Source organism: Delphinus delphis, chromosome 1 (assembly GCF_949987515.2).
Source record: "Delphinus delphis chromosome 1, mDelDel1.2, whole genome shotgun sequence".
Classification (NCBI taxonomy): Eukaryota; Metazoa; Chordata; class Mammalia; order Artiodactyla; family Delphinidae; genus Delphinus; species Delphinus delphis.
Window position 1 is genome coordinate 164,896,583 of NC_082683.1, and position 72,089 is coordinate 164,968,671.

A 72,089-nucleotide genomic window follows, 5' to 3' on the forward strand; every position below is an offset into this window, starting at 1 on the left:
CACGCGACACTTGGTTGTCAGGTCTCTTTAGGCTCCTCTTGGCTGTGACACTTTTCCTACTTTCCTTGTTTTTGAGGACTAGTTAGGAAGGCCATGGACCAGGGATTTTGTACTATGCCCTTCAGCTGGGATTTATCTGATGTTTTTCTCATGATTAGACTGAGATTATAGGTTTCAGGGAGGAGAAGATAGAGATAGTGTCATTTTCGGGGCTTCCCTGGTGGCGCAGTGGTTGAGAGTCCACCTGCCGATGCAGGGGACGCAGGTTCGTGCCCTGGTCCGGGAAGATCCCACATGCCGCGGAGCGGCTGGCCCCGTGAGCCATGGCCGCTGAGCCTGCGCGTCCGGAGCCTGTGCTCCGCAATGGGAGAGGCCACAAGAATGAGAGGCCCGCATACCGCAAAAAAAAAAAGAGATAGTGTCATTTTCATTGCACCTTATCAAAGGCACATATCACTCTTCCTTTTCCGTCCCTCCTTTCAATCTGTCCCCTTTGAAAGGACATCGCTAAGTCTGGCCCGCACTTAAGGAGGAGGGAGTTGTGCTCCATCTGCTTGAGACAGAGCATCTACATAAATTAATTTGAAATTTTCAGCATGGAAGATTTATCTCTTCTCCTCACTTATTTATTTATTCAATCATTCATTTAATCATTAGGTATGGATATTTATTTCATACTTTAATCCAATACTATTTTATTTACTTTGTTGCTCAAATTGTTCCCAACTTTAACCATTGGGGGTTGCTTCAGTTGGCTCTGATGCCCCTTTGAAATACCCCTGTCATTATGTTCTTTGTTTTTTTTTTAATACTTCTTTACTTTCTGACACTCCAAGAGGATCATCTCATATATTTCCTCCCTCAGTCCTAGAATCAACCTTTTCTCCAAGGAGCTCTGGTTCCTTTTATTGGAGATTGGTATTAGAAAACAAGATCTAAATATTAGGTATACTTATTGGTATTAAGATGTAGTTGCTTCTAGGACCTTGCAGCTTACAAAACAAGGAAATAGAGATGCACATACTAACCTGTGTAAATAAACATATCTCTGTGTATTTCTATATGCAACCATCTATATCTATATTAAGCGAAACATCAGTTTGTACCAATATCTCCAACTCTCAGCTATTATTTCATGTACCATTGTAGCCTCTTTTCCCTAATATCTCTAACCTCCCACTTCAACAGTGAGAAATCTACTTCTACCATCTACCATTTTTTATTTAATTGTCCAATTCCAGTATCCATGTATAGCAATATCAGAATTGTTAACCCTTCTCCCTGTGGGACCCAACTTTATCAACTAGAGTACGGTACTTATGTACAGTTTCTTTGGCCTTGAGTCTTACAAATTCTACTCATTTCTAGTTACTTAGGTCGGCACTCCTCCTGCCCCCCCATCCCTTTCAGTAAGGGTGTTTCACAAATTAGTGATACAGTTAGAATATTCTGTCACATTCTGCATTCCATCCTAAGATCTCCTGACCTCTTCAATGATTTTTTAAAATTTGTTCACATTAAAGTTCATTCTTCTTCTTCTTTTTTTTTTTTTTTTAAGTGAGAGCTTTCCTTATCTGCTGGTGCCTGACTTACATCCTCCCCTATGTGACAGAGGATGTCACAAGCCTGCATCTGACATTAATTAATTTATTTATTTTTGCTGTGTTGGGTCTTCGTTTCTGTGCGAGGGCTTTCTCTAGTTGTGGCAAGCGGGAGCCACTCACTATCGCGGCCTCTCTTGTTGCGGAGCACAGGTTCCAGACGCGCAGGCTCAGTAGTTGTGGCTCACGGGCCTAGTTGCTCAGCGGCATGTGGAATCCTCCCAGACCAGGGCTCGAACCCGTGTCCCCTGCATTGGCAGGCAGATTCTCAACCACTGCACCACCAGGGAAGCCCCTAAAGTTCATTCTTAATGAATACTCCACATCTTCAGTGAATTACCAGTTGCCTACCCTTATATAGCACTTGTTATGTGCCAGGCCTGTAACAAACTTATGGTTACCAGGGGATAAGGAGGGGGAGGGATAAATTGGGAGATTGGGGCTGACATATACACACTATTATATGTAAAATAGATAACTAATAAGGACCAGCTGTATAGCACAGGCAATTCTACTCAGTAGTCTGTAATGGCTTATATGAGAAAACACTTAAAAAAAAAAAAAGAAGAGTGTCTATATGTATATGTATAACTGATCCACTTTGCTGTACACCTGAAACTAACACAACATTGTAAATCAACTATACTCCAATAAAAGTTTTTTAAATAAAGTTCACTCTTTGTGCTGCAAAATGCCTAGTGTCTGGGATCCATAATTGCAGGAAATTTGCTTTTTCCTAATGATAGTTTAGAGAAGTTTCTTTCAGATGTGTTACTTATTCTTAGCAATGTCAAATGCATTTTTAGGATTGTTATCAGAGCTGGAAAAACTCTACTGAAGTTTCATGAACGAGCTGTAAGTTTTGGAAGAACTTTCCATAGACTACTGTCTGATGCTAGGCAGGTCAAGCCTTGTTTCTCCTCCACATTCACATACTTCTGATGCCATAGCCATGCGCCTTTGTGCCGCAACATCAAGTGAGCCCTCCCAGGGGACGGTGGAAGTATTCCTGGAAACCAGTCTTGCTTTGGGATAGCCAGTAGTGACTTAACTATACATGGAAATATAGTTAAGTATACTGACTTAACTATACATGGAATTAAACACCCCTACAGATCCAATATCTTATTTTTGCAAATTTTTCAAAAATAGACAACCATGTGGACACAAGCCTATGTCCCCTAGAAAATGAGGGCCCATGAGGATTAAATTTATTGGCTTTGTAGTAAATCTGCCTCTGAGTCAGACCATTCATTCATTCATTCAACAAACATTTATTGAACACCTAGTATGTAAATGGTTGTGTGTTCAATGAAAAATGAGACAAAGACCCTGACCTCATGCCCTCATGAAAAACCCTTTCAGTAGAAAGAAACAGTACAGCTTATTGACAAGTAAACAAGTAAGTTCAAAGTTTTATTTGCTTTGAAGGAAATAAACAGGGTGCTATGATACAGAATAAGAGGAAGACATGATTTTTAAAAAATCGCCAGTGAGTTGATATTTAAGCTCAGGCAAGAAGGAAGAAAAGGAGTTAGGTATACAAAGAGCTGGGGAAGAGCCTTCTGGGAATGAAACGGCATGCTGACATATGCTCAGGCTGGAAAGAGGTCAGCCTCCTCCAGGATCTGATGGGTTGGAGTTTGGTGAGAGAAGGAAAAAGGATTGATTGAGGCTGCACAGTGAGGTGGAGGCTGGATCCTACAGGGCCTTCCCCGCAGACCCAGGAAAGAAGGAGTTTTATTCCAAAGGCAGAGAAAGCACTATTTTTAACAAGGGAGTGACTGATGGAGACTTTCCTCTTTCAAAGAAGACTTCTGTAAGGGGAATAGATTGGGAGGGGATGTAATAAAAGCAGCTGGGAGACCAGTTATCTGGGTGGAGAGCTGGTTTTGCCCTTTCCAGATTGGGTGGCCTTGGGTAAGTTATGTAAGCTCTCTTAGCCTCAGCTAAGAGTTGGGGGTAGGGAGAGAAGCTGGGCCCTGGGCCTGCCCTTGGTCAGCCCACAGAGTGCCCTGCTGAGACACAGACCGCCTATGAGGCAGAAGAGTGGTGGAAATTTCTGGAACGGGTGAGGGTCTGTCTCGGCCCTGACTAGTGTCATCGAGGAAGGCACAGTATTGAGTGGACAAATGAACAGGAGGCTACCACTGGAATTGAACTGAAGTTAAGGAGAATAAATTGAACTTTTATTTACTTTGCTGTTCTTGTGTTCATGGCAAGAGTAGCAAGAAAAGGAATCAACTCCTTGAACCTCTTCAATAATCATTTTTAAGTCAGTCATTTGAACCTCAAGCTTTGTGAGAAGGTAGGAAGAGCCCCAGGCTGCATTATATCTGGCAGGTATCTGCCCGGATATGGGTGGGTGGGAGATTCTGCCAGACCTGGGGGATCCACCAATCAGAGCTGCTCCTGTCACTGGTAGAAAATGATAAAATTACAAACTAAGAGAAAGGCTGTACGTTTTCACAGTCTAGGGGCCATACCTTTGTCTGGGGATGAAGAGAGCTGGTCAGGAAATTTGCTTAAAACATCCAGACTCTTCCCCCAAACTCTCTTTCCTGAGAAGCTTAGAATATTAGAACATGCCTCCTCTTGCTCTTGTGTCATCTCCTCCTCTTTCTTCACTTCTTCATTGTCCCACCCTCCAAACCTGCTCCAACTCTCCCTGTCCTCCCTTGGCCTAATCTCCTCTAATCCAACCCTCTCCTTCATCTTTCCCCAGAGCTTCTTTGCTTCTCCCATGGCATATCTCACTCTCTAGCGACTTCTCCAATTTGCATCGCCATCCTCTGAAAATAGTTCACCATCTATTTTTTTCCACTCTCATACACATAAAAATTTAGTGAGCATTTAGAATATGTACCACGCATTGAGCAAGTTTTCACATTTAAGTTTCACTTCTACCCTACGAGCTAGGTTCTGGTATTTTCCGGATTTTACAAATAAGAAAACGGAAGGGTAGGGAAATTAAGTAACCTGCCCAAGATTACACAGGGAAGTAGAAGTTGCCAGACTTGACCTTGGGTCGGTTGATTCCCAAGGCCATGCTCTTAACTATTATGCCATCTTGTCACCAAGTGATAGGGAAACACCCCGTAACCTCTGGATGACCTTCCCATAAGGAGAGAGGCATGTCCAAGGGAACAGGGGTCACAGGAAACTGAGCTACTCCTCCACATAAAGAGGGCAGTTGTGTTCCCTGGAGGGTGGGACAGGGCCAGCGGGACTGCCATCCACTGTGGAAGTGGCACTTGGACTCAGCATTGGATGGAAATGTTCTCCCCAAGATGAGGGATAGAGAGAGCTCCCCCATCCATTAGGACTGGCCTAAGCAAGGTGGCTTACAGGCAGGAAGAAGAAAACACTCCAAGGAGACCTGGAAGATGGTCTCAGGAGCTGGTATGGAACATAGAAGGCAGGGATCAGACCCACTGGGCTGGTGGGCTGGTGACAGCATCCAGGAGAAGGAAGTGGCAAAGCCAGGCTGTCTTAGGTGCCAGGGGGGCAGGAAAACAGCCTCAGACAGGAGGGACATCTGAAAGTAGACATTATGACAGAGGTGAGCCAAGGATTCCCTTTTTGAAAATAGATTCATTTATTTAGTCATCAAATACTTGTTGTGCACCTCTTGTGTTCCCGGCCCGAGTCTCAGGACCGGGCATTCAGGACTGAACAAAATTGACCAACACCTCTGCCTCGTGGATGTTTAATTTGTGCAACTCTTGTAGCAACGTGGCCAAAATGCACCAGATGATGATGGTAATATGAGTATGCCAGACCTGAAGATACACACAGTTAGAGCTGTCAAAAGAATGAGTCACCCAGGATGCAGGGTGCGGTGAGGGTGGGTGAAGACATGGACAACTGTTGGGCAGCTACAGGGGGTGCTGGGAACCCCTAGAAGTTCTGCAAAGAATTTGCGGCTGACTGAGGAAATGAGCTTCTTCTATTGAGCTGGGCTCAGGACAAGCTTTGACAGGGATGGTGCAGCCTCTTCAGCTTATGAATATCTGGGGCTGTGCCCCAGGTCAAGGTCACTGATCCCTTTTCCTTGGGCCTCCAAGTTAGTGGGGTAGCCTGGCCAAAGGGCCAGGGACTCTGCCTCAGGAGTCTTGGAGTTGAGGGCTGGAGAGAGGGCTGCAGTTCTGGCCCAGGGGAATTAAAGGCCAGGAGCTCCAGTGGACTTTTAAATTTTTATTGAAAACAAAAAAAGAATTAATCAGGCAGCAAATATTTACTGTCACAAGCTTCTTTGCTTCACAGAAAAAGTTTACTCTGGCGCCCTTTCAAGTATACGCCAGAGAGAGATCCCTGAATATGTACAAAATGGAATCTAAATAATCAGAAGTGTATTTACGCCCAACTGTTCAGAAATTCACCTCAGATAGAGAACAGGATGTCCTAGTGAGCAGTTACTAATAAGGTGGCCTAATTTCTGTGTCTGGCACTACAATACCAGGTGGAGTTACTTAGTTCCACAAGTCCTGGGATAGTAAAGCTGTTTCAAACACTGAAATGAACAAAGGCTTAGTAGCAACAACCAAAAAATTAGAGTCTCTAATATTAATTGTGTAACTAACCTCTCTTGTGACCTTGAACAAGTCATTTCACGTTTGTAAATTTCATGCTCTTTTCCTGGAAAAAGAGAGAGTGCCTTAAACCATTCCTAAGTTCCCTTCCTATCCTGACATCCTATTTCTGCAAGGTTCCATGAAGGTAATCATTCCAGGGGATTAGTATGAATTGAACATGGCTAAGATGCATGCCAGATGCAGAAGAGAAGACATCAAATCAGCCAGAGAGTCCCAGCTCTGAGAGCCTGGATCTAGGCATCCTCTTATATCAGGAGCACTGGACAAATGATGATGCAGACTGTAGGCATCGCTCACTTGGGAGGTATTTTGTTTCCCTCCCTGTGGCTTAAAGACGTGTTGTTGTGACTATGTTTATAAAGACTTGAGGTGCTTTAAGAGTAGCAGCATTTGTAGGTGGCTCCTTGGAGAATGAGATGCTCTGTATAAGTGAATTCCCAAAAAACCCCCGAGCTTATTTCTGCAGGCATCAACCCTTCTTTCACTAGGTCTAACCTACTTATCTCGGGGCTGGTGTGAGGAACACCCACTATTGTTCTGTGCTATGGTGAGAGGATGCAGCTACTCTTTATCTTTAAAGGTTTTGTTTGTTTGCTTCCTCGCTCTTTGTTTGTTTCTGTTCTTGCCTCTGCAATCCACACTCTCATTGCCCTAGCTTTTTTTTGTTTTGATTTGCAGTTGTTTGTTTCACACACAACTGCCTAGCAGAGGGCCTGAGTGGGACGGGATGCTTCCCCTGTGTATCTTGCCTGAGGTTCCTGACATCTCCTTTCTCAGAATGAGGCTTTTGTAACTTTCTATCGGGATGACAGAGCTACAAGTCTGATCTTCATTAGTTACCTGGGTATGAAAACCTGTCTTTAGAAATCAAGAATTAATTCATGAAATAAACAATTATTTGCTTTCATTAATCTCCTGTTTTAAATAGGGAGGGTATGGGCATTGTGGAAAAATCAGATGCTGTTCAGTCAGGACAGGGTTTTGCTCTATGAAATGTGAAAGACCACTTCCTGCTGAACTTCATGCTCTCTTATTTGCAAAATGAGAATAGGCACAACACGCGCCGCAGAGCTCTTGTGGAGTTCAAATGTGATAAAGTGTATGAAAAGGACAGCGTGTTGTAAAGGACAACATGGAATACAGTGGTAACCATTATTTGGACACAGCATTGCACTGTAGTTATTTGTGGGCCTATCTTATCCTCTAAACTGTAAGCTATTTTAGGACAGAACATTTGCCTTTTATCCAAGGGTGACATTCAAAATATTTAACAACTGGCAGGGCATCAGCCAATCAGGTTGGACACTGGCCTAATCAAAGCAGATGCTGCCTATAAACAGCCAGAATGCTTAAGCCAGCTCTCAGGTCAGCCCTGCTGACACTCATGGGAATCTCCCAAAGGAACTAGTACAGTGCCTTGCACACAAGGGATGCTCAGCAAATGCATTGAAAACATTATCTGCTTTGTAAAACCTTACTCACAAAATTTTTAGAGGAACTTTCAGTGTAAATAAATGAACTCCATCTCTCTCTTTTTACTTCCCCAAGATGTCTTAGGGGCATGTGATCTATCCCTGCCCTACTTGACTTCCCCACAGAATATCTTTTTCCAAGTTCAGTTCTAGGTACTAATCCCTGAACACCTCAAGCCTCTTTTCTTTTACCTGAGTTATGGAGTCATTAACCCAGACTTTTTAGAAATGTTATTATTAGAACTTTAATCACCCATGTCCTCCTTTTAAGTTCTTTCTAAAATTACTTTCTGGCAATAATAATTATGTCAATCAGGGGCCAGCCAAATATAACTGTGGCCCTTGAGCCAAACCAAGGCGGGGGTTTCCAGCCATAATCTATTCTTTGGCTCCAAAGGGTTGTGCTAGTTTTCCTCTACCCCCAGCCCACCCCCAAACTTCCTTCTCTGTCCTACCTGTCATTCTTTGGCATAAAGTGACAACGTAGCAAATGGACTCCTAAAGACCAGGGTAGAATGTCAGAACTGGGTCTGTCTTACCATCTATTGCTACGTTGGAGTCTGGGGCCAGACTCTGCAAGTCATATCTTAAAGGAATGTGAAGGCAAAAATGAGATGGTAAGTAGTAAGGTCTAAGTCAAGGGCAGAAGTCAGAACAGTAGTGGTGCTGACAGGGGGATTGTTGGGAGAATAATAATATTCAGTTGAAAGAGAGACAAACCAGGGACGTCTAGACATGAAGAGTAGCTGACAAAGTGCACAAGTGGTAGAACTCTCATTTTGAAAGGTGATCTCAGCCACGGCTGCTTTTGATGTGATCCAGGAGAGCTGTTGCCAATGTACCAGATGCAGAGAGAGAAGCCACAGCCAGTGGAAACATGTCAGCAGTGGCCCACCTGACTTCTAGCCTCTATAGCCTTCCACCTCTGTGGCTAGAGTTCTGTGCAGTCCAGTCTCCGAGAACACCTTAGCCATAGTCAGGCAGCATTTCATGACCCCCCCCCCCTTTCATCACCTCTGCTCAGTATGAGGTCAACTAAGTTATCCCTTTCGGTCTTGACTTCAAATGATTGATCAAGGAAGATGCAAGAGGTATAGGATAAACTGCCCTTCCCCACGTTTCTGGCTTGGAGACCTGGTGGGTAGAGGAAGCAACTCCCTGAGGAAGACGATACAGATCAGGACTTGGTTTCAGAGGTGAGGTGATGAGTTCAGTTTGGTGAGAGAAGTCTATGGGGTGATTGAGGCAGAACTGTCAGTAGGAGATGGTACATATCAGTGTTACCCAAAAGTACCTGCTCTGTAAGCCGTGATGAGAAAGGGAGCCTGGCCAGAAGGTTAATGAATACTCTGCTACTTTCAAAGAGGGGAAAAATATTCAGCTGCACTGAACAGTGTGCTTAGTAATTTTTTTGTGCTTTCTGACACAAGCTGCTTCTCTGAATTTAAACCAGCAACAAGCAGCATGTGGTCCCACACTGGTCCACGGACCACACTGAGAAGGCTGGGTCAGGAGGGTCTGGGCTGGACGCACAGGTAGAACAGGTAGAACATGTCAGCATGTGATGCCCTCCTCACTGTCTAGATTGTCCTTCCTCTTTGTTCACTTCTTAAACTGTCCTGCTCTCCCCTCAATGCTTAACTGAATGTTTACTCACATTTCCTTTTCATATCCAAAGGGAAGTTTCCCCCTGGCTAACAACTGTCTCTGTCCTGCTGACCCATTCATCTATTCTCCCTCCTCCGGGGCTTCTTGCTGACAACTGCCCTCTTCCTCTGTTGGACCTTCTGCCTCTCATGTCAACCAGCAACTCAACTCAGCCTGCAAGCACCCACATCCTCCTTTCTGAAACAATGTCCCCTGGGGCTTCCCCTTCTTCCATCCAGCTTTTGAACTCCTACCCTTCCTTAATCACAGCACTTCCTGAAAGGGTGCCCTTGACACTGTCTCCTCCACTGTCACCTGGCTCCCACCTCCCTGCCTCTTTGCAGCCTGGTGCCAATTGTCATGTCCAAGTGTCTTCTCTGACCTCAACCTATTAAAATTCCCTACAACATCAGACACTTTGAAATCCTCTTTTCTTGAAATTCCTTTCTAAGCTCCTCTGTCCCCTGGTCTTCCATCATTTCTCTGACTGCTTTTTCACAAATGCTTTTCCTTCCACAAACGCCTAGCAGATAGGACCAGTGTATTCTTTTCTGGAACTATTATTGAAAGTGTATTCCTGGCTAAGTCACTTCCATGCTGGCTACTACATTTTTCTGCAAATAAGGAGCGTTGTACCAGGACACTTGCAATGTCCATTTCAGGTATAGTTTGATGCAAGAAACATTTATTGAATACTTCTTATGTGCAAAGAATCGATTTGGGAAATGTACTCAGGAAGTTTGGGTGACATCAGGAGTCAACGTTCGCTTACAATCTGCAATGTGACAATGGCCTAACCAGCTACTGCAAACAGTTTGTGGAATGAGGCAGGGTTAGTCAGGGTTCTCCAGAAAAACAGAACCAACAGGATGTGTACAGCTATATATATAAGAGGAGATCTGTTATTTGAATTGGCTCATGCAGTTGTGGAGTCCCCAAAGCTCTACAGACTGCAAACTAGAGAACCAGGAGAGCCAGTAATTCAGTCTGAGTCCAAAGGCCTGGGAACCAGAGGAGCTGATGTTGTAACTCCTGGTTCAAGGCCAAAGTTCTAAGGCATAAGTCCCAGAGTCTGAAGCCCAGAGAACTAGGAACTTCCATGTCCAAAGGGCAGGAGAAGAGAAAGAGAATTTTCCCTGCTTTCACCTTTTTGTTCTTTTGGGCCTTCAAGGGATTGGGTCATGGTCACACCCATGCACATTTGTGAGGTTGTCTTCCTCACTGTGATGATTCAGATGCTAATCTCACCAGAAACACCCTCATAGACCTCACCCAGAAATAATGCTTTACCAGCTGTTTCCTTAACACAGAAACAGGCAGCATAGAAATAAACAAACAAATAAATATGATCAGCTCACTTTTATTTAGCCAGCCAGCAACTGTTCATTGAGCACCTACTCTGTGCCAGACATTATGCTAGCTATATAAATACAATCGCTATTTCTAATCCTCACAAAGCCTTGGAAGCAGTGTTATTACTCCCATTCCAAAAATTAAACTGAGGCTCAGAAAGGGAAAGGAATATTCGCAGAAGTAGAAAAAGAGAAGTTGGGATGGTATTTTGTAATCTGTTTCTTCGTGCCGTTTCTGGTTTAATGTCTATTTTCTCTTCTAAACTGTAAGTTCTTTAGGGCAGAGAATATGTTAATTTTGTTCACCCCTGAATCCCTAGCATCTAAAAGAGAGGCACAGAGTAGGCTCTTGGATTAACTAATAAACTGATCAAATTAAACTCCAGGGTCTCTTGATTCTAAAACACATGCCCTTTTTGCTAAGAGACTTGGTCCTTTATGAATGTTACGTAAGTGTCACAAACTTTTTTGGGAACACAAAAGAGAGCCCCATTAATGAATTTTTGGAGGGTTTCCATGTCATTTTTGGCTAGGGCTTGCTAGAGAGTATACACTCTGACAGACAGGATCCAAGATGGCCAAGCAGTGCTGGGGGTGACTTTAGAATGGGTGGGCAGGGGGTGAGACACACACTACAGAAAAAGTTCTAAGGAGCCAAGGAGATGGATTCGGTGCCTGGCAAGAAGTGATTAAAGGAACAGGAAAGTCACTCTCTCTTGCAAATGCCTCTAGGGCCAGCTCTGTTGATCTGGAATAGCATTATCCAATAGAAATATAATGCAAGTCACACATGCAAACAATAGATGTAATTTTAAATTTTCTAGTAACTCCATGTAAAAATGTAACAACAAACACGTGGAAGACTTTGTAATATGTCTTATTTAATCACATATTTCTAAAATGGTATTCCAACATGTAATCTATGTGAAATTATTAATGAGATGTTTTGTCTTTTTTTCTATTGAATCTTCTAAATCTGACATGTATTTTATACTTACAGTAGAGGTTTATTCAGACTAGCCGTAATTCAAGTGCTCAGATAGCCATGTGTGGCTAGCGGCTGCCGTATTAGACGGTGTGGGTCTAGATAGGCAAAGTGTGGTTTCTGGACCAGCTGCAACAGTCTCCAGAAAGCATGTTAGGCAATGAAGAGTCTCCAGTCCCACCCCTGACCTAATGAATCAGAATCAACATTTTAACAATATACCCTGGGAGTTTGTGTATACTTGGAGCTAGAGAAGCTCTGGTGTAGAGAAGGGGCAGGGAACTTCCAGTCTGCTAGAAACCAGGGAGGATGAACCAGGCAGTTGTATATTCATGGTCAAGCACTTCACACATTCCTGATAAAGAGCCAGGGAAACCGAAAACATTAGGCAGCTGCAAAAATACAGTACATTTTTGTGTCCAATGTGGTTTTGTGAACTGTGACCTCTTCATTTTGCCAAATCCACTCCTTAGGACCTTATGCTCTTATAATAATTCAACTGTAGGTCAATTAACTTGGGAAAGCAAAACAAGGAATAAATAACTGCAACAAGATGTCAACCTTAATTCTGGGATTTAAAATGGCTTTCTTAATACATGATAGAAAACTGGGAAAGCAATCTGTACCAACTGTGGAAGCTCCTGACGGGCTCAAAATTCAGGATGTTTAGATAAATATTAAATATGCATTTGGGGGGAAAGCAATCATATTCATCTTTCTTCCTTCAGGCTAGATGGACACAAATGAGAGGCTCAGAAACTTAGGTTAATTTTATCTTTCCAATCTCTAGGTTGCTTTAGAATTCTAAAGCCGGAAGCCTCACTGCATTTTTCTACTTTCTCCTAATAAATTATAGTGGGGGTAGGGAGGGGGACTTTGTTTTCCTTCTTTATCAATAATCATTGCTTATATTTTTTAATTAATTTTTTTCTATCCTAGATTTATTAAATGTGTAGTCATCACCCTCTCAGAGTGGTTTTAAACTCTTGGAAATGAAGGTGCTCAAAGATGAAGATGCACTCAATTCAGCATGTCTTTAGTTAATGCAGGAGAGAAATGGAGCTGTGTTGACACGTGATACAGTGCACATCTCCCAGGCTTTGCTTTGCTCTGTCCACAAAGGGGAAGAAGGATGTACTAGTGTATTAGTCAGGGTTCTCCAGAGAAAAAGAACCAATAGGATGTATACATATACTAGGAAAGAGAGTGAGAGAGAGAGAGGTTTTTTAAAGAAAATTGCTCATGGGATTATAGAGGCTGGCAAGTCCAAAATCTGTAGGGTGGGATGGCAGGCTGGAGACCTAAGAAGAGCTAATGTTGCAGTTGAAGTTCAAAGGCCATCTGCTGGTAGAATTCTTTCTTGTTTGGGGAAGATTAGTCTTTGTTCTACTGAGGCCTTCAATGATTAGATGAGGACATCCAAGCAGATTATGGAGGACAATCTGCTTTATGCAAAGTCCACTGATTTAAACATCGGTTTCACCCTCACAGAAACATCCAGAATAATGTTTCATCAACTCTCTGGGCACCGTGGCCCAGCCAAGTTGACACATGAAATCACCCATCACAGATGAAGATCACAGCAGCTTAAAAACACAGGGGGAAAGCTCTGCATCCTCACGGGAGAACGAGGCACAATCTGTTCCTCATACTATGGGATCAGAGAAACTTGTCTTTGGGGTTCTAGAGTTGAATAGAGTGTCTCTGAGCATGCATTTGAACTCACCTAGCTTCCCCAAGGGCTGGTACTAGCTTTTTTCATACTTAAAGCCCCCTGGCCTGGCATTAAAACAGTCAGATGGTGTGTGGGTCAGAGCTGCCCCTCACAGAGATGCACCAAGATGAGCAGCCTGACTGCTTCCCTCCCATCCCAGGAGTGCAGGTCCAGCATCTGCTGGGAACAGCCATACTGAGCCTCAGTACTACCTCATTTTTTGACTGCAAAGATTTCAACAATTTCTTTCTGTGGCCAGATTCTGTTCTAGTCTCTTTAGCTCATGAAAACAAAATGTCTGGAATTGGCAACATTTCCTCTGCTTGACCAGTCCTTGCCCACTCTCTGCCCAAACATACCTTTCCCAGCCCTGTAATCAAAACTTCAAGGAAATAATTTATGAACGAAACAAAATTACTCCTGGGATATATCCAGAGAAAATGCTAATTTGAAAAGATACATGTACCCCAATGTTCATTGCAGCACAATTTATAATAGCCAAGACATGGAAGAAACCTAAAAGTCTATTGACAGATGATTGGATAAAGAATGGATTGGATGCAATGTAATGCAATGAATTACTACTCAGCCATAAAAAAGAATGAAATAATGCCATTTGCAGCAACACAGATGGGCCTAGAGATTATCATGCTTAGTGAAGTAAGTCAAACAGAGAAAGACAATCATATGGTATCACTTATATCTGGAATCTCAAAAAATGATACAAATGAACTTATTTACAAAACAGAAATAGACTCACAGACATTGAAAACAAACTTACGGTTACCAAAGGGGAAAGTGGGGGGACTCCAACTCTAAATTGGAGTTAAACTCTAAGTATGCTAACAAACAAGTGATGTGTAAACAGTGGGAGTCCCCAGAGACAGACACTTAACATCTGCATAAACAATTCAGAAGACAATTGAATTTAGGGACTTCAGAGGAGACCAAATCAGTAGCTAGAAAAGCATCAGATGAACCAGGGTATGCATCTAAAAAAATCCAACAATTCAAGGGCACATATAAGAAAAATGTTATTCATTCATTCATTCATTCACTGACTCATTCATTCATTCAACAGAACCTACTGAGCTCACACTGTGTGCTAGCTCCTGTTAGGGAGGGGACAGCAACACGACAAGGCGTGGTTGGCAAAAGAGATGTCTTAGGCCCTTCATTGAATCTGTCAGTCGAGCCTGCAGTCAAATCAAAACATTGACAAAGTTTAGAGCACTATTTGGGAGAATTCTGGAAACCAAGTGGAAGATTGATTCGGTCCCAAACATGGAGGATGCAGTGGTGAGAGAGACCACACGAAGACATAATGGACTCAGAAGTTCGGGAGAAAGTAGAGAAAAAACAGCAAATTCTTACAAGGAGGCAATTAAAAATATCCTGGCAGTCTGGAGGCTGAAGGGGATATGATAAAAGTTAATACAATCACAGAGACCATGAATTAAATAACACAGAATGGTTAAAAACAGATGTTCTGGTGCCAGATTGTCAGGGTTCAAATGTTACCTCTGCTGCTTTCCAGCTGTGTGACGTGGGGCAGATTACTTAATCCGTCTGTACTTCTGTTTCCTCATCTTTAAATTAAGACTAATAAAAGTACCTACTTACAGCATCCATGTAGATGTGAAGATTGAAATGAGTTAACGCCTGTGGATCTCTTTCAACTCTGCTTGGCACAAAGCAAAACACTAAGAAATGTTACCTGTTTTTTTTTTTTTTTTTCCAAATGCCAAATCTTTAGAATCAGTTCAGTCAATGTTTAATTGTAAAGGAAATGAGGCTCATTATGACACACTCAGTAATCTAAAGGGAACTTGTAATATCCGGAAGCGGTACCCTCTTAACTTGCTAAGAGATGCTGAGAAGGTTAGATTAATTCCTTCATGTTAGACCTGCAACAAGTCCTAAGGGGGTTTAGGAATGCTAACGATGCCTGTTTATCTTCTATCTTTGCATCCCACAACACACAACACAATCTGACACAGGCTCCTGAGGCTGGGAGACTCTGGATCTGATGGCATTTCCTAGTGAGAAAATAATTGCTCAGCTTGGCAAAGGGGAAAATGTTAAGTCTTTGATGTAGCAACATGTAATAATAATAGGCCATCCACTGCAGAGCAATGCATTGCCAGAAACCAAGGGCCAGTGAGTTAGTTTTTGTTTTTCTTCCAAGGAAATAAGTTGGTGTCAATGATCCACACACTTGGGTTTATCCAGAATTCTCTTGACAAAGAGCAGTAGGCATGTGTGAGGTCACAAATGGCGGGTGACTGGAAGGGGAGGAAAAACTAACTGCCTGGAATGGGGATTTCTCAATGCAGTTGAGACAGAGAGCTTCTTAACTCCCCCAAGCCAACTGGTCAGTCACCAACTCTACTGTCAGGCTGGACTTTGAAATGAGGGCTGAGGTCAAGTCCTGAGGTCAAGCACGGTGCTGGGCCATGCCCTCTCCATTCTCCGGGTCTCAGATCGGCTTCATGGTAAAACAGTGGACCAGGATTTAAAAAAAAAAAACAAATAGAACACATAAAAGTACCAGAATCTTTCCTTCAAATGAAATCTTACTTTGGAGTTTCAGGAATAATATATTCATATACATCTCAAGTGTAGAGGAGTGGCGGGGTGGGACGTGGCCTCAGAGCCCCACCAGCTCACTGCTGCGTGGATTCACTCATCCCCACTTGCATTGCATCCCTTCTCCCTCTGGCTCATCCTAACACAGTTTGAAAGCCACTGGCCTAGATAAACTCTAAAGTCCCCTCCAGGTCTAGCATTCTGTGGTTCTGGTGCCTTCGGCACTAAAGTGACCTCAAATCGAAGGAGCAATTACAGGTTCTAGAACAGCACTGGCCAACAGAAACATGTAAACTGCATAAGTCAGTAGAAATTTTCTAATAGTCATAGTCTAAGAAGTAAACACGAAACAGGTAAAATTCATTTTACTAACATATGTTATTTAACCCAAAGTATCCAAACTATATAAACAATTCAATATGTAATGAATTTAAAAGTAATGGAGATCTTTTACATCTTTTATATGACGTTTTCAAAATCCAGTGTGCATTTTAAACTTACAGCACATCTCAAATCAGACGTATCACATTTCAAGCATTAAACAGCCACATGTGGCAAGTGGCTACCTCACCGAACACAAAGATAAAGAACCTTAAATGCCTCAGAGCCTTTTCCTGAGTCCCAAGTGCACTTTACCCATGAATGTAAAGGGAAAGATCTGTATAGGCCTCCTGTGTTCAAACTCATGGACAGTGAGACAGGCAGATGGGTCCACTTCTGTTTTCTTCACCCACAGGTACTGCAGTGGTCTCCTCTTGCAGGGGATCCTTCTCCTCAACCTTCCTCTAGGCCTAGAAATGTCATAGGATATTTCAACAGGCTGGTCTCAGTGACCTCAACTGCTTGCCCCCTCACTTTTCTATCCCTCAGCTCATTCCCCACTTCTTGCTGATTTAATATCACCTTTATCCTGCAATTTCTTCTTGCTAAATTTTCTCTAAGTCTTTCTCTGCCTTAATTCTTGTACCTCCAGGAATCCACTTTGACCTTGAGTATTATTTTGAAAACTTGGCTCTCACCCAGTCCCGACCTGCTGCCATTAGTTCCCACATACTTAACCATTTGCGTGAACATAAAGGCAGGCATTTAATTAATACATTTGTTCGACATTATCCATATTATGTCTTATATGCTGGCTTAAGTTAGCTTCATCTTTTTGCTTTAACACATGGTGTTTTGCCCTGAAAATAACAATAAATATTTTTCTCAAGATGTTTGTTTGTAGGAACAAATGGCTCAGTACAATCATGTTAGAACACTCAAATGCAGAGAAGATGCTTCACTGTTTCTTTGGGACTAAAACTGAACACTAAGGCTTTGCCAGTTATTTGTACACAGATCAGGTTCATAGCCATTGGCTGGTTGGCATTACAAATTTAAATCTAAGGGTAGTACTTCAGATACTATTTCCACATTTATGACTCAAAACATGGAACAAAATCATCTCTTTTTGTAGAAAAGAAGCTTAGAAGAGTAGTGACTAAAAAAAATCCAGCTGTAATCTGTTTTTTTTTCTACCACTGCAATTTGAGTATGAACTATACACTTAGAGATGCTTAACTTAAAAAATAATTACATCTTTGTATATGTTAACGACATGTTTATTCCATGTTTCAGGCTTGATAAATGATGAGGAATTTTGCCATCTTTCCCAATTTTTCATCCTGGATGGCTTAGATTCTTAGCCAACTAAATTATAATAATCCACCAGTTTGAAACTCTAATAAAATAATCATCTCATTCAATGAATTACATTTCTTTTTAAAGTTGCTTTCCCCTTCTGGGCCTTGTAGAAAGACTTTTAAGAACTATTCTGCAATTGTATAAATTCCTACTTTGTTTGGACTTAGATACTGATAGATATTGAGATATTAGCATTGAATTCATAACTTACAGATCATAAGTACTTTGAAATAGAGGGACCCTATTTGCTAAAGCAAACACAATGCTTTTTTCTTTTTTTTTTTACTGAAGGCCCTTTACCTGCAGACGATCCTTTTTTTCCCCCCTGAGTGCTTGCACCAGAACTTTTTCCTTTTTCTTCTAAGCTGGGGTCTTGCTATTTTACAGATAAATGAATACAGTGACTCTGGATGAACAGACACAAGAGAAGTGAGTCAGAATCAGGACTTATAACCAGAACTCTCCAACCTTGAGTTAGTGAATATTTTTTTCAATACTTATCTATGGATAGGAAAAGGCAAGCTATTAAAGTTCCAAATAGATCTAGGGTTAGAGCCTCTGGGAAGTTCTTTTCTGATTTCTGTGGAAATTATCCAGAACCCACCTTTCTTGGCCAGGACCTGCTGATCCCCAAAGGTGTAAGGATCAAATGGTGTACCCTAACCACTCATTAGTTATCATTAAGGGGTACGGTCTATGTGTGTTGGTGTATGAGTTGTGGGGCGTGGGGCAACAAAAATGCTTTCCTGTTTAAGATGACTGCATGCATTTACTTCAGTCTGAAACACTGTCGTGAAACCCGGACTGTGTGTCTATGCATATATGGGAATATGAGAATATATATATCCCCAGAGGTACCCAAAGGGATGTCTCAGCTCATTGAGCATAGCTGGTCAGCCGGCCAAGGTTTGGCATCGTCAGATTTCAGATCTGCACTTAAAGCCAATGACATGAATATGTCGCTGCCACTTAGCTTGCTTATTAGGCTTGGATCCTGAAGTATGTCTCCAAACACCTTCAATCTGGTAAGAAGAAATCATAGTCAAATATTCTCTAGCGCTCTCTGAGACAGGAGAGGGGGGAAAAGGAAAAAAGCTCTATTTCTTTAGGGTTCCTTGATGCAAACTCTCTGCAGTTCATCTCCTCATCTCCACTTCTTTTCGTACCTCAAGACTTTCCCGCAGTTTCCCTGGTATTTTCCTGATGATGCACAGGCAGGCTCGCCATCCTCCCACCCCCTCTCCCCCCAATCCAATCCCCTCTTCTGCCGCGCGCCTCAGCCGGCGACCACTCCGGCGAAAGTCGCGAGAACCAAGAGGGGAGCGCTGCCTTCACGACGCTCCGCCGGCCACACTCAGTCGGTTATTTACTCAGCTCCGGCTCCTTTCCGCCAGCCGCTGCTGTTCCAGAAGCTCCGGGCAGGCGGTCCTCGGCTCGCTGGGGCCCTACGCGGTGGCCGGTAACTGCCGAGGCGCGCGGGGAAGGCGGGCTGCGGGTCGGTCGCGCGCGGCTCTGAGGAGCGGGGCGCGAGGACCCTGCGGGCGGGGTGGGAGAGGGGCCGCGGGCGGGCAGAGGGCCAGGCCTGGGTGGCGAGGCAGACGCACTCCAGGCCCCGGGACGCCCAGCCTAGGGGGTGGCGCCTGTGCCGCCCCTCGGGGCGCGCCCCCTGTAGCTTCTGGCCCGGGTCCAGGCCGCCGCCTCCAAGCAGCCCGCCGCAGCGCTGCCTTCGTGCTACGGGTGGAGCCCCGGTAGGCAGGCGGGGAAAGCGGGGGCGTGACAGGGGCGCAGATATAGGAGAGCCAGAGGGCGCCGCGCCACCTCCGCGCTGGGTAGCAGTAGGGCAGCCGGAGGGGCAGCGACATCTGCGGGCGGGCAGCCGACGCTTCCTGGCGGCGCGGGGCCGAGGGGGTGGCCCGGAGGACTCGGGCTGCGGCGAGGCTGGAGGGCCTCACTGCCCGTGGGCAGACGGCCGGCTCGCCAGACGCCCCAGAGCCCAGGTCCCCAGCGCGTGGCCCCAAGCCGCGGACTGGAGAAGAAGCGACGCCCCTGGCGGCATGCTCACATGCATCCCCCCGCGCGGGTGGCTCGGCGACGTCTGTGAATCTTGGGTTTATCAAGTCACGTCGAGCGACTCGGAGAACCTGTTCTTCCCGCTGGGGAGAGTGATCATTCTCGTTGCCACTTGCTTGTAGAAAGTTACTCCAACACGTTTGATCATCCGTCCAGAGTAAGAAGGGAAAGAAATAGCGTGGTCTGTCCGGGGGTGAGGGGACTTAGGGGAGTCTTAGGCTCTGCCAAGTGGGCAGAGCCAGTTTTAGCTGGAGCGGCGAGTCCAGCCCACTGACAATCCGGAAAGGGTTAACTGCATCCTGCCGGTTCGGTTTACATGTAAATAGAGAGCAGCTGCTCCGCGCGGGCCCCAGTTGGCCCTTTTAAGTTTTTGATTGGTTGCCAATGACATCACCGCCCGTGTTATAACACTGTGGACCCGAAGCGGCGTCGGATAAACCCTCCTTAAGGAGGCAAGGCCACGCCCTGGCTCCGCCCTCTCCAGCCACCCATTGGCCGCGGGCTGCTGCGAAGTAGCGGTTAGCTTTCTCTGGATTTCTATTGGTCCAACGCGCCGTCGGTCGGCAGCTGGCCCGCCCCCTCAGAACCTTACATTTACAGTGTAGCAAAAGAGAAAGTAACTATGTTGCTGCTGGAGATCAATGAAGCCAAGTGAATGAGGGCTGAATGTGCGAATCCACAGCCGAAGCGGAGCGCCAGATAGTGGAGGGTTACACTTATTTATGAAGTAAGTGGAAGTCACCGTGACTACTCCCGAGAGCCCGGGAGTGTAAGGCGGTGTGAATGTGTATGTGTGTGTGTGTGTGTGTGTGTGTGTGTGTGTGTGTGTGTGTTGCGATGGTCACGGAAGAGCCACAGCAGGTGAGGTTAAAGGGTTCCGGCTGTTGCCTCACGCTGCCCTGTGCGTTTACTCTCTCTGCAGTCTACTTGGATTGGGGGCGAGGAAAAAATGAGGTTTGTTGGGACGCTTTGCGGCAGTTTTAAATGCCAGGGACTTGTTAGTGCGCTGTGTTGCGAAGGGGGATGTTAAGTGCCCCAGGAGTGGGGAAAGGAGCATTCTCTGACCACTTCATTTTCTTTCCAGCCCCTGACTAGAGGTGGAAGGACGACTAGCGAGGGAGAGGGGATAGCTCAGTATTTCTCTGGGAGGTTTCCTAGGCTAGTCTGGATGGTTTCACGGGCAATATATATTTACGCCCGACCCTCTGCTGCAGGGATGCAGATCTCTTTATACACTCCGCGCGCGTGTGTGAGAGAGAGTGTGTGTGCGCCGCGCACTCCGTGTGGAGGTGGGAGTCCCAGCTTGTGTCTCCGTGAACACGCTCATGCCCCTTTCAAGGGAAGTGGACTGTTGATCCTGGGAGGTACCCTACCAGGTAACACAATAGCAAAGACTTTCACTGCTTGGTCCAGCTGGGAAACAGTTATAGCTTCTGGAATAGTACTTGCTCTTCAAAAAATACTACGTAAGGGAGGGAGGGAAGGAGGGAGGGCGGGAGGGCAAGGGAGGAAAGAAGGGAGGGAAGAAAAGAGGAAGGGGGGGAGAAAAGGGGTTGGGTCCTTCTTGCCCATCCAAAGGTGGTGAGAGAAAGCTGAGTCGGTGGCGATCTGTGGATGTGATACGTGCGTGTCCCTGTGTGTGTGAATGTGTGGATTCTGCCTGTGACATTTTGGCTCTGTGTCAGAGAGTGGTGACAGTCCTGTGTAGAGGGATGTTCGATGACATTTTTCCAGACATCTCTTAAAGTTCGTTTAGATGAGCTACTCTTGCATGGGGTTTGGGTTCTTTTCTGTGTGTATGTCTAATAGGAGAGGAGCCATCAGGGCCCGGGTGTGGAGTGCCCCTGTGCCTACAGGGAGGAAGGAACTGTCCCTTTGCACGCGCCCTCTCATGAGACAGGAGATAGACCCCTGAGCAACTCTTTACTTCCCACAAGGACGGGCTCATTGGGAAGTCTTCTTAATGAATCCATCCTCTTGAAGAGGGGGGATATCTGTGTGGGATTGAAAGATTATGCATAACGGCTGCCTCCCATTGAGAAGATCTCTAGGATGTGCCTGTGGGGAAAGAAGGAGGGAGGAGAGTTGAAGTGGTCCTTTCCTTAAAGGCAGCAAGGGAGCAATCCAAGGGATGGATCTGCCAGAGTTGGGGTTTCCAGACCTGGCTCCTTGGCTTGAGGCTTCATTCTAGGAGACTAGTTTGTAATGAAAGAGGAAATGCAGATTAATTTATAAGAGGCTAATTGGAAACATGGGAGGTTTTAATATGACTTTGTTGTGCTTTTCAAAGGACTCAGTAGAATGGAAAGTAAGAATAGCTGGCAGTTAAAGAGATTCACTTAGGGGGATGCTTTCATTTTGATGTGCAGAAAGTTGACATCCGCCCCTGATGTATATTTAGCTGCCGTATATTCCCGTGAGCCATGCCAGCACTCTTGGTCATTCCTTTACCTTTGCAGTGGGTGAAGGAATTACATGGAAAGTATGCACGGGTGGACGCATGGGTCTTTCTCAGACGGTTACATTAACTTCTGCCCAGGAGATGAGGCCCAGAAGAGATGCCTCTTAAGAGCCTTCCCTTCTGTCTTCAGCTTTTCTAATTCTTTGTGCTTTTACCTTTTCTCAGGCTGAACTTTGGTGTGGGTCGGTGGAAGGTTGTTCATCAACATTTGCATAGACTTTACATCCAACCTTAGACTTAGCAAGAACTGGGGGGTCCTCAGGTTTGCATCTTCTTTGAATCCATAGCAATGAGCTTCAGGCTTTGAGAGTGACAGGGTAAAGGGCACTTAGGACAACTTCGCTCAGAGGGATGCAAAGCCCCTTCCTAGGGATTGGATTCGACTGCCTTTTGTGTCACATGACTTTATTCTTTCTTTCCCCCCTCCCCTTCTTTACAGACTGTCTTGAGTTCTTCTTGAATTGCCAGTTTTCAGCCTCCTCATGCCTCCGTCTCCTTTAGACGACAGGGTAGTGGTGGCACTGTCTAGGCCTGTACGACCTCAGGATCTCAACCTTTGTTTAGACTCTAGCTACCTTGGCTCTGCCACCCCTGGCAGTACCAGCCACCCTCCTGTCATCGCCACCACCGTTGTGTCCCTAAAGGCTGCGAATCTGACGTATATGCCCTCATCCAGCGGCTCTGCCCGCTCCCTGAATTGTGGATGCAGCAGTGCCAGCTGCTGCACTGTGGCAACCTACGACAAGGACAATCAGGCCCCAACCCAAGCCGTTGCCGCCGGCACCACCACCACCACCATTGGAAGCTCTACCACCTGCCCGGCCAACCAGATGGTCAACAACAGTGAGAACGCAGGCTCTCTAAGTCCATCAGGTGGGGTGGGCAGCCCTGTGTCAGGGACCCCCAAGCAGCTAGCCAGCATCAAAATAATCTACCCCAATGACTTGGCAAAGAAGATGACCAAATGCAGCAAGAGTCACCTGCCGAGCCAGGGCCCCGTCATCATTGACTGCCGGCCCTTCATGGAGTACAACAAGAGTCACATCCAAGGAGCTGTCCACATTAACTGTGCCGATAAGATCAGCCGGCGGAGACTACAGCAGGGCAAGATCACTGTCTTAGACTTGATTTCCTGTAGGGAAGGCAAAGACTCTTTCAAGAGGATCTTTTCCAAAGAAATTATAGTTTATGATGAGAATACCAATGAGCCGAGCCGAGTGATGCCCTCCCAGCCACTGCACGTAGTTCTCGAGTCCCTGAAGAGAGAAGGCAAAGAACCTCTGGTGTTGAAAGGTAATGCCCCCACCCCCTCCCCGAGCACAGTCCTGGTAAGCCTGGGGTCACTCTGGGTTTTCTCTTAGAAGTAACAGCATCCTCCTGCAAAAAAAAAAAAAACAAAAACAGAATTGCCTATCTTCTTCTTGTCTTCCCTTCCATGCCCTCTCAATTATTTTGGGGTTGGGAGAGAAACCCAGCAGCCTTGAACTGATAGCCAGAAGATTTGGGCTCTAGTCTTCATTCACCTTCTCATTTGCATTGTGCAAGTCATTTCCCCTCTTGGAGACCGTTTTCTCATCTTTCTATAAAGGGGCTTTATGACACCAGATGGCATCTCCAGTCATGCCTGGTCTGGTAGTTCTAGTCCAGTCAAACTAGCTGGAAAGTTCTTGTCTCTCAGACTTAATCAAAGTTGATGGAACAGAGGAAACCGCAACTGGGGTGAACTACAGGGAAACCTCCAGGTACCAGTTTTTGGTGGGAAATTCTTCCTCTTTCTCACCTCTCTGAAAGTGACCTTCAGAAGGGCAGAGAGCTGTATTCTAAGGTCCCTCACAAAGTATAAGTTCACCCCAAACATCCGTTCCTCTGCCAGAGCTTCAAGGGACAGAGTCATTTTTATGAAATACTCCCCAGCCCCGCCCCCCAGTTCCTTCTGGCATCACCTGACAACCGTTGGCATCATGGCTCTCCCTAAGATGGGGTGGTGGGTCACTTGCCCCACTGAGCACAGAATAACTGGCAGGTCAGTGTCGCTGAGCCCTGGCAGCAGGAATTAATTGCTCCCTGGTCTCTGGGCTCCTTCCACACAGCATTGCCTAACCTAGTAGTGGAGCCCGCGTCTCGTATCCAGCCCAGGTGTGCCTCTTTGCCCTCGGATGCCATTCTTTGGGGCACTGCACACCACACTTCATCTTCGGTGTCTTCTGTCAGGGGGTAGTGGTGGTAGTGAGAGAGAGGCATCTTATTTCTTCTCTTCCCAAGTGTGTTGAGTCAAGGCATACAGTCTGGGCCACATCACCAGCCAGTCTCGTGCGGTGTGTAGACCAAAGACGTTGCTGGGTTCCTTTGAACACCTTGCATATTTAAATTGCAACAGGCCATTGGGCTGAGCAAGTTAGGAGTTTTACCTTTGTGGGCCAGCTCTGCCATTCTTCTTCTTGTCTTCCCAATGGTGCATTCTGCCTTTTGTTAAGCAGTGTTCTTAGAAATACAGTTCTGAATGTCTTTGACATCATCCCTTCTGCCCACCCTTACTGCCCTCAAACCTGCTCTTGTTGGGCTCAGCTAGCACAAAAGTATGGCTTTCCTTGGGCTGGTGGGCCCTCAGGAGAAGGAGAACATCATGGAAGTTGCATCCAGAGAGTTCCCAGCAGCTCCCAGGTATTTTTTTTTTTGTTGCTGATGGGTTTTCTTGGGGTTACAGATATGCTCAGATTTCCTCTGTGTACCCCTGTATTTTATTGTTTTGTATTCTTGTTTGGCTGACTTTGAGTGATTCCCAGTAGGTTTACCCAGCTAGCGTTCTGTCCCCATGATCTTGGCTTCTCTCATCTTTTTTGGATGAGAAAATACAGTCTCCAAACTTCCCATTTGTAATAGTTTGTCTTGGGGAGCCAAGAAGGGGAGAACCAATGCAATGATCTTGAGGGTGGTCTGTTGCTCATGTAGAGTAGATGTCATTGAGGGAAAGCAGACCTTTTGTGTCTGTATGATCTGAGGACAGGCATCACATAATCCACATGAAGATGACCCTGGACATGAACATAGGGTGATTAGGAAGAGGTGGAGATTCTACCCTCTACTTTGCAGTGGGCATTGTTGTGTATGAGTGTGGCTTGTCAATCGCTGGGCAATGAATCTCCTAGGTGTTACTGATCAAAGTGGGGTTCCTTTCCCCCTTTCCGGTGGATGCAGCTGAGAGCCCGGGCAGCCTGCGCTTGTTCCTCAGTGTCAGTGAGGAAGATTGCCTCAATGGGGCGGGGCCGGACATGCTGCTGACCTCACCACTGGGTGCCTGGGAGGCCGCTGTGAGGGCTCATCATTTTCGGGTTGGTGAGACACAGCGGCGGTCGACCTGGAAGACGCGCTGGTGGTAGAGGTTGGATTATTTGTAGTTTGGGGGGCTCTTTCTTCAAATATCTGGGAATTTGGTTGAATATATGTAGTTCAGGAGCAAAAGGATCAGTAATCTACTTTATTATTTTTGTCATTATTACTTTGGTCTCTTTTGGGGGAATGGCCTAAAATTGGGACCACAATGGGGAGGAAGGGAAAGAGATTGGTATTCGAATGCCCCTCGCTACCCTTTCATCTGGGTAAACCAAACGTTAATACCATAGCACCACTGAGGTGAAAAGTGGGGTGGGCATCTCTCAGAAGGCATAGCCAGCAACTTCTCCTAGGTTCTTGAGTGGGTCAAGCAGACCATTCTGGTCTGGCTTCTCTGCTGAGGTTTATTAGTAACCCCCTCCATTAGTGATGTAAGATTTTATTTTAGCGAGAGTGGCGGTGGTACCATTTTGGAATGAGTGACTTTTGTAGGGTAGATCTGGGGTGGGGTAGTTAGAATCTAAGGTCGAAACTTCTAAGGCTTCATTAGCTTATTTTCAGAGATTTCAGTATAATCTCGGGTAATTTATGGCTGACCCATCTGATTCTCTGGTTTATGTTTGTAAACACCGGTTGCTACCCTCCCTGTCCAAGTTTTATGTCCCCCTCTTTCAATGCCATGTTCTCCATTTTTGGTGCTGCCCGTCAAGCAGAGCGGCTGCTCAGATACCATTTTAGTCATGCTGTGTCAGGTTGGGAAGAAACTGATCAGAGGCGCAGAAGCCCCTGGGATTAAGTTACTCTTCTAATTTACAGTCCCGTCCCTGTTGTGACCTATGTCTGAATCTGTGTTTTCTTCTCATCTTCCGAAGAATAAATGGCATCAGACCTGTGCTTCTATTCAACCTGGCAAAAAATGATCCAAATGAATGTATATTTAGAGACCTGCAAAGTCTTTGAAAGAATTACAAGCTGTTTTACACAAAGTTGAGGTTTAATGTGATTTCTCACCCAACTCAATAAGGAGGCTAGACAGTTCTGGGTTTTTCAGAATGAGAGCTACCATCTTTGCCATGATGCTTATAAGGCTCCCTTTCTTTTTAGCAAGGCTGTGTTCAGGGAAATAATTTGTCACTTACCTATGTAGGAAAGGTTAGTCTACCATCACCTCCTCTTTAAAGACAGTCTATGCCTTTAACATTTTTATTATGAAATATTTCAAATACAGAGAAACATAGAAAAGAGTATCATGGGCACCCATCTACCTAGTACCCAGATTAAACAATTGTTAACACTTTCCCTATTTGCTGTCTCTTCTTTTCTTGGTTGTTGAAAGATTTTAGAGTATAGACAATATTTGAATGTATTTCAATATGTTTCATGTTTAAACTTAATATTTTCAAATTAAGAAGGCTGGGAGTATTGTACAGTATAGTATGGACAACATTTTCACTCCTAAACACTGGTGTCATGTGCCCATTGTTGAGAGATTTTCGAGCTTGAAATTCCACTCTGACTAACTGGCTATCAGGTCTACGGAGAAGCATCCCCCCCGCCTCAGAGTGGGAGGTTTCCAGGCACCTCCTTGGGGGTCTATAGTGCTCCCCTAACACGAGGGTCTGTCAGGGCCCGTGCCTGTACTTGCTCTGTGCTGTCACAAAACAAAGAGTGACTGATTGCTTCATCCTCCAACAGGCCTGCCTCTGTCTGTATCAGAGACATTTATTGGGGAGAGGGAGGGGGAAGAGTGAGCATCAATTCAGGAGGCTGATGCATAGGGAAGATTCCATGACAGAGAGAATTAGCTTCTTACGCTAGAAAACTTTCCTTCGCAACTCCTGAGATGAGCGACATAGGTGGCGCATTTTCCCATAGTCAAAAAGGGCTCTAAGTAAACACTTGCAGGCAGTGCTGAGTCTGATGACAAAGTGAAGGTCTATGTGCAGAAATCAGAGACCCCGGGGAAATATTCTTTCTCTTTCCTGCTTTGTTTTGTGAGGGGGAACAAAAGTCTTCCTCTTGCCTGTCAGGGATGTTAGGAGGATTTTTTCTTTTTCTTAAGCAGGTGAAATAAGGGCATAATATATACCCACAAATGTGTTATTCTGAGCTTCTGTTGAATATCCAAACATGCTGAATATTAGCCTTATAGCAAATGGTGGAGAGATCCAGGCAGGACTGGGGATCCAGCCTGTCTGGGCTCTAGTCTTGGCTCGCCCCTTACTAGCTCTGTGCCCTTTACTGATGGCTACTTCGCTTAACTTCCTTGCTTTCCTCATTTACCAAAAAGGATATAACAGTAGCTGTCTCATGGTGGTAGTTTAGATATTAAATGAATTAATGGGTACAAAGTGTCTAGAACAGTTCCTCATACAGGGTGAACACTCAGTACATGTAGCTTAATATTATTACTGTTGGTCGAACAGAAATGATGGTATCAGTAAAAGTGCAATTTTAGCTCCTCTTCCAAAGGAGTGCAGATAACAAGCTAGGTATAGCAGTGAGTGTGTGTGTGTGTGTGTGTGTGTGTGTGTGTGTGTGTTGCTAGGGCTTAAAAATAACTTGGTGACTGTTACCTAATTTAAGTAGCATACAGTTGGAGTGCCAAGTAATTACAAAGACGTGTTGGGTCAGGAGGCCAGAGTAATTTAGGCATATCCTAGAATTATTTATTTGTAGGGGAGTTTGTAAAAACGTGATGATAAATCTGTCCAACGAATGTCCCATAACTAAATAATGAAAGTATAAAACAATTAAGCTTTGCTTTTTCTGGCCTCTCATCAGGCTGATTTATTTTTGGAATAAGGATTGTAGTCTGACTATAAAAGGGGAGGTGGAAGGAGGGGCAGTGTGCTTCATCTTGAAAAGTTCTCGAAGCTTTGAGTTGTGATGAGATGGAAGGTGGAGGGAAAAGGAGGAAATTCATTGAAAGACCCTCTCATGTCTTTAAGCGAGTCTTGAACCCTCCCCTGAATTGGTTCTCATTTGCCTACACCCTCTCTAAGCTTTTGGATGTACTATTCTGCTTCCTAATTGAAAGCGAAAAGCTGTTTCCTGTTCACTGTGTGTTCAGCAGAGTGGCGTTTAGCTCACTTACACCTGAGCTCCAATCGAGGCTTTTCTGCTGACCAGCTAGAGGTGTCCTTAGGCAACTCAGGTTACCCCTCTGAGCCCATTTCTCTTCATTGTACAACAGGGATAATTCCAACATCAAGGATGAACTCAGACAATGTAAATAGAGTGTCTGGAACGTAGATCGCTCTCAGTAAATCAGGTCCCTGGGCTCTGCTCCCCTACCCCGCCCATGGCCTTTCAGAACCTCTTCCATAAGACTGGGGGGGCGGGAGGGGAATGGGCCCTTGTTCTGAGCACAGCATTAGGGCGCATGTTAAGTAGGAACCACTTGTCCTCAACCATTCAGATCAGTTAAGTTAACCATCTGGCTTCTCAAGGACAAGTTCAAGAAACTCCTCCTAGCAGTGGTAGATAATGCTTTTAGATGAGAAAAAGCAGGGTAGAGGAAGAGAGATTTGGCAAAATCACAGGAGCAGAAACACTCTCTACCACGCAGCCTCGTGGTGCCTGTGCTCTCAGGAGCTGGCGTGCGTCTCTGACCAGGAGCTGCCCCTGCTTCCTTCATTCCAGTGTTAGCAGCAGCCAGACTCTCCCTGGCTCAGCATTGCTGGGGAGGGCATAGAAATATGTTGCTTTGTAGTCCCTAGGCAACTGTTTTCTAAAAGATTTTTTTTTTGATGTGGACCACTTTTAAAGTCTTTATTGAATTTGTCAGAGTGTTGCTTCTGTTTTATGTTTTGGTTTTTTGGCCACAAGGCATGTGGGACCCTAGCTCCCCAACCAGGGATTGAACCTGCACCCCTTGCATCGGAAGGTGAAGTCTTAACCACTGGACCACTAGGGAAGTCCCATCCCTAGGCAATTTAATTCTAGTAGGTAGATAAAGGTACACGAGGGCTTCCCTGGTGGCGCAGTGGTTGAGAGTCCGCCTGCCAATGCAGGGGACACGGGTTCGTGCCCCGGTCCGGGAAGATCCCACATGTTGTGGGGCAGCTGGGTCCGTGAGCCGTGGCCGCTGAGCCTGCGTGTCTGGAGCCTGTGCCCCGCAACGGGAGAGGCCACAACAGAGGCCCGCGTACTGCAAAAAAAAAAAAAAAAGGTACACGACACACAAGGGGCAGAAATTCTAATCCCAGGAGAGGTCATGTCACCTCTTCTGAACTCAAGTACCTCAGGTTTTAGAATAGGAAGGGGCCTTAGAGGTCACCTAGTCCAAGAGTCTTCACTGAAGGCTGTTCCTTGGAATCACCTGGGGCAATTTAAAACCTGGGATGCTCAGTTCCCACTTCCAGAGATTCTCATTAAACTGGTCTGGGGTCCAGCTGGAACATCAAGACTTTTAAAAGCCCCCCAGGTGGTTCTAACCTGCCGCAAACTTTGGGAACCATCCATCTCGTCCGGTCTTCTCATTATGCAGTTACAGAATTGGGGCCTAGAGAGGTTTATTGCTCATCCAGGGTCACATGCATGATTCATTTCAGAGCCTTAGTGCAAAAAAATAGGTCTTGCCAGGTTGATATGTTGATTACGTGTGTGTATTATTATCTAATGATAACAGTATCTATTGTATAGCATACACATATAAAGTAATATAATATATTTAATCAATCATTTTGAGTATCGCTACCTTTTTTCTTGAATTTTGAGATTTCAGTCCAGAAGTATAAGGACCTAAGTCTTTTGAAACCAGCAGACTCATGGTCCTGATATTTACCTGGATCATAGACGTATGAGACAAATGTTAATGATGTCAATCCCATCTTCTAGGGAATTTAATGGTTTCAGGAAGAGCTGGAAAACATTTATCAAAATGCGCCCCTGTACCCAAGTGTTTCAAGTTTCTAGGGACTTTTGGGTCTGTTGGGTTCCACGGATGTACAGCCTTGTGGGTACAGGAGATTCATTCATTATTTTCAACAAATATTACTGAATGCCTTCTATGTGCTAGGCACTGGTCTTCAGGCTGAGGCACCTGCCATCATAACTCTGATATTCTAAATGTTAGGATGAGAGCATATATATGGACCGGGCTAGTATTCCGAACTCTTTCCACCTTGAAGATCATGTACCTGTTCGGATCCTTCATCCTCTACTGCTCCACAATCTTGTTTAGGGAGCAGTTTATCTTTAGGAAATATCGTTCTCCTGGGAAGTACATGCTGGTGTGGCCTTTGGCTTTTTTCTCCTTTCTTTTTCCCCCTTTCTTTTTCCCTTTCAAGATAGAGTCTGGCCTTTTCTAAGCACATCGTTGTGGGCCAACAGATTTTCTTTCCGAAGTCTTGATCCGAACAGAATTTTTTTCTTTATTTGTCGTTTTTTTTAATGGAAAAGGAAGCATACATTCTCTCTCTGCCTCAAGAAGCTCAGGGCGGACAGGCCTCCTCTGTGCATTGGAGTGGAACTTTGTAATCTGAACCTCACTAATTTGGGACATGTTGCTGATAGGGACAAGACCTGTGTTTATTTTTTCCTGCATGCTGTCTATGAAAAGAGGACATGCTAAGCAAACAAACACTGTAAATGGTATTTCAAAGACAAGGTTTTGGCTTGCTTAGGAAAAAAGAAGAGTTTGCGAGTACAGTTAAAAACCACTCTAAGGGACAGGGCTGGAATGAAAACACAAGTGTCTGTCATTTTGAAGCCTGTGCTATTTCCCCTAAACCATGTGGGCTCCTCTTGGGCAAATTTTCTGTGGCTGCGTATCCATGTACTATATACTGTATATGAATATCATATAACTTTACTAATTCAGAAAAATGGGAGGGAAGAGAAAAGAATAAGGATGAACCACAGCCTGAATTTTATTGTAGAACATTTCAAAATATCCATTTTACATTCATGTTGATGTAGTGTCCTTTCTAATTATGAAGTCTCTGACTCTAGATGTTTTCATCCGTAAGCTAAGAGGAAGGTCTTAGCATCCTTTTTTTCTCAGCCTATTGTCTGTATCATCTATTATTACTTAAAAGTTGGGATATATATATATATATATATATATATATATATATATATATATACCACTCCCCCCCCCAGCAAGACCCATATTTTATGGAATTTAAAGGAAAAGGAAACTTGAGCCTATGCTTTTGGATAAAGAAATGAGCTGTGCAGCTTGGTATTTTCATATAAGATAAAGGTTATTACCCCGTGCTCTGCCTCTGGCAAAGGGCAAAATCACTATCAGGAAGAAAAGGTTTGCAGATTCATCACATTATCCTTCTCGCCTTAATGTTTAATTTGTGGTGACGGCCTACTCATCGTGTGTTTTGCCCCCCTAAGACTGGAATTTCATGGAAAGCAAAACAAAGCCAAACTCTTCCCGAGTGCTTCGACAGAGGGTTTGGTTTTCTTTGTCTTCCCACCCGGTGGACCCCCGTCAGGCATCTGTTGCCCAATTCTCAATCAAGTAAATAGATGAAGCTGCCTGATCCAGGGGGCAGCGTCAGGCTGTCCTCCCCTCGAGGTGCGTAAGCTTCTCCCGTTATGATGTGAGCTCAAGTGATTTTATTTTGTGTCCCTGGGTAAGGAGGCTGTCACCACTCTGTGGCAGAACATTACTGTCCAGTGCTTTACTACTTGATGCTTATTCTATGGGAGAAATAATCCCACATTCTTTGCATCGCGGCCCCGGGTTCCACTACTCCTGGGCTAAATATCACCAGCTGTTGCTACTGGCAAGTGGAAAGGAAAAACAGATTGGGGGGAGAGGAAGTAGGAACAGGGGTATAGAGGGAGCAGAGCGGTGTGAGGGCAGAGGGTCCTCTCAGAGTCAGAGACAGCACCTTCCCGCTCTTGGACTGAGGTCCCAGGTTCCAGTTTTCAAGACTGTGAATTACTGTCATTAGTTATTACAGCGTGTCTGCGTCCCTCTTAAAATAATAAGATGAGACAGCCTTCTAAGGGGAGCTTCCTTGAAGGGATAGAGGACATTTTCTTGGGTCTTGTATTTCTAGTCTTACTAAATAGCATATTTTTATGATAAGATTTATAAGAACGCTCTGATGGTTCTCATGAAGTGAAATTTTACTCTGACCGTGGAACACCATTTAATCACATATAACTACTCTGGGTCTGACCAACCTATCATCCTCAAAATTAGAAAATTATTTTCCAGATAGTTTGGGGAAAAAATATAAAAGCGACTGACTGCTTTCTATGTGCTGGGCATTGGGCTGTCACATACATGTCTTACTTAGCTCTCAGCACAACTTGTTGAGAGAGGTTTTAGATTCCCAGTTTTACAGAAGAGGAATCGGAGGAGGAGATTCAATATTTCTGCCCCCAGATTATTAACCAGTGAGTTGCAGAACAAGTATTAAAACCCAGTTTTAAGGATCTCAAAGGCCAAGTTCTTTCCAGGCTGGCCACATGTTTATTTACAAGTGCACTGTATATCTCATTCCTTAGGGTCACTTTGTGCTTTATCTATGAAGTGTCCTTGGTTACGATACTTCCCCCACTGCCCATTTTCTTGTATCTCCTCAACTGAAAACTCCAGTGCTAAGAGTGGCTGACTGTGTCCTCAACGAAGAGCTGGCTTTCCAATGACCTCACCCTGAATTCTATCGTGGCTTTTGGAAACTTCAAATTTTGGTCATGGCAGAGACTTTTAACTAGAGCAACCAATCAATGAAACAAATGTTTGAAACCCGCAACGATTATTTCTAGCATTTATGAAATGTTTGCTGTCTTAGCGGACTCTGTGCTCAGAGCATTATGTCTCATGATAACATTCCAGTCTACATATGAGTGACTGAGGCTCAGAGAGGTCCAGGCACTTGTCGAGGTCACTCAGCTGGTACCTGGTAGCCACTGGGCATAGTGCTCTGAGGCTCCTGCTCCATGTATTTTCAATGTGGAGAACTTTAGAATGCTTTCTCCTAGTAGCCTGTGGATATGAGAATGATGCTTTCTTCTTTTGTCCATATTCATGTACTTCCTTTCTAGAGTGGGAAGTAGATAAGTGAGAAGGAAGACAGGTATGAAATTATAGTTAGTGAGTAAGAAGGAATGTTTGATGGGTATGTATGACTACATCCCAAGACTCTAAGATCCAATGGTATTTGATTGCTTATGTTTTATAATCATTATCCGTTCTATTAGTGTGGATAATATATTAATTGTGGGGTTTCTTTTCCCCCTCAAGTGTGTGAAGAAAGAATTTCTACTTGGTTATCCTTACCTTTGGGAAAGTGAATTCTCTGGGATAAGTGAAAAATAATGTTATCAGACTATTTACTAACTGTTGGTTTCGTCTTCTGCTTTCCTCTCCTTATCTTTCTTTTTCCTCTCTATAGTCTAAGCCTCCAAATATAGCTCAGGGAATCTGGGAGTGTGGCAGGGACAGACTGTAGAGAAAGCATGATTAACACCCTTGAAGGATAGCCGGATGGACCCCTGGGGACCCTGTGCTTGAAGTAGTATTCATTCAGACAGATTATTGAGTATTTGTTTCAACTGTCCCATGTTACAGATATAGAAACTGCTTACTTACCCAAGAGCACATAAGTAGCTGGTAGCAGAACTGGCATAGAATCCATGTTTCCTAACTCTCTGTACAGTAATTATCCTTTAAATCCCAGTGGGAGTATCATCCTTTGGTTTGGATTTGAGTTGTTATTAAATAAGCAAATCTTGTGGGTCCAAGTGTTTGGCCAGGTTGCTTCATGTTTTCTTTCCCTTCCCCTTTGTAACGAGGTGATTAAGTGACTTCTCAATGAATCGGTCTGCCGATTTGCATTTGTATTCAGCTTTCCTATTAGAAATGTGTATCTTTTCTAGCAGAGGGAATATAGTAAATTAACAGCACAGATTCTAGAACCAGACTGCTGAGTTTGAATCCTAACTTCATCACTTACTAATAGCATGAAGTTGAGCGAAATAAGTTTGGTGTGCCTCAGTTTTCCTATCCGTAAAACAGGGAAGGTAATGACAATTTTCTCATGGGATTGAGGATTAAATTAGATAATTCGTATACAATGCCAGGCACATAATAGCTAACATATATTACAAATGTACCATCATTATATCATATATCTGCAATAAAAATTCATCACCATATATTTATTTCCAAGGAATAAATGAGTAATAGATACAGTCACATGAATTGACATCACCACTGGTGCAATGTTAAGTAGAAACAACTCTTTGATGCTTGGTAGATTATTTTTTGTTTGACGGTTTGGAAAAACCCAGTGTTTCTAGTGGGGTGGATAGATAACTACATAAGGACTTTTTTCTGAATCAGCACCATACTGGAAAATAATACTATTTCTATGTAAGGAAATCTTATAAAATTAAATGTTAGCAAAGACTCAATTATATACCCATTGTTGGACTATTAAGAAAATTTTAGAAAGAAAAATTACATGACATACTAATCTCCCTGACTGGCTTAGTTTCACTTTTACATATCCTCTGCATTCTTTACCCATATTTGTGCATATTTTGCAGAGTTTTTCATACAGAAACTGAAATTCATTTTCACTTTATATTGCAAGTACTTTTGCTTCCTGTATAGTCATCATAGGTTCGCTCTGAATGTTATAACGTGTCTTATTTTATGGGAGGTATCACATTTTACTGAACACGTTTGCCTGTTCATGAAGTTAAGATTGTTTCCAAGCTTTTGATATTGTAAGAGAAACCTCTGGAGGGAATCCCTTGTTTGGGAGCTTCTCTACTTTTCCACTGAAGAATGGAAGCTCGGGGCCAGCCACCTTGGATTTATTTCCCCCCCACCCCAATCCCCCTTCATTTTTTCATTCCTGCTTTTCTCTTCAGAAAACAAGCTCCAGCTCCCTACTAAAGTTATTGGTTTGTACCAAAGTCTTTATCTTTCGTCACAGATCTTTGCACAAATTCCGATTGTGTGTGCAACACACATGCCCTAAGGCATGTGCTGTAAATCTCCTGCTTCTGCCTTGGTGGGCAGAGTGAGGAAGTGTGGAGGCCCCATTCAGCACTATTAAAAACCAGAAGCTATAGTGGAAGTGAATGATCTGGCGGGGCCAATGCCACCTTGTTTCATAAATCTGAGTCACTCCCAGTTTGATGCTGTTGATAAGATGCTTTGAAAGGGACATCCTTGTGAATAACAAGAGAGAGAGTTCGATTTTGTGAGGTGTTAATAGGTGTTTGTGCCCCTACCCCTTTCCCCCCTTTTTTTAAACCTTGGGGTTTTAGTGCAGCGCTGAAGTCTTCTGAGTGCTTAAGCAGTCAAAAGAATACATCAGGATGGAGAGACTATTCCCATTAGTTCTTTTGGCCAAATTAAGGTAAAATGCCCTTTAAATAGGAGCTAATTCTCTGACAGATAATTAGCTTGTCTTTCTTGATGAAGTATGTGAATTGGGTTGAGTTTATTATAATTAATCTTGCATATTATGTAAAAATGCATTTGTCTGGCCTTATTAGGTGAATCTCTTCATTCCTACCTTAAGGGTGGCTTGGAACCTTCACCCTCGCTCCGTTGAGAATTGACTGAATTAGATGAATGGCAGGGTGATGGACAGCTCTTGGTTATAAAGGTTGGGAGAAGCTGAAGGTGGGGCACCAGTATTCGAAGAGACAGAGCTTGCCTATTAATATCTGCACCTTTTAAAAAAAAAAAAGACACTTTGATGATGTTTTGGGTCCTGAGAATCAGATGCTACAAAGCTACCTAAATAATTACCTTGAAATCAATCTCCTGCTCATGACATTCTTCTGGATTTACAATGTGGAGCATTTTCTAGGAAGTGAAGAGTCGGGTGATTGGCAGGTACACTTGCTGGTGTCTGGGCAGTGATGCTGGGAGGTGGCCTGAGGGGGAGCAGAGGGGCTACTCGGTGACTTCATGAGCCAAAGCTCCTCCCTACAGTTCTTCCTCCCCACTCCCCAGCCATTCAGAGTTCCTTGAGACTCCCCATCTGGCTGCTTTCAGGACTTCTTTTCCCATTGAAAGCTATTGTCCATGGTTACTTCATTTTGCCAGTATCAAAATGTGCGTTGGGGAGATGGAATTTGGGAATGGAAGAGCACACTGTGGATAATTCATCCAAGAGCCTCTCTCCTCCAAGTTGAAGTGTTTCTTTTCCGGAGAAGAGAATGGCTATTTGCTGTTCTGTGGGAGCTGCCTGGCACACAGCTTAGAGCACCTTAGAGTTTAGGCCTTGGTCACGGCCTCTACACGTGTGTGCGCATGTGCACGCACACACATTTTAGGGAACATTTGTAAAATGGACACTGAGCATTAACTCATTTAATGAAGATAACAGTAGTCACCTCTATCTGCAGCCGCTACCCAATATAGTAGCCATGAGTCAACATGGGGCTTGAAATGAGATGAGTCCAAACTGAGGTGTGCTATATGTGTAAGATACATACTGGATTTCAAAGACTTTGTACACAGAAGAATGTAAGCTATTGCATTGATAATTGTTTTACTATTGATTGCATATTGGAATGATGCTATTTTAGACAGGTTGAGCTAAGTAAAATATAAAAGTAATATTAATTCTACCAGTTTCTTTTTCCTTTTTAAAGTGCAGCTATGAGAAAAAGATTTGTTATGTCGTAACTGGCATCATACTTCTCTTGAACGGTGCTGGTCTCTGTATACTAACAGTATTATTAGCTCTACTTTTTAGAAGAGGAAACTGAGGCTCAGAGAGGTTAAGTAAATTCCCAAAGTCACACAGCAGAAAGTCAAACTCAGGCCAGTCTCACTGAAAAGCCGATGTTCTCCCCCAGGACAGAACTGTTGTGTGATGCAGAATTTGTCTGGCTTTTGCCCTTGGTGGTTCCTGGGAGGTAACCTCTAGTTACACCTGAGCTTATGCTACTGTGAGATGATTTAGAACAGGGGTAGGTCATCAGAAAGACTGACAATGTGATTAGAGGGTGGGGGCTTTGTGTTAGTCTGAGCTCCTCCTGGGAAGAAAGGGGGGCTGGAGATTGAGTTCAGTCACGTGACCAGTGGCTCAATCAATCATATCTACGTAATTAAGCTGCAATAAAAACTCAACACCAGGACTTCCTTAGTGGCGCAGTGGTTAAGAATCTGCCTGCCAATGCAGGGGACACAGGTTCGAGCCCTGGTCCAGGAAGATCCCACGTGCCGTGGACCAACTAAGCCCATGCACCACCACTACTGATCCTGGGCCATGAGCCACAACTACTGAAGTCCACGTGCTGCAACTACTGAAGCCCATGCGCCTAGAGCCCGTGCTCCACAGCAAGAGAAGCCACCACAATGAGAAGCCCGCGCACCGCAATGAAGAGTAGCCTCCACTCGCCACAACTAGAGAAAGCCCACGCTTAGCAACAGACCCAACGCAGCCAAAAATAAATAAATTAATTGATTAATTAAAAACAAACAAACAAACAAAAAACTTAACACTAGGGCTGGGTTCAGCTTTTTGATTAATGAACACAGCCGTGAGCTGAAAGGGTGATGAGTCCGTAGGACACAGAAGCTCCTGGTTCAGGACCCTCCCAGATCTTGCTCTGTGTGTCTCTTCATTTGCCTGGTCCCGATTTGTATCCTTTATAATAAAACCGTAATAGCAAGGAGAGCTCTGCAAGTCATTCTAGTGAACTAGCCAACCTGAGCGGGGTGTGGGAATCCCAGAATTTTCAGCCAATTGGTCAGAAGTGCGGGTCGCCTGGGAACCGCTGGACTTGTGGCTGGCGTCAGAAGTGAGGACAGTCTTGCTGGGGACCATGCCCTTAACTTGTGGAGTCTGTGCTGACTCTGTGTTGTTATGGTCAGGGTTGCACTGCAGTTTTGCAAGAATAGACTGCCTTCCATCGAGATGTTTGTTTTAGGGGCACGGTGTTTGGGAAAGCAAAGTACTGTATGTAGCTTAACTTGCTTGTTTCTCTACCCCCACATCCTGGGTGACAATGGCCAGTTATGCTCTAGACTTGTAAAGTGACTCAGTCTTCCAGCAACTGCTTTTGCCCAGTAGGCTTAGCCCGGAGACAGGGTAGCCTCTGACACCATCACGCCCAGAACCTTCCAGCCTGCAACTCTTGGGGTCCTCTCTGCTTCTTCATCTCCCAGACGACACCACATGAGAGGTGGTGACATACATATGTTACATACACTTTGGTACTAGAGATTCTTAAATATTGGTGTTGGGATTAAGTTCCTTATAGGAAACTGTTGTAGGGTGATAGGACGGGTAAGGAGTGGTTGTTTTTTTAAGTAGTTTGCAATGTCTAGAATCGCATTTTTGTCGTACGTGTCCTATTACATCTGCTAAACACTGTGTCCAGATCAACTGTTGTCTTTTCTTCGGGGGCTTTTGTTTGGATTTTTAAACCATCACCCCATGTGTTTTTCTTTTTTGGTTTGTTTTCTCCTTCCCACTTAAAATAGACATTCTGTCTTCCCTGTGGTCCAGTAGCCATTACCCTTCTGTTCCTGCTCCGGCCTGGCTCTTTTCCTGCCAGGCCCTCTTAGGTCACCAGCTCCTAGAAAGTGGACTCCTACGAGGGCATCCTGGGGCTGCCCAGGAAGGCACATTTCTAAGAAGAGACAAACTTAAGTGGTGTAGTTATGGCAAAGGGAGATTCCTTTACCGATGAAAACCAGGAATGAAACAAAAAGGGTTCTAGAGTTGGAAAAGAGGTCTTTTGAAATGCCCAAGATGACTTGATTTCTACCTACGTGGGCCACAGCTCTGGGCACTTTGCATACTGCCATTGTGCCAGGCTTGCTCTTGTCCACTAAAAAATTATTCACAACCTAAAAGTTGAGAGTTATGTTTTTTCGGTGGGAATTTTTAGGACTTCGAGCCCGGGAGGCAACATCTCAAGTAACCCTGAGAGAACTGCTCCTAGGAAGTGTGTGTGGGCAACGTCGTGGGGGTGGGGAGCCAGGTTATGTAGAAGTTTTGCAACAAAGGGCCGGTAGTCCAAACGTCAAAAGATTATTGTTAGTTAAGGAAAACCAGCTATCCCAAGTTAAGGAATTTAGCGCCTTTCTATGTATGGGAAGGTGCAAGAGTCTGGGCTCACTGAAATCATTCCTTTCATATGCACCTCAGCTCTCTGGGGCCAGGCTCCTGTGTTTTCACATTCCTGAGTTCCCTCAGGGCTCACCGGCTCATGTTGGAGGGCTGCAATCACTGATGACTGTGACATCCTTTGTTTACTGACATGGCAGGCAATATTCCATTTCTCACTCTCCAGAACTGTTTGGCTTTAAGGTTGGGGACAGTTACCTCTTAGGTAACTGCCACTCTCAGTAACTGTGGGAGGTAAGTCCCAGTTTCTAAGAAGGATAGAATGGGTTTATCAGAACCAACCAAAGAGGGACAGAAAACTGGGCATTCTCTTCTGACACTGTGTCTCTGAGCATCTCACCTTCCGGAGGACCAGAGGCTCTGATGCCCCTTGTCTGTCTTTCAAGAACACCCATAATGTTACCCCTGTGGGAGAGCAAGGGCTGTAACCATCTTTTTTAGAGAAGAGGGAAACTCCTGTGTCTGAAGAAAAAGTTCTTAAGATACAATTGTGTTTTAAAATGGACTCCAAGTTAAGTAACTTGCCCGAAGGTGCAGGGTTAGAGGGAGGGATAGGAGGACCCTAGAATTCCTGATTTTAGAACAAGAGGCAGAAGAAATGGACCTGGGGGTGTCCCTTCAACAAGAGGCAGAAGAAATGGACCTGGGGGTGTTGTGTCCCTTCAACAAGAGGCAGAAGAAATGGACCTGGGGGTGTTGAATTCACACTGTGTGAATCATCTATCTGTTACCGCTCACCTTGTCTCAGTGGGCCGGCCAGCTAGCTGGGAGGGGGCCCAACCAGATCTTGCGTTTTGTACTCTCAGTACTGTCACCCCAGCCCACATTTAATGCTTAATAAATGTGTGTGGAAATGGACTGGGGGTCCCTCCCACTGTTCCCTGACATCTCGCAGACTGATTTCTCCCTACTAAGCCTCCTTTTCTTGTTCATGGCTCTTTCCATCCATTCATCGCTTATATAGAATGTCCAAGGAGGAGGCATGGAGAGGGGAGAAAAGGTTAAAAGCCCACCAGGAAAAAAAAAAAAGCCCACCAGGTATGAATTGTCTTAGACCCCAGCCATCCTCGGGCACGGCTATTTGTCAGTCCTGCAGGCTGCCTCTTCTCCATGAGCCTTTCCAGCCCTCCTCCCCAGCCTTGGGAGTGACATGATTTCTGTGTCCTCACGCTAAACTCACCTGGCTGGCCCTGCACCTGTCCTACACAAGTCACAGTGGGATGGCATCATTTCAGGTATTCTATTTTTTTTTAATTTATTTTATTCAAGTATAGTTGATTCACAGTGTGTTAATTTCTGCTGTACAGGAAAATGATTCCATTATACATATACATACATTCCTTTTCATATTCTTTTCCATTATGGTTTATCACAGGATATTCAGGGATTCCTAAAATGTGTCTTCTGCCAGGCCTTTTGCTAACTTTCCTCTATTGTTGCTTCATCTCTCCTTCTTTCTCCCATTTGATTGATCTTCAGAAACTATATATTATTTAAAAAAAAATTTAATCTTCCAAATTCCTGGCATTATGCTGAGCAACACATAATACATGCTTTACAAGGAACGGGCCCTTTCTCTTCTCATTCCAAAGCTCATTTAATCTAGAAACGTTTAATGAGGCCTACTGTACAAATCAGGTACAGCTGTAGGTCTAAACAGTAGTGAATCCTTACAATTTCTATTAATAGCTACCAGTATTAGCTCATTCAATCCTTGCAATGACTCTTATTATTGCCTGTTGGTACTATTATTAGCCATACTTTGCAAATGAGGAAGCTTGGGTGCAAGAAGGCGAGGAACTTTGCCGAGATTATTCTGCTGGAAAAGTGTGGAGGCCGCCTGAGCCACAGGGCAGTGGTGCTGTATTTCGTCCAAGACAGATGACAGCCCGGCTTTCTTGGGATCCGCCTTTTAATAATAGCAATAAACAAGCGAAGAAATTAACAAGTGATTTCAGATAAGTGATCAGTGAAGACCACAAAACTTTAAAACGTCATGGTACAATGGTAGAGATCTATGGGAGGGTAGATAAAGGCAAGACCTTTATAAGGTGATCCCGTTTGATCTGAGGTCTGAATCACCTACTTGAGGACCTAGGGGAAGGGAGTTCCAGGAAGAGGGAACAGCACGTGCAAAGGCCCTGAGGTGGGAGGCAGGCCCTCCCGGCCTCACATATCCTACGATGGCTGCTCTCATTCTTGCCATTGTTCATCAATGTCCAGTTTATCCACACTCTGCTGAAGTTATAGAATGCTGGAATTGGGAGAAACTTAGATGAACCAAACCTCTGATTTTCTAGACGTGGCAAGAGGGGTCGCTAGCACCCAGTATAACTTCAGCGTGGAAAGAAGGGCTGTGTTCCAAGTCCTTACTGTCAGGACTTCTGTCCGCCTGAGCAATATTAGTCATGGCTTCAATGGGATGTGGCTGGGAAGTCTGACGGTGCCAGATGTGGGGTGCATACCAGGTCACCACTCCGTTTCACATGTCCCAGGTTGAACCGACTATTACTTGGCTGGCCTTCCACTTAGCCTTAAGTCTACGTTGACATCATTTCAGGTGTTCTATTTTTTTGACAGTATATATTCTATTCTATTTTGACAGTATATAATCCCAGCTCACCTTCTCAGCGATGTACTGGCCTCCTGGTTGTTTTATCTTCTCCTTCATCCCAGAAGGTGGTCCACTACATGGGGACGCACTAGCTTTTGACCTGATGCAAACTGGTGTATCTCTTAGCACACAGAGGCCTAACCTGGCTTCAGGCTGACCTTTCCCAGCTCAGCCCTCATGCAGGGGTTGGACCTTTGGGCATGGCTGTCTGGGTGAACCCCTGAGCTGGGAGAGCTCACGCCTGCTCTTTCTGGCAGTTTATCCTTAATGCTCAGACTTGCTTAGTATTCTTGCCAAATATAGAATTCAGCTCAGTGACTTGAGGAAGTTGTTGCTATGCCTTTTGTGAACTGAAAACACTGGTTCAGGAAAACAACTCACAGTTTGATGTTGACACTTGATCCTTTCCCCTACCACTTCCTGAATTCCCTACGCCACAGCCCTTTGACCTCCAGATCATATGAAAACACATGGTCGTAAAAGATGTTTGTTTGGACATGGGGGCTTCATTCACAGCGAGTGGAGATGCACACACCATTTTTGGCTAGGCACTTCCATACGCCATAGGGATGGAACCCACCCGGACTTCACTTGTGTGACCTTGCCTTGCTTCCTGCCTTGCTTCCCCTCCTCTTGTCATAGACATTTGTAGATGACCTTTTACGAATGTAACTTCCAGTGGGAATGTTTCACAGTAGAAATATGCTCTCTCTTGAGGCTTGTTCTTGATATTTCTAGAGATTTATTTAATTGGACTCTACTTAAATCCCATTGGGAAACATACTTTTGCTGTGAAGTTGTAATGTGTTTAATTTGGGGTCTAAGATAAATGTTGGTCCTCAGGGGAGGGGGATTGTTAAGCAACAGTTTTCCTTTTGTACAGTGGGCTTGTTTAATGAGTAGCTTTAATGGGCTTTCTTCTGTTTGTTTGTTTAGCAATGCTTCATTACTTAAACTCCTGCCCTGCAAAGCAAAGAATGTTTTCCCTCTCTTCAGAGAATTAAACAATAATGGGGACTATCTGCTTGAGCTCTTGGGGAAAATATGGCTTTGTGTTTTATAGCTCTCTCCTCCTGTTAACATTCTTCCCTCTCTAACCTTCCAGTATGATCTCATGGATTTTTTTTCCCTTCCCTTAATCCGTCTTGATGGATTAACCGGTATTGAGCTATTTCGTGAACAGAGGAGGTGAAGCCCTAACATGGTATCGAGTGGCCTCCCAAATACACAGAAGGTCTCCAGCTAAACTGTTTTTCAACCCAGAGAGATGCTGTAGGAAGGGTATAGGTCAATGCTGATCCATAAGGAGAGTATACGTAATGAGGAGGCATGTGTCTTTGGGAGGAAGAAGTGGGCCCCTCTGCTTGCAGCTGACTTGTGGAATGAAGGTTCTGGAAGATTCCATGGGCTTGCTTCTTATGAGCATTCTGTCCCTTAGGCAGCATCCCCATCTTGACCTTGGATGACTTCTGGCTTGACTGAGATATGGTACCCACTTGGGTTGGCTCCCAGGGACCAGGTTCTCAGGCAGTCCACAGCTTTGGGTGTTGTTCTTCAAAAGTAAGAATTATAATTTATCTTTTTAAAAAGTGAGCTATACTGGGAGTTAAAAGTAGTACTGTGTTAGTCTGCTTGGGCTGCCATGACCAAATGCCATAGACTGGGTAGCTTCAACAACAGACATTTATTTTCTCACAGTTCTGGAGGCTGGAAGTCCAAGATCAGGATGCTAGGATGGTCAGGTTCTGGTGAGGTCTTCCTGGCTTGCAGATGGGTACCTTCTTGCTGTGTCCTCAATGGGAGAGAAAGAGAGAGACAGGCAGACAGACACAGAGAGAGAGACAGAGAGAGAAAGAGCAAGCTCTCTGGTGTCTCTTCTTATAAGGGCACTAACCCCTATTAAGAGGACCCCACCCTCATGACCTCATTGAAACCTAATTATCTCTCAAAGGCCCCATCTCCAAATGCCATCACATTAGGGGTTAGGGCTTCAGCATGTGAATTTGGGTGGGGGAGACACAATTCAATCCATAGCAGGTACAAAACATGTATTCTGAGAAAGAAAGGGTATGGATTTTGCCCAGCTTTTGGACTATAGGTAAATTGCACCATCTGCTAGATTAACGTTTTTCTGGCTCTCACTTTCTCTTTTCCTTTCAAACTGATATTGATCATGTATTATGGACTTCTGAACATTCAGGAGCTTCCCACTGAACTTAGAATAAAATCCCAACTGCTTAATGGCCCTCAGAGGCCCTCTGCAGACTCTTTTGCCCTCCTCTGGTCACTCCCTCCCCCTCATTCTGCTTCACCACATTCTGTCCCTTTGAGTCATCGCAGGCCTCACGAGTGTCCTGCCTTTGCCCCTAGTGTGATTCTCTCTGCTTCCACTGTTCTCCTGGACCCCCTCCCCTCCACCTCTTTTCCAAACTAGTCAATCCCTTCTTATCCCCAGAGAGGCCGGCCCTAAACCCTGATCTAATCACTCCCTCTCACAGCACCCAGGAACTGGAGGGCACCTCATGGCCCTTATCATCCTTAATCATTACCTTTTTATTTGTGTGTTTGTATGTTGATCATCCATCTCGTCCCATTGGACCCTGGCCAGTGGGGAGAGAGGGACAGGGGAGAGGGAAGGGACATCTTCAGCCTGTCACTCGAGTCTCAAAATGTCTGGGAGGGCTTGCTGTCTGACAAAAGAGATTTTAAAAGTGAAGCTTGTGTTCCTATAACTGGTGTGTCTGTTAAGAAAACCCAGAGACCTGAGCTACGTGTTTAGGATGTGTCTTTCTCCCTGGGAGCTGGTTGGCGTGGGCTGACATAGGTGAAGGTTAGACATGGAGCGACCAGAAGGAAATCTGAACCTGCAGATTTTCAGGAGCCTGAGGCTTGAACTTGGCTGTCTTTCTATCAGCCCCTCTTTTCCCTCCATATATATCATATCATATTGCCCGTGATTTGATAGGCACACTTCTTCGTGGAAAGCCATAAATTTGCTCTCTTTAAGTGGTAGTTTTGTGAGTGGGAGTGAAGCTCAGTCTCAGGGCCGATGAAGTCCCAGTGAATATGAGGCTCCACAAGGCGGACTGGGAGGATGAAGGGGGCAGCTGGACCCCCAACAATGTCCACGCTGACCAGCCCAGGCTCAGCCTAAGGGAGTGTGGAAGGCTTCTTCAAGCCCCTCAGGCTGAGGGAGCGACTTGGAGAAGTCATTTATGCCCACCCGCTGCTTTCCAGGTGGTGCCTCCTGAAACCTTTTAGAGACAGAATGGGGAGGGTGGGTGTGAAGATGGGGTTTTCTGCACCAAGGGGGGCTCACAGTGTGTGGGGGAGGGCAGGGGGGAGGCTTGACGCCTTTTCCCACCCACACCATCAACTCTTTAAAAATAGGTTTAAAAATATTCTGTGGATTCATTGGACATTTAAGCATCAAATCAAATGTATTCCAGGTAGAATCTCCCTCTTGTTTTCTTACCCAAGTGTTTTTTTTTTTTTTTTTTTTTTTTTCCCGGTACGTGGGCCTCTGACACTTGTGGCCTCTCCCGTTGCGGGGCACAGGCTCCGGATGCGCGGGCTCAGCGGCCATGGCTCACGGGCCCAGCCACTCCGCAGCATGGGGGATCTTCCCGGACCGGGGCACGAACCCGTGTCCCCTGCACCGGACTCTCAACCACTGTGCCACCAGGGAAGCCCTCCCCAAGTGTTTTTGAGAGAGGGAGGGGGAGTCTGGGAGGGAGGGCGGAAGAGGCGCAAACACAGGCCGGTTGGCTGTAGAGGACAGGGGCCCAGAGGGTGCTTTTCCTTGAAGTCACAGTGACTTCTGCAGAACCTGAGGGGTTCCTTCCTGGCCGTGGGAACTCTGCCATCTTAAGTTTGAAGGCTGCTCTCAGAGAAGTCATCTGCTCATTAAAAGAACACAAAGCTATTTAATTGTTGTCTTTGTGGAAAATTACATGACTGTCATCAGCTGTTGCTTCTGGCAGTGCTTTCTGTTCTAATGTAAATAAATGAGGTAACAGATTTAAAGAAACAGGCTGTATTTACATACTTGCGAAGTATCCTCTCAAACAATCTGCCTGTGTTATTCAAATACACACAAATTAAACTGGTGGTATCCTAAACACTGGTTACCCTTTGAAGCCTTAAAGTAGGAATGGTAAGAAGGGGGCAACACAAGTGCACCCCCCTTCAAGGGTAGTAACAAGAATTTGCCTTTTTTGTGTGCAATTGAGAGCTACTTCAGCAGGCTGAAATTTAATCCCCAGCCCTTTTCTCCACCAATTCGGTAGTGAGGGGACTTATGTGTACCACAGGCAACTTTGTTTTTTTAAATTGATTTTATTGAAGTGTACTTGATTTACAATGTTTTGGTAATTTCTGCTGTACAGCAAAGTGATTCAGTTATACATATATATACATTCTTTTTCATATTCTTTTCCATTATAGTTTATCACAGGGTATTGAATTTAGTTCCCTGTGCTATACAGTAGGACCTTGTTGTTTATTTATTCTTTGTTTAATAGTTTGCATAAGCTAATCCCAAACTCCCAATTCATTCCTTCCTCAACTTCTTTTTCTGTTTGTTTGTTTCTTTGCTTTTATTTTGCTTTTAAAGCAGCTTTATTGAGCTATCATTTACATACCATAAAATTAGCTCATTTTATGTTTTATTGAATTATAATTGACATACAATATTACATTAGTTTCAGGTGTACAACATAGTGATTCAGTATTTTTGTACACTACAAAATGATCACTGTGCTAAGTCTAGTTACCATCTATCATCATACAGAGTTATTTCAGTAATATTGACTATATTCCCTATGCTGTGCATTTCATCCCCATGACTTATATATTTAACAGTTGGAAGTTTGTACCTCTTCATCCCCTTCACCTCTTTTGCCTGTCCCCCAACAGAACAAATGAACGAACAAAACAAAACTGAAACAGACTCGTTAGATACAGAGAACAAGGTGGGGGTTGCCCGAGTGGAGGGAGCAGAGGCAACTTCTGAGCAGAGGGTGGGGTGGCAGGGACAGAAGCAGAATCTTTTAAACTTTGACAGAAACGTGCAAGGGTCAGCGTTTCTTGGAAGGCATACAATTAAAGCTTCATTTTCAATTTTTGTAAATCACAGTTCCTAAGTCATTGGATCTTTCTGATTCGGTTTGCTTTCTTGAGGTGAATATTTAGGCAGGAGTTAAAAAAAAAATTGTTTCCACTGAGGGTATTACAAAGATTCTAACAGTCAAAGAAGGAAGCAATACATTTTAAGACAGAAGAAATCAGAGCCCCCAAACAAGTTAATAATTGAAAATGGTTGTAGAAGTATGCAGAACCAAAAATTTAGCCGAAAGCATATTGTAAATTATACAAAGATTAAGGAGGAGCAAAAATTATTGTTTTTAATTCTTGGTACATATGATAGTCAAGTATTAGCTTATTTCCAGAATGGCAGATTTTACAGTCTACCGAACTGTTGGGGTAGAAGGGATGGCACGTAATCTGAGGGAAACAAAAATAAGATACCTGAGTTACAATGATGATACAAACGATGTCTATTTCAGGTAAGCATCAATAGTCTAAATTATGATTTTTGTCCAGCCGAAAATCCAGTGAAAGGGCTGTATTATTAACTCAAAATTTGAGAATATTCTGGTATAAACTTTTGAGGAATTTTCTTTTTTTCTCTCTCAAAACATCACTAAAGACAACTTTGTTAGATTACTATTAAGTATAAGGACAGGAGTAATCTTTAGTCTATTTTGGAAGGACAGTTTTGGGAGGGGCATTCTTGAAGTAATTTCTGCCTATGGTTTGTCACTAGGTCAAACAGATACCAGAGAGGTCCTTTAACTTATCTTTCAATTTTTATAAATTATTTCCAAAAGTAGATTGATCACCCATCCATGACCAAGCGATTGATATCTTCCCTACAGCTATTGGTATCAAACATATCAACAAATCACCTATCTTCCTGTGACATATAGCGAAGTCCTGTGTACAAAGGGATTTAAATAAGGTTATTCCTGCACTCTTTCCCCGCTGCCTTCTCTATAATAAACTGCCTTCTGTAGTTGGCTTTTAAAGTATATCTGTAGAGAATTTGTATCTCCTAAGAGAGAAGAGACAGTAAAAAAAAAAAAGAAATCCATGAAGTAAGGGACTAACATATGAGCAGATATATCTTCCTGGAACACTTAACAATATTTGTACAGATAATCAAAATGTGCTCAATTGAATTCAATATCCTAATTTATTTTTAAAGAGTTTTAAGCTCTATGGTAACTCGTCTATGTTTTTTCACACATTGGACTTTTCACATGTAAGCAATGAAATGATGTGATTTTAGGGATCACAGGGGTACTCCTCTCTGACTCACGGTCCCCACCAGCAACACTGTTGGACTCAGCCTCCTAAGTCTCTCTCTTCCCCGGTAACAAAGTTGTTTCTTTATCCCTTTTTTTCTTACCTTAACACCTGGTGACACAGCACTTTTGACTCATTCTCCCTCTTTGATACAGCCTCCCTTCATTCCCCTTAGGAAAGAATACATGTTCCCTGGGGACACGATCATAAGACAGTTTAGGTGATACCAACTGGTATTAAACTTGAAATCATTCCTACTATAAAATCCCTAGTCGTGTCAGTGACCTATGAAGACAATTTCATAGAAAACAAGAGTTAGAAGTAATCTTCGTGGTTCTAGTTTGTATCTCTAATATTTCTCCTGTTAAGGTGGTTGATTTTCTTCCCTGAAAATTATGAAACAACTCTGACCGGCTCCATCTTTGGGAGTTTCGACTCTGGAAGCCTGACGTCAGCTCCAGTTTACTCAGGCTTTGTTTCTTCCACAAGGATCCTTGTGAGAATAGAATCTTGGGAGTCTGCTTAGATGGACTCCAGTTTCCATGGAGGGCCCACGAAATAGTATCCATCAGGACCCCTTTTATACCAATATCTTTCCCATTTATAGTGATAATATCTAACTCATGCAGCATTTTATCCATATTAAGGGCCCTGTGAGATAAATACTACTGTTAACTCCACGTTATAGGTGTGGAGATTTGAGGTGCAGAGATGTTAACTAACTTACCAAGGTAACACAGCTAGTTAGTGACAGAAGCCAAGATTCTCAACTCAAGCAGTCTGGCTCCAGATTCTACATTCTTAACCCCTATCATCAAGTACCATTTTACTTTAAAAAGCTAATCACCCAATAAGAAACTCTAAACAACAAAAAGGGGCAATGAATATGCTCGCAGCAAGCTTGTAGAAAAGTTCAACTTGAGTTCCCTTCCACTTTTCTTTGGGTGTTAATGTCATTTGCTGACCTTCAGTGAGAGTTTTCCTTAGATTTCTGAAAAATGCTCACTTTTCAACTTAGCATGAAGCCAAAAAGCTGGTGTGCCAAAGTGCTGGCCATCTTTGGACGATGGAAATCTCTTGCTTATAGATTCTGCATTTGGATGTCATTCCTTTAATTTGCCATCCCAGAGCACTGCTTCTGAATCACATTACAGAGGGCTCTTGTGTTTCTAGGGCTGCAATAGCCAACACAGCTACAGGGGTGAAATACATCTACAAAGAGAGGTTTCCCACTACAACTAGAATCCGTTGCTTCAGTGGGACTGTCACCTCACTGACCTCCCGTTGGAGGAAACTCACTGGTTGCATTTCTACGTGTTTTGCAGGGGTGCTGGGTATTCTTTGTTGTTGCCATTCAGAATCCACATGCTGATCATACTTATTTTGGCAGAGAACCTGGTTTTGAGATAAGGTCTGAAATGTTTGCCCCCAGCACTGTTGCTCATGCCTGGGAAATATTTGCACTGATATCTGGGAGCAGTTGTGTGTCTACAGAGATCACTCAGCCTGGTGGGGACTTGGGGACACAGGGGAGAGGAGGGGAGGGAGGAGAGAAGAGTGATTTTATTGAAAACACTCAATTCTCCTCTGGCAAACCCAGGAATCCAAAGACGTACAGGCTTTCTTGGGAAAGCTAGGACAAAGAAAAAATGAAATCAGATGAGTTTGTTTAAGAAGGATAGGGAGCTGTTGCTTTCTTTTGATAAAAGTATATTATTTAAACTTTAAAACTGCTCAGATACCTTGGTACCTAGTTCTTTTTCAATACGCTTTTACAAATAAAAACTCTGGAAACATTAGCCTATTATCATTGAGAGTCTTTATATTAAGCAGAATTTATTTTTTTCTGGATGATAACCTCATATCTCGAAGCTCTTTTATTCATTCAATTTGTACCTTATTTTTTCCTCCTTTTCTGCCTTCTTTTGAATTTTTATTTTTGAGATATGTTGTGTTAATTACTGATGTATAGCAAAGTGATTCAGTTATACATATATATACATGCATTCTTTTTTATATTCTTTTCCATTATGGTTTATCACAGGATACTGAATATAGTTCCCAGTGTGATACAGTAGGACCTTGTTGTTTATCCATTCTGTATATAATCGCTTACATCTGCTAATCCCAACCTCCCACTCCATCCCTCCCTCAACCCCCTCCCCCTTGGCAACCACAAGTCTGTTCTCTATGTCCGTTTCTGTTTCATAGATAGGTTCATTTGTGTCATATTTTAGATTCCACACATAGGTGATATCATATGGTATTTGCCTTAGAATTCTTTTTAGGTCTTTAAAATGGCAGTTTTCCACAGTAAGGAAAATAAGTGCTTCATATGTGCTAGATATCATTTCAAAGTACTTTATCTTTATGAATCAGTTTAATCCTCAAGACTGTAGTGTGAGGTAGGTGTTCCTGTTTTATATGTGGGGAAACGGAGAAGCCAAGAGGTAAGGACCTTGTGCAGGGTCTCAGAGCCAGTATTTGGCAGTGTTGGGATTCAGGCCTGAGCAGCCTGGCCTCAGAATCACTTGCACTGCACTTAGGGTTCTCACGAACTTCAGAGTCAGCGGATCAGCTGGAGGTGAGGACAATAACAGTGATGACATTGGGGTAATAAGATGTTATTTATCAAATGCCTGATTATATGTTTACATAGGCTTCCTGTACCACAATTCTATGGGTAGGTGATATTGAGTCCACTTTACAGATCAGTAAACTGAGGCTTAATGAGGAAAAGGGATTTATACCAGCTCTTACAAACTCTCATGAGACAGAATCACAGTTGCAACCCGGATCTGCCTGCCTCTAACCCCTCTCTTAACCACCATGCTACACTGCTTCCACTTCAATTGTTAGTTATCATCTTGTAATGTTCCTATGTAGTAATAACAAATATGAAATAATCAAAACTCCTCATTAAGTGATCAGTCCGTTCGGCTTCTATGATACGTGCTGGGGTAGGGTGGAGGGAAAGTAGTTGGAAGGGAGAACCATATTAGCCATCATCTTCCCTTCATCCCTCCCTGGCTTCCAATTCCAAACCTCTAAGGGAAGAAAACAATCCTCCCTACAGACATCTCTCTCAAAACCACCACTGTGAGATTCTACTGGTTCATTTTGCTGTAAGCGCCATCCCCAGAGAGAGTTCTTTAACTGCAGTATCTAGCTGTGCACAACCCTTAATGAGAGCTGATGCCGACACTGGTCAGCAGACTGGCAACTGAACAGACTGTTTGTTCATATCCCTCAATGAGGGTTTCCTCGTCTAGTTAATATGTGTGAATTAGAATATTTCCTTTTCTATCCACTCTGCCTCCAAAGATTTGATGAACAGAGTTCCCACGTGGCTTAAACATACAATAAACACATAATTTTGCACGTGGGCACCCCCTGGGATTCGGAGTATTTTGTGTCTGTCTGTCTCCAATTCCTTCCCCTCCCCTCCCCTCCCCCATGGGTTTTTTCCCCCCATTAGGCAAATGGAAGGCCCATGCCACCTGTTAGCATTACATCATTGGCTCCCCAGAACACAGTTGCACCAAAGGCCTTAAACAAAGTAGTTCTTCTTGTATTGTTTGCACTCAAAGAGCTGATATCATGCCAACTGATGTCATTGTATGTCTTTGTGTAACTGCTATGGCAACTGGGCAGGTGGGGAGCCTCCAGCTGATGTCATTGGGAAAGGAGGTGTAGAGACAGAATTTTAAAAAGCTGTATGCTGCTTTTTTCTGTGTGTGTGGTTTTCTGGCATGCATTTTTTAAAAACTAGCTGCTTTTAAGACAAATTACAGCTTGAGTACACTAAATAAGAACAGAGAGAAGCTCCCCCCCTCCAATCCACCACGTTAAAGACTTCTTTTGAATCTGTTTTGTTGTTCTGTCCTCTCATCTTATACAGAAAAGTGTAACAACTGTCTTTTTATTCAAAAAACAAAAAGTGAATTAGGTTCCCATTACAGAACCACTGTGGAACTGTTTACTTGGATTTTATGGAGCCAAAGCTGAGCAGATTTTAAAATAACTCTTTAGTCTCTTTCGTGGAGCTTGTGATGGTGACAGCGGGCAATTTCAAATTTTTGTTTAGGTATTCACTAATGAAGTTTTTCTGGTGGTTTCCACTTCTTCTATCTACTTGAAAAATGATCTCTTTGGGTCCAGACAAACTTTTTATTTTAATCAATGTTTCATAGCAGAATAATAAGATGTAAGGGCAGAAGTTAATTCTAGAAATCAATTAAGATGAATTTATAGCTGTTGTTTTTCTTTTCCAAAAGCAAAGACAGGTTTTGATACTCACAGGTGGTCATACTATTACCCCCTCTGAATGATCTTTGAATCATGACGGATCTTAATGAAAATATGACATCCCAAGTTTATACGACTAGTGTGCATTGGCTGTGAACAGCCCTGAGGCTTGGTCTGGGTTACAGCCTGGAGCTTCCTGCTGTGGTTGCCAAAGATGAAACTTGAAACGGAGAAGGACATAGGTTCAGAAACTGGTAGACAGATAGACTTCCTGTATTTATTTCAACACAACCATATCCTGTTCACCCATTATGTTTCCTCCTTTATCTCTTGAAACTGTCAAGACAGAAGCAAGGCATCTATCTGGGGCAGGGTGAGGTGGGTCAATGTTGGGTTCTGGTGGCTTTCAGCTTCTAGGAGATCTCCAACTTCCCCCTTTGTTCAAAGGGAAGGCCAGAGTGTATCTAGTTGGTAAGAATTAGAGCTCATTTGGTAGTTAATAATGTCAACTCTGATTTCATAGCCCTTACATGTATATTGTATAATTTGACCTCTGTAATAATCCTTTGGGCTTATCCACAAACGTATCTGACAAATATTAAAGGAAAAGTTTAAACAATAAACTATGATCTATAAATTTCCTGACTTCAGTGTTCTTTTTTGCATGTTTTTTCAACTTTTGATCACATGTAAGGTGAATGTTTTTAAACTGGCTTTTTTCGTTTAATATTAAACAGAAACACTGTTTTCATATTCCTTTCACAACTTTTAATGGCTACATAATATTCCATTGGGTGCACATGTCAACTTTTCCCTTTTAAAAAAATGATTTTGACCTTTCTAGAAAACTGCTGTAGCGAACATCTTTATGCATCTAGCTGGCTATCTTTGGTCTGATGATTTCCTTAAGATACATTCTCATAAGTGACACTGCATTTGATGAGGGGGAGGTTTGCATACTTTATGTATGTTTCCATTCATTCCAGACTCCCAATCACACTAAGAGGTATATGCCATTACCCTCATTTTACAGACGGGGAAATTGAGGCCCAGAGAGAGAAATTAATTTATCCAGGTCACAGATGCAGGAAGTGGTGGAACTGGGATTATAGCCAAGATAACCTGGTTCTTCCAGTGTCCCTGCTTGTAACCACGCTGCTGTATTGGGAGCAAACTTGGCCTTCTGGGTAAGGTGAGCTTACAAAGAGTGCAAGGCACACACGCCTACACTGCCCAGGTACAGGCAGAAATTCTACACCCAAGGAAGTCATCTGTGCCTTCCTGGGCTCCCAAAGTGCAAGGTTCTATATAGGCCACTGAGCATATGGCTCTTTGGGGCAGAACAAATTTGCTGCTAATGAAATTGCCTGATGCTTCGTGGAGCTCTTTCCAGGGGAACATGCCCCAGTTTGTATAAAAAGCACATTTCCAAAGTACTGCATGCAGTGATATCCTCCAAAGTTTGTCCTCCGTCTCCAAATGGACTTTCATTTGTATTTTGATTTTATTTTAAAAAATGTAATAAGCAACTAAACACACTCATTCCTAAGGGGAAAGTGATATCTTCTGCCAGCTCTGAAGTTCTAGGGGTAGTCATTCTCACTTTCTGTGTTTTTGTTCCAGGTGGACTCAGCAGTTTTAAGCAGAACCATGAAAACCTCTGTGACAACTCCCTCCAGCTCCAAGAGTGCCGGGAAGTGGGGAGCGGTGCGTCTGCGGCCTCGAGCATGCTACCTCAGTCCATCCCCAGCACCCCCGACATCGAGAATGCAGAGCTGACGCCCATCTTGCCCTTCCTGTTCCTCGGCAACGAACAGGATGCCCAGGACCTGGATGTGATGCAGCGGCTGAACATTGGCTACGTCATCAACGTCACCACTCACCTACCCCTGTACCACTACGAGAAAGGCCTGTTCAACTATAAGCGGCTGCCGGCGACCGACAGCAACAAGCAGAACCTGAGGCAGTACTTTGAAGAGGCTTTTGAGTTCATTGGTAACTATCTCCTACGGGGAAGTCTCATCTTCCGCCTTCCTTTCCTCTCTGGCTTGGGCTTTGATATCAAGTCCAAGATTTATGCCTGTGTTGCAAAAAAAGCTCCACCGAGGTGTTTTTGGGCTCTGCCACCTGGTGCAGCCAAAGTATTCTCCTAAGTCGTAACCCATCAAGTGTATTGGAACCATGGTTATAAAAGAACAATAATTCAACTGGGTTGGGATCCGTTCAACTAGACCTCCACATCCCTCAAGTTCTCAATGAAAAAGTGGCAGGGGTTAGCACTGAGATGTTCTATAACACCATCTCAAAAGAACTGGCAGAAAGTAAGAAATTGGCGGCCAGAGCAGGCACCGTGGGTATGTAGTCTACTGGCGTCCCTAGGCACTTTGCAGGGAGTAAAATACAGCCGGCCCTCTGTATCCGCGGGTTCCACATCTGCGGATTCAACCAACCACGGATCGAACTCGCGGATACAGAGGGCTGACTTTCCTATGCCATTTTATATAAGGGACTTGAACATCTGTGAATTTTATCCAGGAACTAATCCCCCGCGGGTACCCGAGGCCAGCTGTATTGTGAATATGACATCTCCCTTACTTTGAGTTAAATTTCTTTGCCACTGCTTGAGGCAAAGGTAGTGTTTGCTGAAGGATTGTTTCTGAAGGATCTTTTTCAGAAACATAATGCTGTAGTGAACATCTTTACGCATTACTCAGCACAGAGGAGAGAAAGAACGGGAGTGGAGGGGTGAGGGGGTGGGGGGGGGAGTAGTTTTTCCCTTCTGTTTGCTTTGCCTCAGTTTTTAAACAATGGGTAGCAAAAAGGCTTGAAGTTGAGTGCTCATGAGATGGTACTAGATTCCCTTAGTTTACCCCAGACTCATTGAAGTAGGAAAGATCGAATTGTATAGCCCATGTAGTTACTTACCAAGGAAAGAAAATTCTAGCAACAGCAGGCTTTAATCTCTAGAAGGAAGCAACGGCCAGCCTAACCCTAATCTTAAACTTTAACTTTCGCTGCTTCTAAGCCTCAAACTGTTGCAAGCCTCAAATTATCACTTGGAGAGTACCTGACACCCAGCAGGTACTCAACAATTTCTTTTTTTTTTTCCCAAGTGATTCCAACCTTTCTTACCACAAAAGGGTGACCCAGTACTTTTCCTAAATATTGTAGCAGATTGTTACTGGCCTCTGTCCCAAGAAGAATGCACTCATGTTCAGTGCTCCTTTGTCAGAAAAAAAAAGAAAAACAAAAAAAATACCCTTGGATTTAACAACCATTAGGGTGGGTGGATTTGCTGTAGAATTGGCAACTCTGGTCACTAACCCAGGCATTTCCCTGCTAATTGTGCCTTTATTTATTGCAGGACCGTAGATTGTTCAATCTGGAAGGAAATTCTGAGTGGTCACTAAAGAGACCAGAGCCTAATGCTCTTGACTGTGAGGCCAGGAGCCTTTTGGGAACACAGTGTTTACAAGGCTCTATTGGTTCTCAATGGGCAATGATTGTGGATGCAAAGATACCTTAGATTTTTTATTAGTGATATGTGAATCAAACGTTGAGTCCCAAGGAAGAAAAGTTTGTCACCAAGTAGATAAGGAACTTCCTGGTTGATATATGATGTTATGAGTGCAATTTTATCTGAGTTAATTCCAGTTGGGGGAAGTTAAGAAATTGTTTTTCGGGCTTCCCTGGTGGCGCAGTGGTTGAGAGTCCGCCTGCCGATGCAGGGGACACGGGTTCGTGCCCCGGTCCGGGAAGATCCCACATGTTGCGGAGCGGCTGGGCCCGTGAGCCATGGCCGCTGAGCCTGTGCTTCCGGAGCCTGTGCTCCGCAACGGGAGAGGCCACAACAGTGAGAGGCCTGCGTACCGCAAAAAAAAAAAAAAAAAAAAAAAAAAAAAAGAAATTGTTTTTCTTTTAATGGGTAGCATAAGATATGCTTAGGTTCTAAGAGGATTTTAGTCAAAGCACCCACATTCCTTATAGATTATTCAGGCTCACCTGGTGTTTTAGAAAGAAAACAAAACAAGTAATAAATAGCATTTAACCTCGAAAACAGTTCCGCATCACACCCTGCACAGGCACAATATTTTATTCTCATTGTTATATATCATTGAATAAACTGAAATCTGATAGTCTTGCTTTAAGGAAAACACAGCTGGTTTTAGAAACATAATAGCATTCACAGAGAGTCTAATATAAACTAAGCAGAGTCTAGGTTTAGGGTTTAACTATGCCAGTTTAGTTATTCCTGAGTCGGGTGATATTCGTATATCTCCTGAGCCTGGTTAGTTACAATTATTCCCATTATTCAGATAGGAGGATTGAGGCTCTGGGGAGTTATGTGATTCACACAAGGTCCACCACAAGGTGGAATCATGGTCAAACCTAGCCCTTTGTGGCTCATCTTCTTACCCCCATGCTTCCCCATTTTGAGGTGGAGGTCCTTAAATAGTGTGTGCTGAAGAGGAGAAATTGAAAACAGGAGATACTTTCCTAAAATACAGTTATCCATAGGAAGCAAGCTAAATTGCTGGGTTTTTAAGATGAAAATTTGCACAATGTTTCTTTTCTTAATCTACTAGTGGGTAGCCAGTAGAAGTAGTTTTTGTTAGAACGGGACTCTCCTTACCATCTCCTTTCCTACTCTTCATCTAATTGGTATATTTTCCAGGGATGCTTTCTTTGGGATGCCTTTTAGTTTAGAAGTGTCATTAAGAATCCATTCAGGCAGTGCCCAAGAGCTATTCTCCTGGGCTTTTAATATACCTGAAAACCTTTAAAGTATTGCCTTTTTCAATTGCTCTGGATTCTGAGCCATTGCTGTTAATTCCTTCATCTTCTGCATCATTGCCATGTTGGAAAGGCATGTGTAGATGCAGAGGGGGTTGGACAGTTCAGATGTAGGTGACACCCTATGCCTGAGAACTGCAAGTCTTTAACTTTGCAACAATAGGGTTTACTAGTGAGAAGCTGAATGTAGCAACTTTCTAGTTGAGCTTTGTTCCTTTAACCCTCTTCAGAGTTTCCTAAGACTGAAACTCTTATCCATTTAGTACCAGTTTCTGCACAGAGCATTTCTATAGTATAAAACAAGAAATGCCTTTTTCTCTATCACAGGTAGGAGAGACATTGTTAATAACACTAGTTTTGACAAGTGACACAACATGGCGATAGAAATTAACATCCTGAATCAGAGGGGTCTACTTAACCAGTAGCTTGTTTGACATTTAGGCTAATTGTGTTGTGGCTCCATCCTCAGTTGGCCACCGTCACCTGTGAAGTCAGCTATTATTGTGAATGACTCCTTTACCTAGCCTTCTCTTTAAACGTAGAAATGTAGCTTCTTATTCATACTAATATTACTTTTAGCCAGTTCTGGAGGTTGTGACATAAACATACACGATTAACTAGTAAACTATACTTAGTTTCAAAGCCATTTTGATGTCTTCTCTCTCTACAGAATATGGCATTGTCAAGTCTAGAGAAACGTTAACCTCTCTCCCTCCATCTCTCTTTCTCCTTCCCTGCACCTCTTGCCTTTCTCCCTTGTTCCAGAGGAAGCTCACCAGTGTGGGAAGGGGCTGCTCATCCACTGCCAGGCTGGGGTGTCCCGCTCTGCCACCATTGTCATCGCTTACTTGATGAAGCACACGCGGATGACCATGACTGATGCTTATAAATTTGTCAAAGGCAAACGACCAATTATTTCCCCAAACCTTAACTTCATGGGGCAGTTGCTGGAGTTTGAGGAAGACCTAAACAACGGTGTGACACCACGAATCCTTACACCAAAGCTGATGGGTGTGGAGACGGTTGTGTGACAATAGTCTGGCTGGAAAGGATGACTGTTCTCCATTAGGAGACGAAGAGGAAGGAGGATGGATTCTTTCTTTTCTTTTTTTCTGTCTTTTTTTTTTTTTTAGATGGGGTAAAGTTTGTGAATGGAAACAAACTTGTTTAAAACTTTTTATTTTTAACAAGTGTGAGAAGAATTTAACTTTTGATGCCGTTGAGATTTACTTCCCGCCAACTGACAAAGCAGGGAGGCTAAAGACGTAATTTTTTTAAGTCAACAATAAAAATATAACAAAATTTGTTTCTTCCCCTTTTCCTTTTAAGCTATTTGTAGAGTTTATGATTAACTAGTCTGTGCAGGTTCATAGACCGAAGATACTACACTTTAAACCAATTAAAAAGAACCCAAAGTACGTAGAAAAGATGTTGAATCATGAAGAGCTAGGATCTGCCTGGGCTGTCCTTACGAAAACAAAAAACCCAACCAAACCAAGCCCTGCTGTGCTCACTGGTGCAAAGAGATGATCAGGGCAGCTTAAGTGGTCTAAGAACCCTTCACATTCTTTAAAGAGACAAAGGATACTGTTGATTTTGTGTGTTTCGTACTCTGGATTACTTTTTCCCCCCTCTCTGGGTTTAAGAGATTTTTTGAAATAGCAAGGAACTGACCATTATACCATATGCCTTCACTGGCTTCTTGTGCAATAATATGGTGTTTTGAGTGTGCAAGTGAGTTAGAGCTGGCAGCTGAATGATAGACAAATAGTGCAAAGTTGCCAGCTTGGAGCTGGAAAGGAATTAAACAAAACCAATTACTTTTCTTTCCCACCTTTTTCCTTTGTTTAACTTTTTTTTTTGATTTGATTCTGGTTACAGTGCCATAAACCTTGTTACATATGTATATCAGAATGTAAAAAAAAAAAAGACAAAAATTTATTTAAAAATATTTTTCTCAAAAAAAACTTGGTGTGTTTCTGTTGATTGTGTAAAAATTTATTTTCATTATATAAATGAAACTCATTTGGAGATGTGTCGTTTTTCCTCCTCTTTTTCTCAGTTCAGGTTCAAGCATCTCATAGCTCCAGGAACTTGTACGTGTAACATAATTGGAAATAAACACACATTTTTATAAAGGGAAAGAGAGATGAGGGAGAGGCAATAGTCTCTGGCCTTAGTGTGAAGCACAGAGAATTAGCAAGGGAGTAAAAAAATGCTCCAGTCTGCCTAATCATAATCTCCTCTATTGCCACAGCCCTACCATCCACTTCTGCCAAAGTAATTCCTCTTACAAAGCGGAAGCTTCAGGTAACCTCCTTAAAGGCGTGAGAAGGTTCTATATCAGCCTTTGAGCCTTGGTGATTAGGTCACTGCCAGATAGATTGGTTAGAATTCTGTGATCTCCCCAGTGGCTCTTTGATAAGTATTTATGACAATCTGACAGCTAGGGGTATTGACACCTCCCTCCCCCACTGTCATTTGCTCACTCAACATCTTTGGTAACATTAACCACATAGTGTACACTGCAACACGTTGCTACTTCCTACTTTTTTGCTAGCAAACTGAGCTCAGATTCCTAAGTTCAGCTTCCCCATCACGCTTGGCTAATACACAGCTAGTGTTCCATGGGCTCCCAGTCCACAGCAGAGTAAGAGTGGGGTAGGGGAAGAAGATGATTCAAACGTTTTCTATGTTTTATTAAAATAGATGCCTCCAGGGATTTGGCCATAGGGAAGATTCACAGCAAATTAAGATTTGCCTGAGGTGAGAAAGTAGAATTCTGGCATTTTCAATTCTACGTGACTACATTTGGACATACTGTTCTTGTGAATATGTGCTGATAAGTGTTATAATGAAATATTTTTGACATTTTAAAAATAGCTTTTCTATTAGAAGTGATTTAACTTTTTCTTTTATTAGAAAAGTAGAGACTGACGTTAATAGGAATTAACTGAGAGCTGTCTTGAATGATCTTGGTTTACTACAAAGTGTTAGGATGAAAAGTAAATTTCTCTTATGGTGCTTTCTACTCTGCAAGCTAACAATTTTCTTGGTGCTAGAACATATTTAAGGAGAGGGGTTGATATATAATTAGTGATTTAAAATACATAATGATTTACTACATATTTCTTATTCTTTATTCTAAATCCAAATGTTAAAGTTCTAATAGTGTAAGTTTTATTCCCCTTCTTTTCTTTCTATTTTTTCATTTTTTTTTTTAACAAACAAGATGAACATTGAATATAGTTTCCCTCCTTTAGCTACATGGAAATAATTTATGTTTTTTGAACTTTATGATTTTGAGAACAAGACTGTCCTGGGGCAGATAGAAATCCTGCCAACCAGCATACCAAGAATTCTGAGAGACTCAGGTCTTTTTTGCTAATCTGTTTTGAGTCATTTAGCCTCTCTTTCTTCATGAGGAATGTTAATCATTTCATGAAAACTACATGGATTAACCAAGCCATTGCTCTAGAAACCAGACTCCCCAGGTTTTGTTACTGAACCAAACTTGCATCTGCTCACCCTCAAGCAGTAAAGTCAATCTATTGACACCGGGTTGCGGTGAAAGAAAGTGCAGCGTTTATTTCAGGGCACCAAGCAAGGAGTCCAGGGCAGCTGTTGCTCAAAACACCCCAACTCCCTGATGGGTTTCAGCAAAGCATTTTTAAAGGTAAGGTGAGGGAGGTTTGTCCCAGGGTATGTGATCAGCTTGGGCACGATTCTCTGATTGGTTGATGGTGAGGTAACAGGGCAGTGTCACAGGGCTTAACATTATCAGTGCTTAGGTGCCAGTAGGTCTGGGGGCTATGTGCTCATGGTCATCAAGTAGTTAAGTTCTTCCACTTGATGGGGGTTTTATTTTATTTTAATTTATTTTTTTATAAATCTATTTATTTATTTTTGGCTGTGTTGGGTCTTCATTGCTGTGCGCAGGCTTTCTCTAGTTGTGGAGAGTGGGGGCTACACTCTGTCATAGTACATGGGCTTCTCATTGCGGTGGCTTCTCTTGCTGCGGAGCACAGGCTCTAGGGGCGAGGGCTTCAGTAGTTGTGGCACACGGGCTCAGTAGTTGTGGCTCGCGGGCTCTAGAGTGTAGGCTCAGTAGTTGTGGTGCACAAGCTTAGTTGCTCTGCGGCATGTGGGATCTTCCCGGACCAGGGCTCTAACCCGTGTCCCCTGCACTGGCAGGCAGATTCTCGACCACTGCGCCACCAGGGAAGCCCTGGGGGTTTTAGCATCTGTAAAACAACTCAGGAAATGTGCTTTAGATACTATTATCTAGGTAATTCAAAGAAGGGCTAGAGCTGAGGATATGAGGGAGTGGTCTGCCCAGGGTCCTGCTCCTGTTCCATTACAGCATCTGGGCCTCACTTGGTACCTGGGAGCTTTGGGGCTGAGCTGGGAACTTCATTGTTATCTTCCTGAGAAGCAGTCTCTGACTGACAGATGCACATATCATTCTCAGAGTCCAACAAGTGTGTTGCATGCTGGATGAACTTAACAATTTAATAGAATGAATCTGTAACATATCTAATTTAAAAAAAAGAAACAGATACAACAGGCACTGTTACTTTACATTAAACAGAATAGCAGCTTCATCTCCTCTATAAACATTTTTTTTCCACACAATACATTTCCAATCAATGGATATTAACCAAGGTGTAGAGTCCACATTTCATGGAAGAGCTTGTGTCTTCAACTTTTGGAAGAGGACAGGTAAGGCAGGATGTGAGGCAGGGAAGCTAACAAATGGAGGACATGTACAAGGGGAGATAGGAAAGAAGAAGTGTACATAACCCCAAAATCACCTGTTGATAGTAAATGAGGAAAGACGACCTTCCAAAAGGGTGATAAAATATGGGGAACAGGAGAAAATGGGAGTTTATAGTAAAACAAACAAACAAAAACTATATCAGAGTATAGAACTAAGAAAACTGAATTACACTTCAGAAGTTGATTAAGATAGAATGCTAATAAATTGCTCCAACCAGTTCTTCTGGAAGATAAGAAGTCTGGCAAGCCAAACTGAATAGAGATGATGTGGTTGTCACCTTGTTTGTGAGTAAGATCTTGGAAATAAGCCACAACACGTATTTATATTTTATTCCCCAAGCCTGTAACATCCAGTCTCAGGAAATATGGGTTGATGTTTGGTTTTATGCTCTAATTGGAGAGAATCATAATATATGGATGTGGGTGGAAGAGAAGTCAAAAATGACTAGCAAGTTCTGGCTTCCAGAAGGATGGGCAACAAGAAGGTAGTTAGAAATAATTGTCCAAAATTAAACCTATCTGTAGAAGATTTTCTGACTTTATGAAGGTGGTAGACTATGACTGCCAGTTCTTTCCATCATTCCTGATTTCCTCCTGTGTGACAACTTCTGCCAGTGTTTGGTGGAAGACACATGGGGTTAGACAACTGTGGGATCTAGTGAAGAAGTCAATGGGAGTCTGTTGCCTCCGTGTCCGATGATGGGCTGAAGTCTCTGTGCGTCAGCAGAGCTACCAGTGAGAAAAGGTAAGATGAAGTAAAGGAGAACAAGGAAAAACTGGAATCAGGAGGAAAACCTAGAACGCACATTTGCCTTTTACCAACTTCCATGATGTAGGTGACTTTGGAGAAGGATCCAGTGCCCTTTCCCATGTTACTGACCATGTACCTGGTGCAGGACTTGTGAAGCAAAGAGGAGATCTGGAGAGAGCTTCAGGAGCTGTGATCACAGCTGTGGCCCTAAGTCAGGGTGAGATTCCAGGTCGGTGAAAATGTGCGCTGCTGGCAATAGTGCCTGTTGCCCTCTTCATAGTATAATGGCCACTGCTTCACTTCTGCCTTCCAAGTCTCATGCAGAGTTCTTTTAAGGCAAACCTTAACCTAGCATTAAATAGGAAAAGGAATTCTGGGAAATGCAGTTTCTGATTCAGCTAAGTTGATATTGTAAAAAGCCACCCCAGTCTATCCCTTGCCAACTTGCCATCCATTTACACTTCTTTTAACCAAACATATAACTTCCAAACAAAGACATTAGAAAATGATGTTTCTACCTAAGAAGATGCAACTGTCTCTTCCACAGTTGAAAAGATACCAATCCTCTCTCAAAATGAAAGTGCGTAATCTCATGTGTTACTTTATCCATTTTGGGGGTTTTATTCATTCCTCTTATGCTTGAGATCCACTCTCCCTTTGAAATTCTGAAATTTAAATACTGAGATATAAGGATATTACAGATTGAATTGTGTTTGCCAAAAAGATGTTTTTGAAGTTTAAACCCCAGACCTTGTAAATGTGATCTTATTTGGAAATAGCATAGTTGCAGATGTAATCAAGTTTTAAAAAGGTCATATTGGCTTAAGATGGGAGCTAATACAATTGCTGGTGTAATTGGACCAATCCCTCTAATAAGGAGGGAAATTTGGACACACACAGAGGAACCAATGGCATATAACTAGGGAGGTGGAAATTGGAGTGATTCATCTAAGAGGCAAGGAGCACCAAAGATTGCTGGATATCACCAGAAAGTAGGAGAGAGACATGAGACAGATTCTCAGAGCCTGCAAAAGAACTAACTCTGACGACACCTTGATTTTGGACTCCTAGCCTCCAGATTGTAGGGGAATAAATTTCTATTGTTTCAAGTCACCCAGTTTTTGGGACTTTGTTATGACAGCCCAAGGAGACTAATACAACGGACAACTGCATTTACCACATTTAATATTAGATGGTAGATAGAGGAGAAAGAAAGAATTGGTTAATATATAAACAAATGTATTTATATCAAAGTAAGAAATGTTTATAACTCTTACTGTCCTAATTTCTACGAATGATCATGTAGTCTCAGCTGATGTTTATAACTTCCTTCTTTTACTACCCATTCCATTTACCCTTTGTCCTCAGCAAGCCTCTCACCTGGTCATGGTTCCTTGCCTGCTAGGGTAAACTAAATCTTCATTTTTTAAGGATCTGAGCCTTTGGCAGTCCTGTCCGCACTGGATCCTTTTGTTACAGGACATGAGAGTGTAGGAGGTGCCCTTAGTCTAGACATAGTTCTTCCTACTCCCATAGTCCTGTAGTAATCCAATTTCCCCTTGATAGTCACAAGTCATCCCAGCAATACAGTAACCTCTTTCTTTGCCTGTTGTTTCTTTAGCAGGAGGGGACCAAAGTAGCCAGCAGACAGTATCAACTTCCAGTTTAATGGAGCCATTGCTGCATCTCCTAGCAGAAGCATCTATCCCTCGGGAACTAAGACTTCTAGACCAGTAGAGCCAAAAGTTGCAGAGTAGGTAAAACAAAATTTGCAAGTAGATCACCTGGAGTAACAGCAAGAGGTGTTTTTTCATTTACAGCTCTTTCTGGACCTGTGAATTTTGGATAGGGGAGAAACAGCAACATATATTGGTTGACAAGTTAGAGAATTTACTGAATCTTGCGGGACATTACCCTAGCCCTGAAAAGTTTTCCATTCATCTAGCTCAGTAACTGAATTGTTAAAAGAACTATTTTACTGCATCAGAGTGATGGACAACATAGTAAGACTAGTAAATGCCATGAGTGTGATCCTGTTGCCACACTTCATGTGCTGCAAAATAAGTTCCTTGGTCAGAAGCAAAGCGTTGTGGAATACCATCACAGTGAATTAGGCATTAGAATTCTATAAGCCCACAGACACTAATTTTGGCAAAAGTATTGCAAGCAGAGAAGGCAAATTCATATGAAGGGTAGATTTCTGTGGAGTGAGAACAGAACACTGTCCCTTCCACAATAGAAGAGGTCCAATATAGTTAACCGGCTATCAGATAGCTGGCTGATGACTCTAGGAATGGTTCTCTTTCAGGGGCTTGGTATTAGTCTCTGCTTTGGGTGGGTTGAAGTTGGATCCTCAGCAGTTTCTGTAGCCAGGGCAGCCATGGTGAGTGGAAATTCATGTTGCTGAGCTCAAGCATAAACTCCATCTCTGCCATCATGGCTATTTTGTGCATGAGCCCATTGTCAATGATAGGTGTGACTAGAGAAAGGGACTTGAAAGAAGTTCACAGAATGTGTCATCTTGACCATTATTAAGATCCTTCTATGCTGAGGTTGAGCTTTTTTGAACATTAACATGGTACATTCTGTGCCCGTTCAGGGAGTTCTATCCATTGACTTCTTTCCCAGACTTTTCTGTCACCAATTTTCCAATCATGCTTTTTCTAAGTCCCTGATTATCCATGTAAACCATTAGCTACTGCCCATGAAGCAATGTAGATCTATATCTCTGACTATCTCTCAGACAAAATGAACAACCACATACACCGCTGCAAATTCTGCCCACAGGGCAATTTCTCCTTCACCACTATCATCCTTGGCCACCCCAAAGTGGGGCTGTAGTGATGTAGCCATTCATTTTAGGGTGATACTGAGATATCACACAAAACTGTACAATCAAGGTCAAATATTTTTCTTTCAGTCCACTGGTCACAGAGAAAGTCTCATGAAACCATAAGTGTGAGTTCAAGAATAGAGACCACGGATATTTGGGTCACTTGTTTACTCAACTTACTTGTATCTGATTTCACATATTCCAATTCCACCTGATAATGGAATAATATTATTCATGCCTAACTTAGAGGCTTATAGGGTCAATAACTCTTAATTCTTCATGAACAATTCATGTTGCATTATAACAAGATGGTCTATGACTAAACTTCCAGTTTCAAACTGTTACTCAGAAAAAAAGCTCTTCTTCTTCTCTTCTAAAGAAGCTGTCATACTTTTGTTCCAAAATCCTAAATGTCTGCTCCATGATTCACCTATCAGGTGAATGGATTCATACAGGATCCCTACCTAATACAGACCCTTCTAGCACCATGGGATGTACTGGATTTAGATGCAAGAGCAGCTTGCATGATAGCCTTGAAATATTGTAGAGACTTCTCTTGTTCTGGAGCTAAGTTTCTGCACCCAATTCCAATGTGTGGGTTTTTTTTTTTCCCCCACCATACTAAGCTATTATTGGACACTAGATGGGTGTCCTATGATTCAACTCAATTCTGACACTATCTACCTGGAGATAGCACCAGATCTCACAGGTTAAGGGCTTAGTCCTACAAGACTAACCACCCCCCTCCTCCACTCCAGACACCAATCAAAGTCCATGTTATTACCAGTGTTTCTGACTGACCAGCTATAGATTGTGGGTTCCAATAACAACTCCTCCTTGGATTTGATTAATTTGATAGAGTGGCTAACAGGACCCTGAGAAACATTTTACTTACAAGTTTAACAGTTTATTATAAAAGTTTATTAGGAACAGCCAGATGGAAGAAATTCATAGAGCAAGATATGGGGAAAAGGCACAGAGTTTCAACGTCTTCTCAGAGCACACCACACTCCCCAAATCTCCATGTGTTCACCAACCCAGAAGCTCTCCAAATCCTGTCCTGTTGGGTTTTTATAGAGGTTTCATTACGTAGGCACGATTGATTAAATCATCAGCCATTGGTGATTGAACTCAATGTCCAGCCTCTTTCCCTTCCCCAGAGGTCCTGGATGGGGCTGAAAGTTCCAACCATTTAGTTACATGGTTGGTTTCCATGGCACCTAGCCACCATACTTAGGTGCTTTCCAAAAGTTATCTCAGTAACGTAACAAAGTACACCTTTATCACTCTCATCCATGGGAAATTCCAAGGGTTTTAGGAGCTCTCTGTCAGAAGTGGAAACAAAGATCAAATATATATTTCTTATTGTAAATCACAATATAACAGGACCCTACTTAAATTAATAACCTTTCATGTTACTTGGTAAATAGACTGGATTAATATGCCCAATGAGGTATATATTTTCTCCAAAATCCAATAAGGCCTGTTAGACATTGTGCCTCTTTCTCAGTAGTAAGAAGGGTCAGAATAACAATTTATCCTTTACCTTGAAGAGAATTCCCTAAAAGCCAATTGTCTTTGGTGCCAGGATAAAGTCGAAGTCTTTATCATGAGGCTACTGAGCCTTCTACAAACATATTTGATTATATAATACTTTTATGGCATGTTTAAATTATAATTATTTCCTTCTGAATCATTTCTTGAGTGAATAAACCTGGAGTTCAAAGGAGGAAATAAGCACTTAAGTCAACTTTTTGTTTTTAGTTACAACTCTTTTCATCTTAGGGGATAAGTATGTTTTCTCCTCAGGACAAATGTCAACTGAAATGTCCTAGAACATCAAACACTACATACCATTCTTTTTTTTTTTTTAATTTTTTTCTTTATTTTTCTGGCTGCGTCAGGTCTTAGTTGCGGCGTTCGGGCTCTTCGTTGCAGTGTGCAGGCTTTTCTCTAGTTCTGGTGGGTTTTCTCTCTCTAGTTGTGATGCGCGGGCTTCTCTCTAGTGGACTTCTATCTAGTTGTGGCTTGTGGGGTTTTTTCTCACTCTAGTTGTGGCTCATGGGCTCCAGGGCATGTGAACTCTGTAGTTTGTGGCATGTGGGCTTGCTCATTGAGGTGCGTGAGCTTAGTAGTTGTGGTGTGTGGGCTTAGTTGTCCCACGGCATGTGGGATCTTAGTTCCCTGATCAGGGATCAAAACCCACGTTCCCTGCATTTGAAGGAGGATTCTTTACCACTGGATCACCAGGGAAGTCCCATTACATTCTATTCTTAAGGATTCCTCTTGTATAGTAAAAAAAAAATACTTAAGTGTAATGGCCTTGCCTACCAAAGGGCCCAGAACCCAGCTCCACCCACCAGTGGGCAGGCACCAGCTCCAGGAGGAACATGTTCCAGACAAAGGAGCAAAATAAAACCCCAGGAGAAGAATTAAGTGAAGTGGAGACCGGCAATCTATATGTGAAAGGAGTTCAGGGTAGTGACTATAAAGGTGATCAAAGATCTCAGGAGAAGAATGCATACACAGAGCAAGAAGTTAGACGTTTTCAACAGAGAATTAGAAAATAGAAAGAACAACCAAAAAGAGATGAAGAGTACAATAACTGAAATAAAAATGTACTAGAAGGAATCAACAGTAGACTAAATAATATAGAGGAATGGATCAGCAAGCTAGAAGAAAGAGTACTGGGAATCAGTGACGCTGAACAGAAAATGCAAAAATGAAAAGAAATGAGGACAGTTTAAGAGACCTTTGGGACAACATCAAGCACACTAACATTCACACTATAGTGTTCCCAGAAGGAGAAGAGAGAGAGAAAGGGATAGAGAACATATTTGAAGGCATAATAGCTGAAAACTTCCCTAACCTGGGAAAAGAAACAGACATCCAAGTCCAGAACGTACAGAGAGTCCCATACAGAATTAACCCAAAAAAGAACACACCAAGACACATTGAAATTAAAATGACAAAAATTAAAGGTAAAGAATATTAGCAACAAGGGAAAAGCAACAAATAAAACACAAGAGAACTCCCATATGACTATCAGCTGATTTTTCAGCTGCAGACCAGAAGGTAGTGGCATGATACATTTGAAGTGAAGAAAAGGAAAAACTTACAACCAAGAATACTCTACCCAGCGAGGCTCTCATCTAGATTTGATGGAGAGATCAAAAGCTTTGCAGACAAACAAAAGCTACAAGAGTTCAGCACCACCAAACCAGCTTTACAAGAAATGTTAAAGGGACTTCTCTAAGTGAAAAAGAAAGGCCACAAGTAAAAAAATGAAAATTACAAAATGAAAAAGCTCACCAGTAAAGGCAAACATACAGTAAACGTAGGAAATCATCCACACACAAAGATAGTAGAAAGGTTAAAAGATAAAAGTAGTCTGTATTCACAATAAGCAGTTAAGGGATACACAAAACAATTAGATGTAAAATATGTTGTCAAAACCAGTAATCTTGAGGGGAGGAGAGTACAAATGGAGGGTTGTTAAGATGCACTTGAAATTAAGAGACCAGCAACTTAAAACAATCATATATATATATATGGATTGCTATATACAAACCGCATGGTAACCATAAATGCAAAATCTATAATAAATATACAAACAAAAAAGCAAAAGGAATCCAAACATAGCACTAAAGACAGTCATCAAATCACAGGAGAAGTGAACAAAAGAAGAAGAAAGAAAAAAAAAACGTACAAAAGCAACCCTAAAACAATTAACACACTGGCAATAAGAACATACATATCAATAATCACCTTAAATGTAAATAGACTAAATTCTCCAATCAAAAGCCATAGATTGGCTTAATGTACAAAAATAAGACCTGCATATATGCTACCTACAAGAAACTCACTTTAGATCTAAAGTGAGGGGATGGAAAAACTTATTCCATGCAAATGGAAATCAAAGGAAAGCTGAGGTAGCAATACTTATATAAGACAAAATAGACTTTAAAATAAAGACAATTACAAGAGACAAAGAGGACACTACATAAGGATCAAGGGATCAATCCAAGAAGAAGATATAACAATTTTAAATATATATGCACCCAACATAGGAACACCTAAATACATAAAGCAAATATTAATAGACATAAAGGTAGAAATCAACAGTAACACATTAATAGTAGGGTACTTAAACAACACACTTACATCAATGGGCAGATCAACCAGACAGAAAATAAATAAGAGAATGGCTTTAAATAACACATTAGACCAGATAAACCTAACTGATATATAGAGAGAGCATTCCATCCAAAAGCAGCAGAATACACACTCTTTTCAAGAGCACATGGACTATTCTCCAGAATAGATCACATGCTAGGTCACAAAATAAGCATCAGTAAAGTTGAGAAAAGTGAAATCATATCGAGCATATTTTCAGACCGCAATGCCATGAGACTAGAAATCAACTCAAAAAAAAAAAAAAAAAAACAAAAAAAAAAAACAAAACCCTGCAAAAAACCCAAACAAGTGGAGGCTAAATAATATGCTAATAAAAAAACAGTGGATCACTGAAGAAATCAAAGAGGATGATGATCCAAAACCTATGGGACACAGCAAAATCAGTTCTAAGAGGGACGTTTATAGTGATACAAACATAACTCAGGAAACAAGAAAAATATCAAATAAACAACCTAACCTTACATCTAAAGGAACTAGAGAAAGAAGAACAAACAAAACAGTAAGTTAGTAAAAGGAAAGAAATGATAAAGATCTGAACAGACATAAATAAAATAGAGACTAAAAAAAAGCAATAGAAAATATCAATGAAACTAAAAGCTAATTCTTTGAAAAGATAAACAAGGGAATTCTCTGATGGTCCAGTGGTTAGGACTCTGTGCTCTCACTGCTGAGGGCTGGGGTTTGATCCCTGGTCAGGGAACTAAAATCCCACAAGCCACGCGACCAAAAAGAAAACGAAAGATAGGGCTTCCCTGGTGGCGCAGTGGTTGAGTGTCCACCTGCCGATGCAGGGGACACAGGTTCGTGCCCCGGTCTGGGAAGATCCCACATGCCATGGAGCGGCTGGGCCCGTAAACCATGGCTGCTGAGCCTGCGTGTCTGGAGCCTGTGCTCCACGACAGGAGAGGCTGCGACAGTGAGAAGCCTGCGTACTGCAAAAAAAAAAAAAAAAAACAAAAGAAAACAAAAGATAAATGAAATTGATAAACACTTAGATATACTCATCAAGAAAAAAAAGGGAGAGGGCCCAAATCAATAAAATCAGAAATAAGAAAGGAGAAGTTACAATTGATACCACAGAAATACAAAAGATCGTAAGAGATTACTATGAAAAACTATATGCCAATAAAATGGATGACTTAGAAGAAATGGAAAAATTCTTAGAAATGTACAATCTCCCAAGACTGAACCAGGAAGAAATAGAAAATATGAACAGACCAATTCCCAGTAATTAAATTTAATCAGTTATTTAAAAACTCTTAGCAAGGGGCTTCCCTGGTGGTGCAGTGGTTGAGAGTCCGCCTGCCGATGCAGGGGACACAGGTTCGTGCCCCAGTCCAGGAAGATCCCACATGCCACGGAGCAGCTGGGCCCATGAGCCATGGCCACTGAGCCTGTGCGTCCAGAGCCTGTGCTCCGCAATGGGAGATGCCACAGCAGTGAGAGGCCCCCACACTGCAAAAACAAAAAACAAACAAACAAAAAAAACTCTTAACAAAACAAAAGTCCAGGATCAGATGGCTTCACAGGTAGATTCTACTAAACATTTAGAGAAGAGTTAACACGTATCCTTCTCAAACTATTCCAAAAACTTGCAGATGAAGGACACTCCCGAACTCATTCTATGAGGCCAGCATCACCCTGATATCAAAGCAGACAAAGATATCACAAATAAAGAAAATTACAGGCCAATATCACTGATGAACATAGATACAAAAATCCTCAACAAAATATTAGCCAACCAAATCCAACAATACATTGCAAGTATCATACACCATGATCAAGTGAGATTTCTCTGAGGGATACAAGGATGATGGTTCAATGTCCACAAATCTATCAGTGTGACACACCACATTAACAAATAAAAATCATATGATCTTCTCAATAGATGCAGAAAAATATTTTGACAAATTCA

General features: G+C 43.0%; 1 protein-coding gene across 2 annotated transcripts; it reads left to right on the top strand.

The window, feature by feature from the left end:
* The first annotated feature begins 19,793 nt into the window (after nucleotides 1–19,793).
* On the top strand, nucleotides 19,794–59,630 carry DUSP10 (dual specificity phosphatase 10). 2 transcript variants are annotated; one of them, XM_059998079.1, is made up of 4 exons: nucleotides 19,794–19,865; nucleotides 22,609–23,462; nucleotides 54,444–54,815; nucleotides 58,380–59,630. In XM_059998079.1, the coding sequence occupies exons 2-4, from the start codon at nucleotides 22,652–22,654 to the stop codon at nucleotides 58,643–58,645; spliced, it is 1,449 nt and encodes a 482-aa protein (XP_059854062.1). In that variant the 5' UTR covers nucleotides 19,794–19,865; nucleotides 22,609–22,651; the 3' UTR covers nucleotides 58,646–59,630. The 2 variants fall into 2 exon arrangements, with proteins under 2 accessions (XP_059854062.1, XP_059854054.1); XM_059998071.1 differs by lacking the exon at nucleotides 19,794–19,865 and adding an exon at nucleotides 20,219–20,435.
* Nucleotides 59,631–72,089: the final 12,459 nt, after the last annotated feature.

Coding starts and splice junctions, on each gene's coding strand:
- DUSP10 (XM_059998079.1), top strand. CDS start 22,652: ATGCCTCCGTCTCCTTTAGACGACAGGGTAGTGGTGGCACTGTCTAGG. Junction 23,463..54,443: donor AGAACCTCTGGTGTTGAAAG/GTAATGCCCCCA, acceptor TTTTTGTTCCAG/GTGGACTCAGCAGTTTTAAG. Junction 54,816..58,379: donor AGAGGCTTTTGAGTTCATTG/GTAACTATCTCC, acceptor CCCTTGTTCCAG/AGGAAGCTCACCAGTGTGGG.